The sequence below is a fragment of the Spermophilus citellus genome (genome assembly GCF_964194105.1).
Source record: "Spermophilus citellus genome assembly, chromosome: 10".
NCBI classification, from domain to species: Eukaryota; Metazoa; Chordata; class Mammalia; order Rodentia; family Sciuridae; genus Spermophilus; species Spermophilus citellus.
This window is the reverse complement of record NC_138197.1, coordinates 77,380,743-77,440,713: the sequence shown is the minus strand read 5'-3', so window position 1 is coordinate 77,440,713 and position 59,971 is coordinate 77,380,743. Positions and strand designations below refer to the sequence as shown.

Below are 59,971 nucleotides of genomic sequence, written 5' to 3'. Positions count from 1 at the left end.
TGTTCTCACACATTTATTGGGGAGAGAATGTGTATTAGGATGGGCATGACTGGTTTGGTATATAAGATGCAGATTTATCACTAACCCCTAAGCAACAGGAATCCTGTTTCATACCTTCTGCTTCAGTAGATCTGCCTCAAAATCTTAACTGAGGCACTGGGGTAAATGAGTTTCCACATGCCCTGTTCCCACTTCAAGATGCATGCCTTACCTTCCTAAGCTGCCACTTATTTCCTGTAGCAACATACCCTCCCACCCATGGATAAGACACCAAAACAGATTTTTGTGTTTTATTAAAAATGTTGACAAAATGAATCTCTACCAAACTGTAAGGAAGCAACATGGGAAGACCAGGGGTCAGAAAAGAATAAGCTAAAAGGGTGGCATTGGCATAACATGGGAAGAATATAAAACTAGAAGTCTCTGGATAAAGGAAAAATTGTAGTACAAAATGTGTTTTAAGTATAAATTAAACTTATTTCAAGGTGATAAGTGCATGTAGTAAGTATTCATCCATCCAAAAAGGGTATGTGTTGGGGAAATTGGGACACCAGTGATGGGGTAGGAACTTTTATTTACTCGGGCTGTAAAAGTCTTAACTAGGTAACCCTTTAGTTTGGGCATTTTTTTCTCCTGAACCCTCTAAGAAAGATAACTGTTAAGGTGAAAAAGGAACATCTATTTCCAGTCCTATAAAACTCTTTGGTGTTTGGTTACCTTCTCTGCTATGAGGCAGCCAATAATTAATTTTATAGTTCTAAGCTCTGTTCTAATGGTGGTCCTGGGGTAACTCCCAACAATCTGTTGTTACCTTAGGTGGTGCCACATTGAGACCTACCTAAAAAGTTTGATTAGTGAGCTAAAACCCCGAGAGAAGACATTCCAGAAGTAGAAAAACCAAAGACTGAATTTGTTCATGAGTCCTTTCTAGTCCCCAGTTTCCTAACCCTCATGAAGAGAACAATAGGAAAAGATGTAAGTCAGGTGCTTGTGCCCTTGTTTAATTGAGAGATTGTGAGGTAGATGAGTAACAAGGACAAGGAAGTTTGGGGATCTACTTGGATAATGAATGCTTATTCAAAACAAGTGGACAGGCCAGGGAGAAAGCAGTGGTAACTGGAGTGTTGAGAGCACCTAGTTTTCTCATTTCAAACATGAGGAACACCTATAGGGAGGTTCAGCAAAGATCAGGGGAGAGAGCACTATAGGCTGGTTTTAGCCACAGAGGAAGACTGTCCGATGGAAGGAAAGGGTAAAAGCTGAGCAAACTTCAGGGATCTGCTAATGCTTGGGAAGCCCTAAAAAATGGGTCACATGGAAATGGAGTGGTTGGTTTAAAAGGAAATCAGGAAGAACTGGTATAACAAGGCACAGGATCTAGGATCTATAGGCTGGCTTTAGTAACCCCCACCCTCTTTGAAGTCCACAGATCCAAGTCTAGCAGAGGATAGGGGCAGGTTGGGACCTGATCATACCCCCAACTTCTTGGCTAACAAGGCAAAGTAGCCCCTCAATGTGTGCAATGCTGCTACTTCCCAGAAGGTGGGGCATGTGCCTAAGCAGCAATAGTTCCTTTTCCAGAAGACCAATAATTGTCAATGTCAGGGATCCCTGCAACATTCCACTGAGATCACTTACAGCATCTTTATGGCAAAGTAAAATCCCATAGGTAGGTCTCAGCCCCAGTGGGTTGACATATTGGAATAGCAAGGAGAGCCTGGTGACACTGGAGGCATTAGGGGGAATGAATGAGCTTACTGTTAAGCAAATTAGAAAAGGAAGAGGAATGAAATGGGGCTGAAGTGGCACAACTAGGAATGGCCTGTGCAGCAGGTCTTGTCCTCATCCTTAGTGCAAATAATACCTCTGTTACTAACAAGGGTTATAACCTCTTTAGAGCCACCAGGCTTTAACCTCTTCTTTGGTTGAAAACACTAAAAATAACATCCCTATCCATCATCATTCCCACACCTTCCTAACCTCTACCTGCACCCTCCTCCAAAGAGTCCAAACAGTCTAGGGTCAGGATATCAACTCAGAGCCTGAAAAGAGCAATAATAACACTGACATGAAACGGAATAGGCAGGCCTAGAGCCTAGTAAAGGATTACACCATCTGAGGAAAGAACTCATAAGTTCTATTTGACTGAAAACAGAAAAGCACAAAGTACTAAAATATTTTAAGAATGTTATGAGCATCTGTAATGAGTGGGGGTGAGATGAAAGTACAGAGAGTGTAAAATGTGGCTTCCAGGAAGACAGGATTCAGAAAAAACTAGGCATAGTGTTTAAAGAGCGCAGTCCAAGACTGGCTCCTCTACCCGCTGCCCACCCTAACCAATCTTCACCAATTCATGGGAGAAATAGTTCCTATTCCATCCTTTCTCCAATTACTACCCACTATTAGAAATGAACTAACAACTAGTGGGGAAAGTAGGAGTATAAATCAAAAGCACCAAAAAGAAATTCCTCAGTGCCATTAACCACTACAAAAATAACTGCAGGCTCCCAATTACTTCCTGTCCTCAAACCTGCCCAAACCAGAAGCACTCTCTCAATGGTAGGTTCATATGAAGAGAACCAAAAAAGGTAACTTCAATATTTTAAAACAAAGTAAAAATCACAGCCATTTAAAAAATTTAGAAAATACAGAGAAAGGAGACAGAATCAGGGATTTTGGGAGACAGGAAGGTCAGCAGAGACAGCAACACCAGTTCCTATGCAGGAAACATTAAACCTACCAGCAAGACTTCCCCAATCTACCATCAGTTAAATAAACAGAATTCTGGATTTTTTCACCCAGTACCAGGTATTGAACCCAGTACTTAATCACTGAGCCATATCCCCACCCCTTTTTATGTTTTGAGACAGGGTCTCACTAAGCTGCTTGGGGCCTGGAAAAATTTCTGAGGCTGGCTTTGAACTTGGGATCATCCTGCCTCAGCTTCCCAAAATGCTGGGATTACAGGTGTGCACCACCACACCTGGCTGTTTTCTCTTTTTTCTGAAAGGTCACTGATAAGATAGCAGCTCTGGAATATTTCACTTTACTGAAGGTTAGAGACAAAGCAAGCACCGTCTGCTAAGCCAAACCCTCCTGGAGGGTTAATGGACTTGGAGCTTTTGTGCTGGATAAGACTTTCCTGGGGTTGAAAGCACCAATGAGAAAACAGAGGCAATTTTGTTCTTTACACTTTGTATTCCTACCCACTGCCCCCAACTCCTTTATCCCCAGGATGTACAAAGACTGATGGCAGGGAAGACCTCAATTATGGGGCAAAAGGGAAAGAAGGGAAAGCTGGGCCTAGCTCTATGTGCAGCCACTGACACCTCAGTTTCTCTTCCAGCTTTCATCCTCTCTTTTTCTCCACACCAGCCCATGAACACTTATTTATCCATCTCCATTATTTGCTTTGTCTGGTGCAGATGCCTCCTGGTCTCTGAGTAAAGGGGAATAGAGTTCTCCTTTTGATACATGAGAGAGTGACTGGAAGAAGACAGAAGTAGGATCTTATTTTCCAGAAGATGGGCAAAGGCTTTTTCCTGCTTATCTTGATGTGAGAAAAATAAGTTGTTTTTGTTTGTTTGTTTGTTTTTTTGTGGTACCAGGGATTAAACCTGGATGTGCTTTACCACTGAATTACATACATCTTTGGTCCTTTTTATTTTTCACTTTGAGACAAGATCTTGCTAAGCTACCACCTCTCTAGTCACTAGGATAACAGGCCTGTGCCACTGCATCTGACAGGGCTAGAGTCTTTATTTATAAAGATCTGACCTTATAAATCATGAGATGGGATGTACTTCATTTTTCTACCCTAGCTCTTTGTTGTCCTTCAACAAGAAGGAAAATTATTCCCAATGTTCTGGCTCCCTAGGGAAGGGGTCTAAACAAAGTATGGAAGGGCAGAGCACTCTACGGTCACAGAAAACTCCTTTCCCATCTCTGCATAGCATCCACAGAACAATCCGTACCTTCCTCCCTCCAAGTGTGTGTGTCTGTGTATTTAGCATGTGCACAAGAGCCATGAGCCTTACAAGGACAGCTCTTGTTACATGCAGAAGTGTCAAAGGTTGGAGTCCAGGGAGAATTCAAGAATACCAATTCCATCCATCCAAACCAGTTGCATGAGTGTTAAAGGGCACTGTGTGTCCAGGACTGGGTGGGAATTTACCTCAGCCGAGAAGTCAGGAAAACACTGCCAACATCCAGGTTTCTCAGTCTTGGCCCTATTGATATTTTGAAATAGATAATTCTTTGTTGGGCATAGTGGGGCTCTCCTTTGCACTGTAGGATGTTTAGTGGCATCCTTGGTCTCTAGCAACTAGATGCAAATAACACACACACTCCCACTCCCAGGCATAGCAATAAAAAATGTCATCAGATAACTGCAATGGTCTCTGGGGGGTAAAAGCACCTCCCTTGAGACACATTGCTCTGCAGCAAGGTCACAGCTATAAAGGCCTGGAGCACAGCAATGTGCAGCAGAAAGAGAGGCCACGCAACCTGGGCAGAAAAGATCCACCAGGAGGCAGGATGGCAGGCATTCTGAAAAATCTGGAGCCGCCAGAAAAGACACCTTCCTCAGAGGGTGACAGACTCTGCAGTGAGAAGAGCTAGTCAGAAGTAAGTCAGTCCATCCTTCCGGAGACTGCGAGACCTAGTCTTCAACTAAATTTGCTTCACAAGTAAATCCCAAAGCTGTAGGTCATCTCTCAAATGAATTTAGGTCACATTTCTGCTTCCTGAAGGCAAAGTCTAGTCTCTTCTCCCAGGATGTGGCAGGGCCAGGAAAAAAGCCACGTCTGTTCCTTGCTCAGCCTCCAAAATTCCATATAAAATTTCATTTAAAAAGGATATTTGTAAAATTTAAAAATATAAAAAGACAAAGTAGGCAGGGTTAGCTGTATGGAAAAGAGAAAAAAACAATCTGAATGAGTAAAAGAAAGCAAAAAACATGTGAAGAGGGGTATGTGAACTGATAGCTCTACAAGAACCAAATTTTTAAAGTCTATATATTTTCTTAAACACATAGACATATATCAAAAAAAGTTCATAACGGAACCAGCAACTAGGATTTCCTCTATCAATGTTCTAGCACTGCATTTTTTTTTTTTTTAGTTGTAGATGGATACAATGTTTTTATTTCTTTATTTGTATGTGGTGCTAAGGATGGAACCCAGTGCCTCAGGCATGCTAGGTGAGCACTCTACAGCTGAGCCCTAGCCCCTGCCCCTAGCACTGCATCTTCATGGGTAATTTTATTTGTTTTGTTTTTGTGTGCTGGGGATTGAACCCAGGGATCAAAATGTCATCAGATAACTGCAATGGTCTCTGGGGGTAAAAGCACCTCCCTTGAGACTCTTTTCTACCACTGGGCTGCAATCCCCAGCCCTTTTATTTTTAATTTTGAGATAGGGTCTTGCTAAGTTCTTCAGGCTAGCTTCAAACTTATAATTCTCCTCCCTCAGTCTTCCAAGTAGCTGGGATTACAGGCATGTGTCCTGTGCCCAGATTATTATTTGTTCTTTTGTTGTTGTTGTTGTTGTTGTTGTTTTTTAAGAATAACAAAACATGCTATACATGCTAAAGCATGCTGGTAATCCCAGCAACTCCAGAGGATAAGGCAGAAAGATCCAAGTTCAAAGCCAGCCTTAGCAATAAGCCTAAAGCCCTAAGACTCAGAATTTTGAGACAGCGATACCCTGTCTCAAAAAAGAAAAAAAGAAAGAAGAAGGTTGGGGAGTTAGCTCAGTGGCGGAGCACTTGCCTAGCACATGCAAGGCCCTGAGTTTAGTCCCTGGCTCTGGGGAAAAAAAAAAAATTAGAGGCCAGCCTGGGTGACATAGTGAGACCCCAACTCAAAAAAACAAAGCAAAAAAAAAAATAAATAAAGGAAAATACAAAAGGGCTGGGAATGTGGTTTAATGGTTAAACACCCCTCAGTTCAATTCCCAATATCAAAAAACCAAAGCAAAATGACAACAAACTGTTTTTCATATATATGAGCAAAAGCTCCAGCCACATGTCTCTTTGAGGTAGGAGAAAAGTACATTACAATTAAAAACAAAGAAAAAATTTTCTTTGCAAAAGAAAAAAATGTGCGTGTCTCTGTGTGTGCATGTGTGTGTTTCTCCTCGAATGTAGCACACACAAAATGTGCTGATTTCCCCATGTTCCATCAGCAATGGAGAAAGAGGACAGGGCAGGAGCATAGAGATTTCTTTTCTCAGGCCCAGGTCTATGAAAACAATGGCCAAGTGTTAGTCCTTAACAGAGCTACAGATGGTACATAACCTAGCTAACCCTCTGGAGTCTGGGAGCATGTCCAAGAACTCTTTTCTATTTAAGATGGGGAGGGAAATCCCAAGGGAGAGGGTAGGGAGGGAGCAAGACAAGCACAAGAACCTGTCGCACTTTAGGCAGGGCTGAGCTGCTCTCTCTTAGTTTGGGACACCCACTTCCCCAACATGTGGTTCTTACCCAGTGTTACTTGCTGAACTGGAAAGAATAGACCCCATGGTCTGAGGGCGTATCCACTGCCACTTGATTCTGTTGGCTGCTGTTCTCCTGTACCGTAGCCAGGAAGGAGAGTCATCTTATGTGTTCTTTTCTTCAGCTCCCTCCAAACCAGTCTAGATAAAACCCACCCAAAGCTGAGAGGCCTCTCCAGCCCACCCACTCACAACACACACCACCTCAGCACTGGAAGGAATGTAAAACACAACAGGCACTTTGGAAAAAACTTCAGAAGTTCTTCTATGTTCAAAACAGCCTGCCTTCCTCCCAATGCACTCTAGTCAATTCAAGGGAGCATCCTGGTATTAACTACCAGCTGGCCCAAGGGCCTCACTCATGAACACACACTAAGTCTTTTCTTCTTGCACTCTTCATATAGCTATCAGTTACTTGTGAACACAGAAACAGCATCATTGTGAAAGGAACAATTGACAGGGGAAGATCTGTCTCTGTCATTGTCCTATCTTCACTCCAAAAAAGTAACTCTTACCTCAACTGAAACATTGGAAGAAGGCACAGGGGTGTACTGTGAGATGTAAGCTCCTTGCATAGCTGCAGCCGTTGGCATATACTAGAAGAAAAACATCAACCAGCTAGAGCAATGACTCTTGGTTACATTTAAAGCACCTGGGGACAGGGCTGGAGTTGTGGCTCAGTGGTAGAGCGGCTTGCCTGGCACATGTGAGGCCCTGGGTTCGGTCCTCAGCACTGCATATAAATAAAATTAAAAGATAAAGCACCCGGGGGACTTTTTAAGATATTGAGGCCTGTGTTCTATCTCCAAAGAGTCAATTCAGTTGGTCTGGGCACTGGCTTCTTGAAGGCACTCTGGTAGTGGCTTAGACACACTTCCACCAATTTGACCTTCTTTCTTCCACTCCTCTGTCCCGACTGCCTGCTTCTGTTTCCCCAGCACACTGCATTCCCTGCCCTTTAGCCCTGCTGTGCATCAAGTCCCAGAAAACCCGAGGTGCTTCATCTGCTCTTTCTGTTACTATTTTGATAAGGATTTCTAGGAAATGTGTCTTAACTCTTAAATTAATACACACATAGAAACATTTTAGTTTTGTAACAAGGAAGCAGTTAAAAGGGGTAGTCTGGGGAGCAAAATGACTGCATTCCTGGCTTATGGATCATTATTTTTGTAGTTTATTTCCAATTCTGAGTGCACCCTCAATGACACTGAAGTGACTCTATCATAAGTATCTATGCTGAAGAATACTGCACAGGTACTCCTTGCAGGAGTTAATAAGCGGAAATACCCGGCTTTACCGTGCCTGTGGTGCTGAGCGAGAGGTGGCCCAGTTGCTGGGTAAGAGGCCCCATCATGGAAGCAGGCTGAAGAGAAATGGGGTGATCCATCCCTGGTGTTAGAACTGAACCCTGGAGGCAACAACAAAGGAAAAGAATTAGTTGGCAGCATCCTGTGAGGTTACCCAAGGCAGTAATAATGAAGGGACTGCTGAAGACAGATATTTTTAAATACTGGGAATTAAAAGCCATAGTGAGCGGCAACCAAGCCATATAACAGGAAAAGGCACTCTGCCCATCAGTCTGGAGGGACACTTATCTAAGAACAACACTCAGAGAATTTAAGGGCTGCACAAGGTACTGAGCCAGAACTCACACCCACATCTCCTGTCATCAAAGCCCTTTGCTTTTCTTTACATCAAATTGCCTCTTTTGCTTCTGCCCACTTCTGAACACTCACTGAAGGCTGCATGAGGTATGACTGGTGGTGCATCCAAGATGGGTTAGGTAATTGTAGAGGAGATGTCTGAGTCACTCTCTGATGTAAGCAAAAACAAACAGAAATGTTAACTGCCTAGAAACTATTGTTCAATGATCTGATAATAATTATCAATGATCTGATAATGTTTAGCAAAGTTCCCCAAAAATGTCCCCCTCAGAGCATAGAAACATTAATAAAAGCTGTTTTAAAAATATTAACAACTCATAACTATTCAATAAATAGCCTGATTAAAAATTGGCAAAAGAGCTGGATGTGGTGGTGCACACCTGTAATCCCAGCGCCTCAGGAAGCTGAGATAGGAGGATCAAGAGTTCAAAGCCAGCCTCAGCAAGGGTGATGCGCTAAAGCAACTCAGTGAGATCCTGTCTCTAAATAAAATACAAAAATAGGGCTTGGGATGTGGCTCAGTGGTCAAGTGCCCCTGAGTTCAATCCCTGGTACCAAAAAACAAAACAAAACAAAAATGGCAAAGGATTTGGAAAGACATATGCAATAGAAGGTGCACAAATGATAGTAAGCACATGAAAGAGGTGCAAAAGCAAATAAAAAACACAATAGTGCACCACCACACAAACCCAGGAGAATGGCTCTAATTAAAAAGATAAGTGTTTTACATGGATGTTGAAATATAAAATGATGCAATCCCTTAGGAAAATACTTCAGCAGTTCCTAAAAAAGTTAAACATAGGGATACTATGTAGCTCAGCAATTCTACTCCCAGGTTCATGCCCAAGTGAAATGAAAACATATGTACCCCCTAAAAAATCTATCTAGGAATGTTCATAGCAATATTATTCATACTAGCTAGAAATACTTCAAATGGCCATCAACTGATAAATGATACATGGATAAACGAGATGTGGTATATCCATGCAATGAAATATTTTTCAGCCAAAAAATGAATGAGATATTGATGCATGTTAAAACATGGATGAAACATGAAAACATGCTAAGTGAAAGAAACACCAAAGACAACAGATGACTTCATTTGTATGAAGTGTTCAGCACAGGCAATTCTACAGACACAGAAAATGTTTTATAGCCAGGTGCCATGGTGCATGCCTATGATCTCAGTGACTAGAGAGGTTGAAGCAGGAGCTCAAGTTCAAGGCCAGCCTTGGCAATTTAGTAAAACCTTGTCTCAAAAAAATAAATAAATAAATAAATAAAATAAAAAGGACTGGGGATGTAGCTCAGTGGTAGAGCACTCCTGGATTCAACTCCAGTACCACATACACATACACAAAAAGAATGAATATTATAGGTTGCCAGGGCATTTTATTTTATTTTTTTTTAAAGAGAGAGTGAGAGAGGAGAGAGAGAGAGAGAATTTTTTTAATATTTATTTATTTTTTTAGTTCTTGGCGGACACAACATCTTTGTTGGTATGTGGTGCTGAGGATCGAACCCGGGCCGCACGCACGCCAGGCAAGCGCGTTACCGCTTGAGCCACATCCCCAGCCCCAGGGCATTTTAATTCAACAGGAAAAGGATGCATTATTTAATAATTTGGTGCTGGGACTAAATTAAAATTCTGGAGGAAAATATAAAAGGACTCATATCTTGTACCATACACAAAAATAAGTTCCTGATTATTAAACTTTTTTAAAAAACTATTTCTTTTTTTTTTTTTTTTAGATTAGATGGACATATAATACCTTTATTTTATTTGTTTTTATTTTTATGTGGTGCCAGGAATCGAACCCAGTGCCTAACTCCTGCCGGGTAAGCGCTCTACCACTGAGCCACAACCCCAGCCCCATGATTACACATTAAGTGTAAAAACAATAAAATAAAATCCTGGAGATCACACATACAATATAGTGTACTATAAAAGCATGCCACCGCACCCAGCTAATACTTTTTAAATTAAGACACGAAATTTAAAAGCTATAAAAGAGAGAGAGCAGGCATAATGGCACATGCCTGTAATCCCAGCAATTTAGAAGGCTGAGGCAAGCTTAAGTCCAGCCTCAGCAATTTAGTGAGGCCCTAAGCATCTTAGGAAGACTCTGCCTCAAAATAAAAAAGGCTGGGGATGTAGCTCAGTGGTAAAGTGTCCTGGGTTCAATCTACAGTGCTAAAATAATGATAATAATAATAACACAGAGGGTTTTTTGTTTGTTTGGTTGGTTGGTTTTTGGTTCAGGGAATTGAACCCAGGGGTGCTTAATCACTGAGCCCAATCCCTAACCTTTTTTTATTTTGAGATAGGGTCTTGCTAAGTTTGTTAGGGCCTACGTTGCTGAGGTGGTCTTGAATTTGTGCTCCTCCTGTCTCAGCCTTCTGAGTCGCTGGGATTACCATGTGTGTACCACCATGCCCGGCCAGAGATGTTTAATAATAGGCAAACTTAAAAACTTTCATATGGCAAAAACTAATGATTCCCACAGTATGGTCCATGAACCATCCAACAGTAGGAGCAGCAGGAGAATCACTTGGGGACTTGTTAGAAATGCATGTTCTTTCCTTCCCTGCTAGATTGACAGAACAGAAAACTGAGTATGGTGCCTAGGTTTTAGAGAGTTCTCTAAATGACCCAGAGAACACAGTTAAAGTCCCAGGGCCACAAAATCAACAGAGAAAGAATAAGCTCGGAAAAAAATATTTTTAACTAAGGTAACATTCTGAGAATATTTAAATCAAGAGTTTGTATAAATTGATGGGGAAAAGACAAATAACCAAATAGAAAAATGGGCAAATCAGAAGAACAGCAATCAGGGAAAGGCAAATCAAAATATGACAAGCAAAAAATTCACTTGCAGTCAAAGAAATGAAAATTAAAGTAACAATGTATTCTGCACTCATCAAGACAAGAAACACTTTTCCAAAGCAGACAGCTATGGTTAGAGAAAAATGGTGATGGAAACATTGCTGATGGAAACCTGAATTGACACAGCTTTTGTAGAAAGCAATCTGGCAACCTGGATAAATCTGAAAATCCATACACTGTTCAACCTAGCAAGTGCATTCCTGGGACTCTAGCTCCCAGAAATGAATGCACCCAGAAGAATACAGGTACAAGACTGCTTCCAAAGCATTATTTGTAGCAGCAAAACTGAATGTAAATTAATATCCTTCACTGGGATAGAGTGGAAGAATTCTGGGATGAAATATAAGGCAATCATTTAAAAAGAAATAATTAGAGCAAAGGATCTCAACGTCAACTACAGTAGAATCATCTGGAAGGCTTGTTAAAATCCAGATTTTTGTTGGGCCTTATTCTCAGAGTTTCTAATTCTGTAGATCTGGAGTAGAGTTCAAAAATTCATATTTCTATAAGTTCCCAGGTAATGCCAAAAGTGCAGGGACAGGGATCACACTTTGAGAATCATTTGTCTAACATATTAGGTGAGAAAAAAATATAATAAAAATATATTTAATTTGGTCTGATTTTTAATAAAATACACAACTCCCCAAACCCTACACATATGTGTATGTTCGCATGAAGAAAAATATGGGAAATGCTATACAAAAGGAAATCAATAAGGGTTTACTTGTGGCGGTGGTGAAAAGAGTAAGAGGATGCCTCTAAACGGTGTGTTCACACAGACAGACATAAATGCTGTTTACACACACACACACACACACACACACACACACACACATACACAGGTCAGTTTATATTTTTATGTAACATTATTTTTATGTAGTTTATAGAAAGAAAAAACAAAAACCAAGTTATTTCTCATTTCTCACCTTACATTCCTTCACCTAAAACACATGGTAGGGAAAATCACCACTCCCTTTTTTTGGGAGTGAACGTACCTGATAAGACGACACAGGAGATGAAAGATATGGGGAGAGTGCAGACTGAGCCAGCATCCTGTTGGGGGTGATGTTATAAGGGGCTGGGTAAAACCTGTAGGAAGGAACCTTACTCAGTAAAAAGTCACAGGAAACCCCAAGGTCCACTGATGAAAGCACAGCCACTTTCCACTAATTGCTATTTGAAAATCAAGATGAAATATCCACAGGCCAGGGTCATTTTCAGGTGGCTCCATTATGTAAAAGACACTTACCCATTCTGAAGAGCTGTGGTGGGGTCATAAGTCAAGGCCATACCACCCTATAAGGAAAGAACACAGAATTCATACTGTGAACCTTTGGGTAAGAACAGGAACAAAACCAGAATGCCAAGGCTGCGGATGTTTTTAAAAAGTTCAACTAATTAAATTCTGGACAAGTCCCACTACAACTGCTGAGTTGTTCCAACTATAAAGGCTGCAGAACCCCACTCACTCAAGACCCACACTTGAGATTTTGTTAAGCCATCAGCATTTCTCATTTACACCCTAGAGCTCTCAAGCTGGCCACCTAAGCTCACAGAAATTAAACTATAGTAATTTCCATTCCACTTTAATGTCCTTAGTAAACCTGTTTTCAGGGACCTCTTACCATGTCTCCACTCCTTGGCCAGGCCCGTCCATTTTGCACAAATTTTCCTTGGTTCTGTCGTTTCTTTGGCCCACCGTCAGCAAATTTACAAAGCAAGGGATCAGACGGGGCTGGCAAAACAGAAAGCAGACAGGCAGCTGAGTCTCACCTCAATGAGCAGACATACTCATGCAAAACTCCTCCAGAATCTTAACTGGAAGGAACAACATGTGGCTCTCAGCCTGATTCCCAGATGCCTCACCTGGTACTCCAGGGGGAGTCTTAATATATTTTCCATTAAAGTGGGTGATGATAGCTTCACACTTCTCTGTGGACTCCATCCTAAGAAGCACAAGAGGGGTTAGGCTCTAGCTTCTCCAAGATCTGTGCTCTCTATACATTCAAAGAGAATGCCCTAAGTTTCCCAAAAGTTCAAAAGTTATGACTATAAAAACATAAGAGTTTCTGCAGCTTATGCAACATCTAAGGAAGATCCCCTCAACCATCTCCTGCAAGGAATCCTAAAATAGTGGAGGTCTTCAAGCTATTAATATTCCAAAAAAGACTCTGATTGGGATTGGAATGGGGCTCAGTCAGTGATAGAGTGCTTGCCTAGCACGAACAAGGCCCTGGATTTGATCCCAAGCACTGCTAATAAAAAAAAAAAAAAAAAAAAAAGGATACTGACAAATGAGCCTATTATTGTGTCTGGCACCAAAATAAGAATATAAGAAATAGTAGCTGTTAAATTACTATTTTTAATTTTTAGCAGTACTGGGGATTGAACTCAGGGCTCTACCATCACTAAGTTATATCTCCAACCCCCCCCCTTTTTTGGTATTGGAGATTAAAACAGGGGTGCTTTACCACTGAGCTACAGCCCGAGTCCTTTTTGAGACAGGGTCTTGCTAAATTGCCCAGGCTGGTCGCAAACTTGTGATCCTCCTACCTGAGGCATGCACCACTGTTCATAACTTTTTTTTTTTTTCTTGAGATTCAGGAGCACTCTACTTCTGAGACATATCCACAGTGCTTTTTTATTTTGTCACAGGGTTTGGGATTACCACCAAGGCAGGTGCCACCACATCTGGCTAGACTTTATTATTTTTTATCATAAAATCCTAATGGAAGCTGGGCACAATGGCATGTGCCTGTAATCCCTGTGGCTCAGGAGGTCGGGGCAGGAGGATTGCAAGTTCAAAGCCAGCCTTAGCAAAGGCAAGGCGCTAAGCAATTCAGGGAGACCCTGTCTCTAATAAAACACAAAATTGGGCTGGGGATGTGGCTCAGTGGTTGAGTGCCCCTGAGTTCAATCCCTGGTACCCCCCCCCCAATAAAAAATCCTAATGAACATTGTTCTTTATACTAAGGAAACTGTACAAGCTAAGATTTTGCAATACTTATTTTTTGCTTCTGGTTATAACTATTGAGGCCCACTTAGCTACTGTTGACATTATTAAGATTTTAGGAATCTGTTAATAAAGGGCTCATGGTCCATAGTAGTAGGAAAAGGAATACTGGGAACTACTAGGCTGAAGTTTCTTTCTGGGCAACGAGGACTGAGTAAGGGATCAGAACATCTAGATATTAGCACCAGTTTACCACCCTGATCTCTGTCAGAACATTCCAAAAAACCCTCTGGACCCATTCCTTATTGTGCTTTAGAGACAATCAAAGTCAATTAGTGCTGTATAGATTGATTGAGATAATATATTGCATATAGATGTGTTCTAAAAATTATAAGGGCCTATATATTGTTTCTTCACCTACTACCACATTTAAATTAAGTCAGTACTTTCTATGACAATAACCACTAAAAACATTAATCATTAATTTAAAAAGGGCTGGGGATATAGTTCAGTGGTAAAATACCCCTGGATTAAATCTTCAGCACCAAAAATATAAATAAAAGGCCTCAGATGGAACCTTTCAGGGAAAACCATTTTTAGAGAAAACCAGTTAGATATTCTAGAGCAGTGATCTTCAGTTCAGTAACTTCTACTTATAGTCCTTCCAAAGCGTGAGTAGGCAGAGGGTTTAGAACCTCAACTTCCTCAAAACTCTTTCCTCCAGGGATCTGCCTGAAGGAGGACTCATGACTGCTAATAGTCAAGGCTAAAGTCCCTTCTCATAACCACTGTCTTAATTTACTTCTTATCCAGCCTAAAACTCAACAGCAGATATTAATGACTAAATTTCAAATCCTTTTTATAAGTCAGATGGTTTCCAATTATTTGCTTCCAAAAAGTTAGAAGACTTTAGAAACTTGTCAATGCACAAGAAAATCAATTTTGATGACAGATCACTTTGGTTCTTGGCATATAATTCAGAAGTAATCCAAAGAATTCTCACTGTAACAAAGCCCCTTCCATTCTCATCTACTCATTTATATGAACAAGGTTTCTCAGCATAAAAACAAAAAAGAGGAACAAAACTGGTGTTAAGCCCTCACTTGTTATAGCAACAAACAATATTCATTGCTGGCTACATGACCTAATAAGAAAAAAATCTAAAGAAAATAAAACTTGGGCTAGGGATGTGGCTCAAGCGGTAGCGCGCTCGCCTGGCATGCGTGCGGCCCAGGTTCGATCCTCAGCACCACATACCAACAAAGATGTTGTGTCCGCCGAGAACTAAAAAATAAATATTAAAAAAAAATTCTCTCTTTCTCTCTCTCTCTCTCTCTCTCTCTCTCTCTCTCTCTCTCTCTCCTCTCTCACTCTCTCTAAAAAAAAGAAAAGAAAACTTATCCATGTCATAGGAGATTAATTTTCAACAAAGTTTACTTTATATAAAATAATTTTGTATGAACATTTTAATATATTTATGTTGTATGGTGTGCCTGTTGACTAATAATTATAAAGATAATTCTCTCATGGGTTAATACACACAGCCTAATGGCCACAAGGAAAAAAAGTTTTCATTTATACACACACACACACACACACACACACACACACACACAAACACACACATTTTGTTGAAAGGAAACAAGGATGATCCACAGAAAGACTCAAATATAAGTCTCTAGGAAAATGACATGCAAACACAAGATCAAGAAGATAAAAGGAATGTTATAAGAACAATATGAGGTGTATGACTATTAAGAAAGAAAAGGCCCATATATTTTTTGTTGCTATTTGCAGTGCTGGGGATCAAAACCAGGGCCTCATGCATGCTAGGCAAGCACTCTACCACTGAGCCACATCCTTAGCCCTGGTCCACACAGTATTGTTTGTTTGTTTGTTTGATTTTTGATACTGGGGATTGAACCCAGGACACTTTACTATGGAGACATATCTCCAGCCCTTTTATTTATTTTTATTTTGAGACAGAGTCTCACTAAGTTGCTTAAGGTCTTGCTAAATTTCTGAAGCTGGCTTTGAATTTGAAACCCTCCTGCCTCAGCCTCCAGAGCCACTGGGATTATATGTGTGCCCCACTGTATACAGCTGGCACATACATTTTTCTTTTTTAATATTTTTTAGTTGGCAATAGATGTTTATTTTATTTATTTATATGTAGTGCTGAGAATTGAACCCAGTGCTTCACACATCTAACCTTAGGCAAGTGCTCTACCACTGAGCCACCACCCCAACCCCTGGCACATACATTTTTAAAGGGACAATTTTATGTAACAAATTATTATATTTAGATCTCATTTGGATACATTTAAAAATCGTCTAAGAGTTTTACTTAAAATGTCGATATACAGAAATTACACTTAGCAAGAATCTAAATGTATGAAGAAAAATTGTAGATGTTAACATAAAAACATAGAAGAAAATCAATAATTGTTTCTTTTTTTTTCATTGTTTTGTTTTGTTTTTGTGATACCAGGGATTGAACCCAGGGGAACTTAACCATTGAGCCATATCCTCAGTCCTTTTTTATATTTCATTTAGAGACAGGGTCTCACTAAGTTGCTTAGGGCCTCTCTAAGTTACTAAGGCTGGCTTTGAACTTGTAATCCTCTTGCCTCAGCCTCATTAGCCACTGGGATTATAGGCATGAGCCACTGAACCCAGCTTCATAGTTTTTTTAGTCTTCAAAGCCACAATTCCCAGATTGTGCTTTCATGCATCCTGGGCCACTGTGAGAAACTAAAAAAGGCACACTTGAAGAAAAATAGAGCAACATCTGTTGGATGTTGTGTAAAATACTAACTTAAAGTAGGCCATTGTTTTGACATTACTTTCCCCTACAATCATATTTTGCAAAACTGTTTTCAATAGTCCCTATGACAAAAGCAAGTACCATAAGAAAGCCAGTGTGCGACAGGAAATGAGGGTGAGGTTATCCATTCTGGTTCCACGGTTTGAGAATTTGTACAGTGTCTAACAGGCACATATCACTAGAGTAAGTAGAGTAAATATGAGTGAAATAAAAGTATTTTCCTGTCTGGTGCAGTGGCTCATGCCTATAACACCAAGCAACTCAACAGCAAGTTCAAAGCCAGCCTGGGAAATTTAGCATTACCCTGTCTTCAAAATTTTTAAAAATGTTTAAAAGGCTGGGTATGTAGCTTTGTGGTAGAGTGCCCCTGAACTCAATCCGCCCTCCCACCCCACAAAGAAGAAAATATGGGAGCTGGAAAAAAAAAAAAAAGTGATGACAAGCCTAGAAACCACTGTGGTTTTACCTGGGATTGCCAGCAGGTGGAGCTGCCCAGATTGAGCCTGGTAGGGAAGAGGACCTATTAGTCCCCAGATCTGCAATAATCCGGGAGTGTTCAACCAAGACGGAGGAGTGTTCATAGGTCAGGCAAGACATTGTTATATAAAAAAGTGTGTTCGGATTACTTAGTCTAGTAACTTTCAAATAAAAAAGGCAAGAGAATCTCTAATCAAACACAATCTTAGAATAAATAAAAGCAGAACAGTTTCTTAAGTAGGCTGGGAGAGACTGAAATCTCACAATAATGACACCTGAGTCCAGAAGTGGGCCCCTGGAGAGTTCTGCAGCTCTAAGGAACAATTTAAGAAAATCACTAATGTAAATCAATCTCCAGTGCTGGGTGGGGTGGTACATGCCCATAATCCGAACAACTCAGGAGCCTGAGACAGAAGGATCACAGGTTCAAGACCAGTCTCAGCAATTAGTTAGGTCATGAGCAACTTAGTAAGACCCTGCCTTGAATTAAAAAAAAAAGAGAGAGAGAGCTAGGAATGTAGCTCAGTGGTAAAGCACTTCTGGGTTCAATCCCCTGAACCAAATAAATAAATAAACTTCTGATTTACAGTCAAGTATTTTTTTTAAGAGAGAGAGAGAGAATTTTAATATTTATTGTTTAGTTTTCGGCGGACACAACATCTTTGTTTGTATGTGGTGCTGAGGATCGAACCCGGGCCGCATGCATGCCAGGCGAGCACGCTACCACTTGAGCCACATCCCCAGCCCAGTCAAGTATTTTTTTTTTTAAAGAGAGAGGAGAGAGAGAGAGAGAGAGAGAGAGAGAGAGAGAGAGAGAGAATTTTTTAAAATATTTCTTTCTTTTAGTTATTGGCGGACACAACATCTTTGTTGGTATGTGGTGCTGAGGATCGAACCCGGGCCACACGCATGCCAGGCGAGCGCGCTACTGCTTGAGCCACATCCCCAGCCCTCAAGTATTTTTTAATACTTATTTTTTAGTTGTAGTTGGACACAATACCTTTATTTTATTTATTTATTTTTATGTGGTGCTGAGCATTGAACCCAGGGCCTCGCACGTGCTAGGGGATAGCTCTGCCATTGGGCCACAACCTCAGCTCCTATAGTCAAGTATTTTTGACCAATAGTTTGGTCCCTTGGCGTGTGTGTGTGTGGGGGGATGTTGGTGCCTTCCCAAATGACACTTTATTAACCTCACCATTTTCCACTTTCGCATCTCTCACCTTGCAAAGCCAACCCCTCTGCTGATTCCACTGGTGTCTCGAAGAATTCGGGTGGAGATAACCTGTCCAAAGGGCTTCAGCATCCCCTCCAGTTCTTGCTCATCCATTGACAGTGGGAGGTTTGAGATATATAAGTTTGTGGGGTCTTGCTCCTGTTGCTATGGAAACAAAAAAGAGAGAAAATGAAGCTCACATCCTTTATTCCCCTCCTACTTTCAGCTATCATCTATAAAATGACATTTAAGAAAAGAGATAGTAGAAAGGGTTCCATATAAACAAAGAGAATCTTAACTATCTGTGACACCCAGTCCCACTGTCACAGGTTTTACACAGTCCCATAAGAAAAAAAAAAAAAAAAAACATAAAAACAGATTTACCATCTCTAGTACTCTACAAGTCATGGATAGTACCTGGCTGTCTCTTTAAGAAGTAGGCAGAGCAGCACCCCCTCTCCCCAGCAGCCTGCCCCTGAGGCTGGATTTTCCTGGACTGCTCTCACCAAGGATGGATTGTTTTGAGTAGCCCCCCTCCCCCTCTTCCGGTCACAGCACAATCTTGGAGTAGGAATGCTTGTTCACCCCCTGACCGAAAGAAAAGCAGGAAGAGGGGAGAAGGGGACAGAGAAAGGACCAGATGTGTAGCTCAGTGGTCACCACAAGTCCTGAAAACTTCTGAAGGCTCCTACAGGCTGGAGCTGCAGTCAGAGCACTTTATATCAGAAGGAAGACCCAGAGGGTACCCCAGAAGGCAAGCAATGGCAGTATCTTCTGATGGCTGTATTTTTAAGAATTTAAGCAGTCACTCTGCCCTGGGCAGTGATCACCAGCAACCTTAACCCCTCTTTGGCCTTTGCCTTCAGGGTTTCCTTTTTCTTTATTACAGAGAGAAGCATCTGGCAGTCCTGCCTCATTAATTCTAGACATAGTGTTCATGATGGCTTCAGAAAGGCAACCCCACCAAAGAGAAGATACAAGACAAGCTTCTAGTTTTCTAGTAATCTAGACCAAAAACAGTTCCAGACAGATCTGAGCAGAAGAAACAGTTTCCTTCCTTGCTGTGGCTTCCCTCTGGCTCTCCACTCCACTCTCTGCCCCTACTAGGAATAGTGTTGGGAGGGGGAGAGGATTGTTCAGAACCTCCGAATTGCACAACAGGCTTCTTCAGAGAATGTTGCAAAATGCCACAATCTCTCTGGTAGGGAAGTGGGGCCAGGGTGGAGATAGGCAGCAGGATTGCAAGAGGCCTCCTGACCCTCCTGCAGGCTTATAATGACGAGAGGAACAGAGTGGACAGAGCTATCTGCCACAGACTGAATGCAATCTTGCTCCAATACCCAGGAATGCTCAATGGACCCATATCCAGACTGACTAGACCCAGGGACAGACAGTGCTTGCCTATCAATTTCATGGGGCATTTCAAGGCTTTAACTCTGGAAGCCTTAGAACTGGAACTTTAGTGGTAACTACACCCCTTGGAGGAATAGCCTGGAGTGGCAGCCTTACCTTTGCCATTTGTGCCTGTATACCACTGGCTTTCAGAGCTGTTACAGCCTTCTGTGCTGCTGAAGGACTGTCAAAATCCACAAAGCCATAGCCTGGAACAGGGAAACAGCATCACGGGGAGGTGGGAGGTGTAAGGGAGGTAGGATGCCCAGGCTTTTCAGGAGACAGAGAAGAGTTATGATCCATGTAAGGGAAGTGGCAGGGAGAAAGACAAATTAACAGGTTTCAGGTGGCTATCCATGTGCTTCTCATGCTCTGAGGTTGGGTCTACTTTGTGGTTAAGGATGCCAAAGGAAATGAGGTCTTTGTGGTACCCTTGCCCTCCCCTTTAAAAAAATCTGAGATTTTAGGATCTAGGCCTTCTAATAACCCACAGCCCCCCTCCACACTTTTAAAAGAAAACCCTGCCCTCTTTCCTAGATATACCCCGGAAATGCTAGGCATGTGGGGAATATAGCCTCTCCTGGACAAATGGCCACCCAGCCACCTGCTGGAAGAAGCCCCCCCCCCCCCCCACAGCCCTTTTTCCTCCTTCCATTCTTTAGCTCCACTCAGAACTTCTAAAAACCCTAAATAAAACTACTCATTCTTGGAAAATAACATCTACTGAGTCATCCTTCCACCACAATCAAAAGGCATATACATTGCTTTACAAAGTAAAAAAAAAAAATCTTTCCTGCCAACCTTCAGCACCTCATCCAGGGAAACATGAGATCAAAGTGGACCCAAGGGACTCAAGGAACTCTGTGCAGCATTCTGACCTTGGCTTCTCAAACAGCTCTAGTCATCTGGTACCAATTAATCTAAATATCTACTTGTCTTTTGAGCCTGAAAACCTCAGAGACTTTTCCTGGGCACTGGGTACTCAGGCTCTCTCAGCAACAAAGACCATCCCTTGCCTCTCTCTCTCTCAAAGGCAAAGATGGCCTCACTCACTGCTACTCTCCATCCCCAAGGACAAGTATTCTCTTACCTTTGCATTTGTTTGTGGTCTTGTCCAGTATGGCCTTCGTGGAGACAATCTTGCCGTATCTAAGGGAAAGAAAAATGCAAAGTGACAGCTGGGCACAGTGGCATATCCAGTAATCCTAACAACTAGAGAGGCAGGAGGATAACAAGTTCAAAGCCTCAGAAATTTAGTGAGGCCCTGAGCAACTTACTGAGACCCTGTCTCAAAATAAAAAATAAAAAGGGCTGGGGATGTGGCCCAATGGCTAAGCACCTCTGGGTTCAATTCCTAGTCCCCCCTAAAAAAAATAAAAAGAAAAGTGATAATCTGGGGACAGGGACTAACAATAGGACAGAGATTAAGACAACTGGATTAATCCATGCCCTTCCTGTGCTCCCAGTAGGACTACTTTTCCTATTTATCTTAATAAAAATGATAAAGAGCCAGCCCTGTGGTGGTGCACACCTGTAATCCCAGCAACTCAGGGAGGCTGAGGCAGGAGGATTGCAAGTTCACAGCCAACCTCAGCAAAAAGCGAGGCAATTAGCAACTCAGTGAGACCCTGTCTCTAAATAAAATACAAAATAGGGCTGGGGATGTGGCTCAGTGGTCAAAAGCCCCTGACCAATCCCCGGTACCAAAAAAAAAAAAAAAATAGAAATGTCACCATTAATAGAAACCTATCACTTCAAAGAAGCCTACAAAGAAATGAACTGACTATAGTCCTTATAATACCAATACATTTCTCTCTTTTTCTTCAACGAAAACTCAAACACTAGTTGAATAGAGATGACTGTCTTTTGGGAAAGATGCTTGGCAATACCCACAAGGCAGAGTAAGTGCAGAGTTCTGGCTGTTATTCCTTGAGTACTAAAAATAATCCTTCACATTATTTGTCTCCTTTTGGACAAACTATAGACATTTCTTTTCTCTGACATCCATTCCCATCCCTTTACTGACCCCTAATGAAGGACAATCTGAGTCAAACTGCTTTGGTTCAAATCCTGGTTCTGCCACTTTCTAGCTAGGTTTGGTCTTGGACAAGTCATTAAACTTTTCTGAAATGGCTCGGCTTCATCATCTATAAAGGGAAATAGGATTGTTGGGAATATAAAATGAACTAATGAATATAAAGTACTAATGTTTACCACATGGAAAGCACTTGAAAAATCTTAAGTGCTATTATTATTGTTGTAATATTCAAGAGACATCAAGTTTAACCTATAACAAATGGCTCTCTCTCTCCCCTGCTTTACCACATTCTAAGACTTTCTCTTTTCACTGTCAAGATTTGAGTGTACCCATCAATATGTACAATTATGATGCACCAATAAAAAAACAGGGAAAGAGAAAAAAATTATGCATACTAGTGAAGGCAATAGGAATAAGACCAGTGTAACAGCAGTATTAAGAAAGTCGTGTGGGGGATGGGGATGTGGCTCAAGCAGTAGCACGCTCGCCTGCCTGGCATGCGTGCGGCCCAGGTTCGATCCTTAACACCACATACAAAAACAAAAGACATTGTGTCTGCTGAAAACTAAAATAAATAAATAAATATTAAAATTCTCTCTCTCTCTCTCTCTCTCTTTAAAAAAAAAAAGAGTCGTGTGGACTGGTGATGTGGTTGAAATGGTAGTGCACTCGCCTACATGCGTGAGGCTCTGGGTTCGATTCTCAGCACCTCATAAGTGTAAAATAAAGATACTGTGTCCACCTAAAACTAAAAAAATAAATATTAAAGAAAGTCGTGTGAAGATGGCCATAATGGGAAACGGCTGTAATCTCAGTGACTTGGGAGGCTGAGGCAGGAGGATCACATGTTTGAGGCTAGCCTGGGTACCTTTGCAAGACCTTATTCAAAATTAAAATAAGAAGAGCTGAGAATGTAGTTCATGGTAAAGAGTCCCTAGGTTCAATCCCCAGTATCACAACCACAAACATATACATACAAAAAAAGTCATCTGGGAGTTGGGATTGTGGCTCAGAGATAGAGCACTTGCCTAGCATATGTGAGGCACTGGGTTCATTCCTCAGCACCACATTAAAAAAAAAAATGATAAAGATATTATGTCCACCTATAACTAAAAAATATATATATTTTAAAAAGTTATCTAAAACCTGGAGATAAGGCAAAAGGAGGACTGCAAATCCTTTGGGGGAGGTTACTAGGGATTGAACTCAGGAGCACTCACCCACTGAACCACATCCCCTGCCTTATTTTATATTTTATCGAGAGACAGGGTCTTACTGAGTTGAGTTGCTGAGGGTTGGCTTTGAATTTGTGATCCTCCTGCCTCAGCCTCCGGAGTCACTGAGATTACAGGCATTCGCCACCACTGCATATTCTTTTAATGTCATTTGAGAACATTGTCCAAATGGTCCATTCAAAGAATATTCATTATCTCGGGGAATATTTCTTTGTTTAAATTAATATTTACTCTGATCAGGCCCAGACCTAGTAAAGACACATTCACTCACACATTCACTTGTAGATTTTTGTCTACTACAAATGCAAATTATTTATCTTCAGTAGAAAAGATAATTTGGGCAGGAGGTGTAGCTTAGTAGTAAAGTATTTGTCTAGCATGTGCAAGGCCTCAGATTCAATTCCCCATCATGAAAAGACAGAAAGAGAGAGAGAAAAGATAATTCCAAAGGTTCCTGGATTTACCATCTGGCAAGACAGGAAACATTTTTTTTTAAAACAATATCTTTATTTATTTATTTTTATGTGGTGCTGAGGATCGAACCCAGGGCCTCGCACATGCTAGGTGAGCGCTCTACTGCTGAGCCACAATCCTGGCCCCAACATTTTTTAATCTAACCTACCAATTTTATTCCAACATTCTTTCTTTTTTAAAAATATTTATTTCTTTAAGTTGTACACAATACCTTTATTTTATTTATTTATGTGGTGCTAAGGATGGAACCCAGGGCCTCGCACATGCTAGGCAAGCGCTCTACCGCTGAGCCACAATCCCAGCCCCCATTCTTTCTTTAATAAATAGTTCTTCAAATGCTCTTTTTTTTAATATTTATTTATTTTTTTTTAGTTCTCGGCGGACACAACATCTTTGTTGGTATGTGGTGCTGAGGATCGAACCCGGGCCGCACGCATGCCAGGCGAGCGCGCTACCGCTTGAGCCACATCCCCCAGCCCCGCTCTTTTTCTTTCTTGATTGTATGCTTTGCCATACTGGGGATTGAACCAAGGGGTGCTCTATCAGTGAGCTGTATCCCCAACCTATTTTAATTTTTATTTTGACAAAGGGTCTCACTAAGTTGCCCAAGGCTAGCTTCAAACTTGGGATCCCCCTGTCTTGGCCTCCTGAATAGTTGATATTACAGGCAAGCACCACTGTACCTAGCTCAAATGTTCTTTGAACCCATTTTTCCATCTTGCTGGCTCCCTCACTAATGGGTTAAATAAATCTTTGACATATCTTCATTCTATATGTGTAATAAGAGTCATGTTTTTCAACTTTTTTGAAAATTCTTCCTTTGCAGCAGAGTCACATGAAGTTTTAGAAAAAAAAAAAAGTAGTAAGAGGAACACAGATCAGAAATTGTTCAAGAGGTGTTCCACTAGAAAAAAAGCCTCCACACTGTACTCCAAGAAGGTGAAAATATTAGGGGCTGGGGATGTGCCTCGGTGGTAGAGCGCTTGCCTTGCAGGCGTGAGGCACTGGGTTCAAGCCTCAGCACCACATAAAAAATATAAACAAAGATACTGTGTGTCCATCTACAACTAAAAAAATATTTAAAAAAAAGAAGGTGAAAATATTAAAGATTCAGAATAAAAGCCACTAACAAAGTTAGAAATACAAGAGTTGGCAGGGACTGAATTTGAGACCAATACCCAAACAACCATTATTGTCCATCTCTCCTCTTATCCCTAAAGAACATATCTGATTGATCCATTTGTTTTCACTCCTTGGAGACCTTTCACTGACTTTTTTAGTGGAGTTTCTGTGACCCAAAGTATCAGACAGAATAAGCCAAGCAGGGCCCTGGAGACTGGGAAAAGAGCACATAAAACAAGGGGTGGGGACGGATGTGGCCATCCTAGCCCTTCAGGGCTACATTCTTGGATTCTTTCCCAAATTCAAGCAAGAGGAAAGACCCATGAGAAGTCTGACTGCAGGCCAGAGGACACACACGCTGCTATCCCTATCAAGGCCCCAGGGTGGAGTTTGCTGCGGTCTAACAGCCTGAGACACTGAGCTCAGAATTTCCACTGCAGCTGGCAACAGCTGGGTCACTGCTGCTTCCTCCTCAGAAGGAGCCCCTCCAAGAGAACCAGAAGCTCCAGTCCTAGACCACGCCTCTCCTTCCGGCCCACCAGAGTTTAGGATCCAGCAACATTTACTTCCTCGACAACCCAGGAAGAGACCACTGGGACAAAGGCAGGAAGTCCTTCTGTGCATGAGAAACACCCTTCCTAAAAAGGTTGGACTTTTTAGCTCACCCACCCACCAGAATACCACCACCTGCCCTTCTCAGCCTTCTCCTTCTTCTGGGCTCCTTCCTTCTATCCTACATGCTGACCCTGACTTTTTATCCCTTCAGACTTTGTTCAGATCAAATTCTAAAAGTATAAAGAAATCAAATTGAGTTTCTTCTCTGTCTTGTACTGTGATAGGATTTTTGTTAGCATTATATTTAGTACAAGAAATAAAGAATGGAGAAATCAAGGACCTAGATTGATATAATACTCATAACCAACAGTTCTGCCCATTCCCACCTCCCCACAGAATGTACTAACCCTAGACTATGTTCTCTACATCCCACTTACATACTTTTCTAGCAAGGTAAACTAATATAAGGGAAGGAACACACACACACACACACACACACACACACACATACCTAGCCTTTAGAGATAGAATTTGTGTGGCCTGGTGCTAGTAAAAATCCACATGATCTGCCTGGACTAACTCACAACTTCAGGAGAAAAAGGGATTTATAAAGCATCTCGAATGCCTCAAACTGCTACATCTTGGACAGCAAGATATTCTACCTCTCCTCTCCAGGATTTGGAGCAGATGGAATTTACACACACTGCAAGAATTAGTTAAATTACTTCAGAAAATTATTTAATAGTTATCTATAAAATCTGCATAGATGCATGTCCTGTAACCCAGCAATTTTTTTGGGGGGTGGGTACCAGGGGTTGATTGAACTCAAGGGCACTTAACCACTGAGCCACATCCCCATCCCTATTTTGTATTTTGAGACAGTCTTGCTGCTGGCTTTGTGAACACCGTGATCCTCCTGCCTCAGCCTCCTGAGCCACTGGGATTATAGGTGTGCACCACTGCACCCAGCAACCCAGCAATTTTACTCCTAGTGTATACACCCAGCATGAATGCATTATTCACATGCACCAAAAGATGTGTATAAATTCATAGCATACTATATTGACAATAGTTACAAACTGGAAACAACTCAAATGTCCAGAATAAGTAACTAACTGTTATAGTCCTATGATGGAAATATATAAGCAATAAAAATTAAGTTTTGGCCTTGCATAGTGTTGCATGACTGTAATCCCAGCTACTTGGGAGGCTGAGGCAAGAGGATCACAGGTTTGAGGACTAGCCCAAGCAGTTAAGCAAGGACCTTTTTCAAAATTTAAGGAAAAAAAAATGGCTGGGGGTGTAACTGATGGTAGACAGCTTGCCCAGCATGTGAAAGGTCCTGGGTTTAATTCCCAGCACCAAAACCAAACAAACAACAACAACAAACAAACCAGCAAAGCAGAAGCCAACAGTGACACTTTGCAGGGATATTATGGAAGGTAAAGTTCTGAAGAGTTGGTACGGTTCTGTTTCTTGATCTGTTTCTAGACTGCACCAAGTTTATGTTCCCTTTGCGAAAAGTCACCTCACTACCTATACGTTTGATTTGTTTACTTTTCTTTTCTTTATGCTTATTGTATTGCAATAAGGAGTTATAGAAGATAGTAAATGTACATAGTTCATGTTTCTACCTCTTCCCAACGTTCATTGACCCAAATTCCTTTCTTTTACTCTCCCCATCCCATTCCCAGACTTCTTCCTCTAATCACTCCTTCAGACATAGTATCTGAAATGCATGCTTTCCTGACAAATGAAACTGAGCTGGGTACCTCCGCACTCTTCTGTTTTTTTCAGCATTCCTTATTGGGCAATTCCAAGGTAGTTGACCTATGATTCGAAAGTTCTTTATAGGTTAGATGAGAGTGACAGCCTCTTTCTCCACCTTCTTCTTTATTCATTAATATGAAAGTGGCTCTGATTCAGTAGGAACATCCCAGAAGCTGAAACTCTCCAACGTGTATATGAAATTAGCTAGTCCCACTTTCTTCTATCCTTGCTGCCAGCTCTTGTCACCTGTTAATCAGTATCTATAGAGAGGTTGAGCATTTCTATGGCCAAGGTGTAAGGACAGCAATATTTTCATTAAGCCTATTGGTTCAGAGAAGATACCAGAAACAAAGTTGGCTTCAAAGGCTAGCCCTATCCTGGCTTCCCTTAGAGAAATACATAAATGTTTTATAAACCAGCAACAGGGAGAACTTTTATTAAAATATTTTTTTTAGTTATCAATGTACTTTTATTTTATTTATTTGTGGTGCTGAGAATCGAACCCAGTGCCTCATATGCTAGGCAAGTGCTCTACCACTGAACCACAACCCCAGCCCAACAGAGAGAACTTTTTAAGAGGGGATGCTGAGCCAAGCACTGTGGTGCAGCTTGTACTCCCAGAGACTTCGGAGGCTAAGGTAGAGGTTTGCAATTTTGAGGCCAGCCTCAACAACTTAGTGAGATTCTGTCTCAAAATTAAAAAAATAGGAGATGCTGAGACACCGTGGGACTATTGGGTAGAAACACAATACCGTATTTTAGGATAAGAAAATCTGGCAAAAAGCCAGTATCACCAAATCTGTACTGTCCCTTGGAGCCTACCCACTTATACCACAACTTACGGTTGACACAGCTTGACAAGGTCCTGGTCAGTAGTGCCTGGCTGCAATCCTCGGATGTACAAGTTGGTTTTGCTCAGCTGGTCATTCCCACTGCTCCCATTGCTGCTGTTAGGGGTGCTGTTGCTTGGACTAGGTGGTGCCATCTGATGAGCCAGTGACACATAGGGCTGCAGGGAGGTATGAGGAATAGAAGGTCAGAAAGATAGTAAATTGAGATGTTGGAGATCGAGTAAGACCCTGGCTCCGTGGGGGGAAAAATGATTCTAAACATTAATTGCAATGAACTTAACAGGAGAATTAAAAAATTAAAAACTACCGGATGGGCTGGGATTGTGGCTCAGCAATGGAGTGCTCACCTAGCAGGTGAAAAGCCCTGAGTTCAATCCTCAGCACCATGTGAAAATAAATAAAATAAAGGTATTGTGTCCAACTACAACTAAAAATTAAAAATTAAAAAAAAATTAAAGGAATTCTTTTGCCATAAAATAAGAAACTATATACTTGTTCTACCTATCTTCCAGGAATAACAATGGGCTAAAAGAAACCTGTTAAAGGTTTATGTTATAGTGGAATGTTTTTATTATACAGACGTTGCAGAACATGATTAATGTTGACACCTTAGGTACACTGTGCAATGCGACAAGACTAATAAAGTCTAGGTTTCATTAAAAAAAAAAAAAGATGAAGAAATGAGGTCCTAGGCAACTTAGCAAGAACTTGTCTCAAAAAAAATAAAATAAAAATAAAAAACTGTTTAAGCACCCCTAGATTCAATCCCTGGTACCCGCTCCCAAATAAAGATGAAGAAATACACATCTATTGAATCACAAAGGGTATAAGTAAACATATATTATTCACAGAATAAAAAATGAGAATTGCAAAATACGCTCAGGAGCTTGAAAATTATTTTAAACTTGGACAGTAAGAGGAAATTAATTATCATATAAGGCAGTAAAATAAAATTTGTAACACTAATAGGGATTTAATCAAAAGTTATAATTTTTAAAAAGTTTAGATGAATGACAATTACATTATGTTCAAGGAAATTTGGGATTTGATATGAAACATCTCTAATTTTTCACAAGTGATATCAGGACAGGCAACCAGAACCTGCTCATTCTCTAAGCACTTTTGTTGGAGTCAAAATGCCATACTAGCTGAAACATGGGTCCCTTCTGTCATGGCACATTTTATACCCTTATGCTCTAATAAAACTTTTAGCATTCACATTTTTGGTTGCTAATACTCTGCCTAAATTTGTATAATTATATATAACATAGTGCATTTTACTACATTACATTCATGCTCTACTTCTCCCTTGGTTTAAAGCACTTTATAGCACAAACCTATCTGGTATTACTTCCTTAGAGTAATTAGCATCCTGGAGATGAATAGTAATTTTATCTCCAGATTCCCTCCCTTTTCTGGTGGTAGTGGTAAGAATTGGGGTAGTAAAGGAAAAATAAAGAGAGAAACACAAATATCAAATTTGTGTTTGAGGGGCTGGGGATGTGGCTCAAGCGGTAGCGCGATCGCCTGGCATGCGTGCGGCCCTGGTTCGATCCTCAGCACCACATACAAACAAAGATGTTGTGTCCGCCGAGAACTAAAAAATAAATATTAAAAAATTCTCTCTCACTCTCTCTCCTCTCTCACTCTCTCTTTAAAAAAAAAAAAATTGTGTTTGAGAATCTTCCTGCAATAGAATCTTAATTACTGTGAAGTGTGCCTCTTACATTTCATACCTCTGATCCTTAAAAACCTTCAAAGTAAAAATCTTTGCTCAGGCTAAAATGTATAGAAACAGGTAGTTCCAATCTTTACCACTATGCACAATCACAAATGTGCATCTATTTAAACAGTTTACACTCTATGCCAGGAGTATGTATTATTCTTCTGTAATGATGATGATAGGCACATAATGTCGTCAATAAGGACAGAGCAGTGTGTAAACACATGCATGTTTTTAAGTAACTTTATTTATTTATTGAGATGCTGATGACCAAACCTCAGGTCTCATTCATATTAGGCAAGTGCTCTACCACTGCACTATACCCTCAATCCTAAGTAACTTTAATATAACAGGACAAAACAAAGCAAATAAGTCTTAACATCATACTCCCAGTACTAAAAATAGCAGTACTTTAGGAATCACTTTTACTAGGCTAGTGGCGCATGCCTGTAATCATAGGGACTCTGGAAGCTGAGGCAGGAGGATTGCATTCAAAGCCAATCTCAGCAATTTAGCAAGGCCCTAAGCAACTTAGTAAGACCCTGTCTCAAAATAAAACATAAAAAGGGCTGCGGATGTGGCTCAGTGGTTAAGTGACAGGCAATCCCTGATACCCCCCCCCAAAAAAAAATCAGTTTAAAATGGACCCAGTGGCACACACCTGTAATCCCAGACACTCTGCAGGCTGAGGCAGGAGGATCCCAAGTTCAAGGCCAGCCTCAGCAATTTAGCAAGTCCCAAGCAACTTAGTGAGACCCTGTCTCAAAATAAAAAGGGCTGGGGACGTGGCTCAGTAGTAAAGTACCTCTGGGTTCAACTCCCAATTAAAAAAAATCACTCTGAATTTTCCATTAAATTATTAGATTTGCAATAATAATCAACATCTAGTGGGTCTGTACCCCTTCTACTCACTACTATCTTATGACTGTGTCTCACATTTAAAATACAATCAAAAAGACTGTGACCTAAATTTTTCTTTTAAATATTTATTTTTTAGTTGTAGTAGGACCCAATATCTTTATTTTATTTATTTTTACATGGTGCTGAGGATCGAACCCAGGGCCTCACACATGCTAGGCAAGTGCTCTACTGCTGAGCCACAATCCCAGCCCTGTGACCTAAATTTTAATCATGGTTCCTGAGTTCAGAATAAGGAAATCACAGCTGGAGACCATTCAATCAGATATATTCTTCCTCATCTTTTAGGAGTTGCTGTTATTAATCCTTAACTGAGAAAACCAAGCTATTTCTTCTGAATAAGGACTTAGACCTGAGGGTGATCATGACTACGAAGATGTTAACAGCAATGATAACAAAATCAACACTAGGGCTGGGGTAGTGGCTCAGTGGCAGAGCACTTGCCTAGCATATATGAGGCACTGGGTTCGATTCTCAGCACTGCATATATATAAATTAATAAAATAAAGGTTCATCAACATCTAAAAAATATTTAAAATAACAACTCTAGAAGCATCATACTGTGTACCAAGCATGAGCAGATGTGAAGCCCACCCAATTCGAGGTCTATCTATCCCCTTTCCCACTGTGATAGAATATTCCCACCCCCCTCTCTTTTTTTTTTTTTTTTGTGGTGGTGTTGGTGATCTTACCCAGGGCCTTGCCCATGTTAGCAAACACTCTACTTCTGAGCTATGTCCAGTGACAGAAGTGACAGAATATTTCTAAAAGAAAGTGTCAATGATGTCAGGACTGTTCAAACAAGAATATAAGGGTGATGCCAGGTTATACATGCCTGTAATTCCAGTGATTCAGGAGGCTGAGGCAGGAGGATCATAAACTCAAGGTCAGCCTCAGCAATTTAGTGACACCCTGTTTCATAATATTTTTTTTTTTTTAGAGAGACAGAGAATTTTTTAAATATTTATTTTTTAGTTTTCGGTGGACACAACATCTTTATTTACTTTATTTTTTATGTGGTGCTGAGGATCGAACCAAGCACCCTGTGCATGCCAAGCGAGCGCTCTACTGCTTGAGCCACATCCCTAGCCCCAATAATAAACATTTTTAAAAGGCTGGGAATGTAGCTCAGTGGTAAAGTGTCACTGTATTAAGTCCCCAATACCAAAAGAAAGAAAAAAGAAAAACAAGATTGATTGCTATTGGTTTGCTACCATGGTTACACTCTGTTTTAATATGATGGTATTAACTACAATCTAAAATATGACTTGGTCAATAATAAACTTGTTACAAGGCAATAAAAATTCATAGCAATTAGGATATAGTTCAGAAGGGGAAAAAATTATCTCTTACTATTCCCAAGCACCTTCCAGAATTGCTTGCATAGGTTTGACATCAAAGAAATATGGTAGGAAAAAATTCACTTTGAAGGAATGATTAAGAGAATCTAAATGGGGGTGGGGAAAGGTCAAGAAAGTTCCTAAGTAAAGCTTGTCTGACTTCCCAAAAGAAAATATTTGAAGATAAAGACCATGTAAACTAATCATGTTTACCTACACATGTAAAAGAGAAAGAGGTAGTATGTGTGACCATCCAGGGTTTTGAGGTATTCTTACTGAAGGAGGGGAAAATATGGATCAATTATCATCTCTTAATGACCTATGTTGGATTAACATTCATAAACCCTGTATCCATTTATTTGTCATCAAAATCATCCCCACCCTGGGCCTTTAACTTTACTATTAACCACCAGAGCAGGAGAAAACCCATCCCACATATGGTAGTTAGCTTCTGTAAATGCCTAGCATATAGTAGGCATAGGTGTTTGTTAAAATGAGTGAAATAAACTTAGAGAAAATTTGCTAATTGTGTATTAATAAGTCCCTAAAAATGTCTCACAGATACACAATCCAGTGACTTGACATCAGGATTCCTGCTGCAACCTGGATATGGGTGAGCCACAGATATTTTTCTGAAGCAGTGGCCTCTAGGGCATATAACATGAATCTCTTTGCTTGGGTTCCAGGTTATAATATCTCCTAATATGAGAAGGTCCACTTTCTCAGAAGTTACAGACCCCCCTAATAATTAATTGCTCATGAGACCCTTTGCATTATTTTAGTCATTCCATAAATATTTGAATTGCAATGACATGTAAGGACTGTTGTGAGGACTCACAGATGAATAAGAATATGGGTGAAATATTTCATAATAAATTTAAAGCACTCCAACAAATCATTAAGGAGGGTTTACAATATAGAAAATAAGTAGAATCAGCCAGGTATGGTGGTGCACACCTGTAATCCTAGCAGCTCTGGAAGCTAAGAAATGAGAATTGCAAGTTTGAGACAAGCCTCAGCAATTTAGCAAGGCCCTAAGCAACTTAATGAGATGCTATCTCAAAATTAAAAATAAAAAGGGCCAGGAATGTATCTCAGTGGTAAAGCAACACTGGGTTAAATCCTCAGTACCAAACAAGAGTGCGGGGGAGGCAGCCGGGCAGGCTGGAGGGAGGGAGGGAGGGAAGACGGGGAAGAGAGGAAAGGCAAGGAAGAAAGAAAGAAACTAACAGAATGAAATGTATGTGTTAATGGGACCCAAGCAAAATGGTATAAGAGCATGAAAGAGAGGCCAGGTGTGGGTGGCACACACCTGTAAACCCAGCAACTTGGGAGGCTAAAGCAGGAGGATCTCAAGTTTGAGGCTAGCTTGAGCAATTTAGCAAGATCCTATCTCAAATTAAAAAATTTAAAAAGGGCTGGAGATGTAGCCCAGTGGTAGAGCAGTTCTGGGTTCAAGCCCTAGTACCACATCAATCAATCAATATTTTAAAAAGAGCATGGAAGAAGAAACAACTAATTTCTGACAGAAAAGTTTCTCAAAGACAATGTTTGGGTTGTACCTTGAAAGGAATTATAAGCATTGACCACTGTGCCCAACCCTCTCTGTTTAACTTCTTGAGGAACTCCTAAACTGCTTTCAAAAGTGACTGCATTATTTTACAATCCCACCAGCAGTTTATGAGTACTTCAGTTTCTTCAGATCCTCACCAATACTTGTTATTTTCTGTCTTTTTTTTTTATTATTATTATAGCCATCCTCAGAATCTGAAGTGATAATCTCTTTGGAATTTTGCTTTGCATTTCCCTGATGGCTCTCTATTAAGTTTACTGTGATATTGGAAAGGGTGGCACAGGCCTCTAATCCCTGTGTTTTGGAAGTCTGAGGCAAGAGGATTACAAATTTAATACTATGAATTGAACTCAGGGCTGCTCCACCACTGAGCTACATTCCCAGCCTATTATTATTATTATTTTGAGATGGGCTCTCACTAAATTTTGCTAAATTGCACAGGCTGGTCTTAAATTTGTAATCCTCTTGCTTCAGACTTCCAAGACACAGGAATTACAGGCCCGTGCCACCCTTTCCAATAGCACAATAATTTTTTAAAAATTTTTTAGATGTTGATGGACCTTTATTTTATTCATTTATTTATATGCGGTTCTGAGAATCGAACCCAGTGTTTCACACATGCTAGGCAAGTGCTCTACCACTGAGCCACAACCCCAGTCCACACAGTAAACTTTTAATAAAGAGCCATCAGGGGAATGCAAAGCAAAATTCCAAAGAGATTATCACTTCATATTCCTAGGATGGTTATAATAAAAAAGACAGATAATAACAAGTGTTGGTGAGAATCTGAAGAAATTGAAGTACTCATAAACTGCTGTGGGATTGTAAAATAATGCTGCAGCCACTTTTGAAAGCAGTTTAGGAGTTCCTCAAGAAGTTAAACAGAGAGGGCTGGGCACAGTGGTGCATATCTTCAATCCTAGTGATTCGGGAGGCTAAGGCAAAAGGATCACAAATTCAAGGTCAGCCTTGGCAATTTAGCAAGACCCTGACTCAAAAAATAAAATAAGATAAAATGGGCTGGGGATATAGCTCAATGGTAGAGGGCCCTTGAATTCAATCCTCAGTACCAAAAAAAAGTTAAACACAGAGTTACCATAGAACATAGGAATTCCACTCCTAAGTATATAATCTTGGATAATTGAAAACATATGCCTCTTATTGATCCTGTACATAAATTTCAAAGCAGCATTATTCATGGTAGCTAAAGTGGTACTAGAAATATCCATCAACTGATAAATGGATAAATTAAATGTGGCAAATCTATACAATGGAATAATACTCAACCATAAAAATGAAGAGAGTACTGATACATGCTACTACAGGGATGAAGCTTAAAAACATCATATATAGGGCTGGGGATGTGGCTCAAGCGGTAGCACGTTCGCCTGGCATGCATGCGGCCCGGGTTCGATCCTCAGCACCACATACAAACAAAGATGTTGTGTCCGCCGAAAAACTAAAAAATAAATATTAAAAAATTCTCTCTCTCTCTCTTAAAAAAAATCATATATAAGAGGAAGAAACCAATAACCAAAAAAAATTGTAAGATTCTATTTATACAAAATGTCCAGAACAGGCAGATCTATAGAGACAAAGAGTAGATTAGTAATTCCCTAACTAGAGATTACTTAGGACTGAGGGAAAGGATTGAGAGCTATGCTGTTTCCTTTCCAGACCCTGAATAATGAAACAACCATTCTACCCTACAGATTTGGATGGAAGAGAATTTGTGCCAGAACCTCTCAATGAAATTCTGCTTTCTTCAAGCCTGTATAAAGAACCTCCTCAAAGCACATCTTAATGCAGAATTCTGTTCCAGATCTTTCTCTCTAACACTTTAATAGGGCCTTAAGTCCTATCACAAACGTGATTTCATTTATCTTTCTAACAATTCCATGAGATGGAATGGGAGATGTGCTATTTCTCTTTTAAAATTTGGAAAGTGAGGTTCAATGCTCCTGCCATTGTATAACTCTGCTTTTTGTTAAGCAGAACTAAGTGATAGAAATTCTTGGGGCTGGGGATGTGGCTCAAGTGGTAGCGCGCTCGCCTGGCATGCATGCGGCCTGGGTTCGATCCTCAGCACCACATACAAAGATGTTGTGTCCGCTGTGAACTGAAAAATAAATATTAAAAAAATTCTCTCTCTCTCTCTCTCTCTCTCTCTCTCTCTCTCTCCCTCCCTCCCTCCCTCCCTCCCTCCCTCTCTCTTTAAAAAAAAAGAAATTCTAAACACTGGCAATACCAAAATCAGGGCAAACAGCTAAGTAAACACATACAGCAGCCCTTTAAATGACCCTACATCCTTTGTTTCTCTCCTTTCTGGAAAGAGAACAGTTATAAGTTCCTGTAGGTAATGTCTGCTTAGAGTAGAACATTTAGAACAAAGGCATCTGAACTATGAATCAGATGGGAAATTAGAGGAAAAATCTTTTACGTAAAATGATGGTGGGCTGAGGGTAAAGGTCAATGGTAAGAATGTGGGTTTGGTATGCACAAGACCTGGGTTTGATCCCTAGCACCACAAAACAAACAAACAAACTAATGTTTACATAGACCCTAGAGTAGTAGTCCCCAAATAACATATTATGGCAACTGTGTCATGGGCATAGCCTTTACAGGAACCATGTTTTTAGACAGTATAATCCCATGCTTGCAACCACGCCCCAGAAATAATGAACAGTGCAACCAGTTTATGGGTATATGTCAGTATAGCAATACCTCATACATATTAGGAAATGTATACACTCACCAAAAAGATTAAATAGATGAAATATGAACACAACAGCCAGTTGCTTTGGGAGAATATGGCTGGGACACTTCCCACTGAGTATTATAATATATCACCTAACCCTCCATTGTTCAGCCTGGCTGGTGGACCACATGTTCAGGAGGACATATGATCTGGGAAGAAAAGTCAAAGGCATGGTGGCACAGGACTGTTAGTCCCAGCTACCAGGGACGCTGAGGCAAAAGGAATACAAGTTCAAGACCAGCCTCAGCAACTTGATGAAAGCCTGTCTTAAAAAAATTAAACAGGACTGGGGTGGTGGCACATGCCTGTTATTCCAGTGATACAGGAGGCTGAGGCATGAGGATTACAAATTCGAGGCCAGCCTCAGCATCTTAGTGAGGCCCTAAGAAACTTAGCAAGACGCCGTCTCAAAATAAAAAATAAAAAGTGTTAGGGATGTAGCTTGGGTAAAGTACTCCTGGGGTACAATACCCAGAATCACCATCACCCCCCACACAAATTATTTTCTAAGTCTGATAAAACATTTCTTTAAACTAGGATAGAATAGTAAGACACTTGAGTCTAGACAGCCTAACTCTTAGACCTATATTCTTCTAATAATTCTTAACATACCTTTTTTAAAAATACTTTTTTAGTTATAGATGGACACAATACAATATTTTATTTATTTATTTTAATGTGGTGGAGGATCAAACCCAGGGCCTCACATGTGCTAGGCAAGCACACTAGCACTGAGCTACAACTCCAGCCTCCTAACATATCTTTTAAAAATATTTTTTTAAATTGTAGATGAACACAATATTTTTATTTTATTTACTTATTTTTATGTGGTGCTAAGGATCAAACCCAGTGCCTCACATGTGCTAGGCGAGCACTGTACCACTGAGCCAGAACCCTAGCCCCCACTAACATATATATCTTAAATCTCAAAAAAAAAATAGCAATCTGAAGCCAAGCATGATGGCACACTCCTGTAATTACAATGACTCAGGAGGCTGAGGTCAAAAGATTGCAAGTTTGAAGCCAGCCTCAGCAATTTAGTAAGACCCTGTCTCAAAATAAAAAATTAAAAAGGACGAGGAAGGCTGGGGCTATAGCTCAGTGGTAGAGCACTTGCCTTGCATGTGTGAGGCACTGGGTTTGATCCTCAGCACCACATAAAAATAAATGAACAAATAAAGATATTGTGTCCATATACAACTTTAAAAAAAAAAAAGTAGGGGGAACTAGGAGTGTATTCAGTGGTAAAGCACTCCTGGGTTCAATACCCAGTACCAAAAAACAAACAAAAAAAGATAGCAAAATGAACAGAATTAGTCCTTGGGAGAATAATAACCTAGTTTATCAAACTCATTACTTTTTCTTTTCTTTTTAAAATATTTAAAAACTGTGTTCTGATTCTAAACAAAAAGGAATGCAAATGACAGTAGAAAACAAGATTTCCCAATTGAATATACAGCTTTTTTTTTTTTTTTTTTTCAGGTTCTCTTGTTTCCCAGGCTAGCCTCAAACTCTTGGGCTCAAGTGATCTTCCTGCCTCAGCTTCCCATGTAACTGGCACTAAAGGCACACATCAATTCACCTGCCTTATATAGCAGTCTTACATTTGAAACTCAAGAAGGAAATAATTGTGCTGCTAAACAGCTAACATGCAAGTCTAAAAAATGCAGGTAATTAATTTTTGAATTGGCATACTCACTCCAAAGCCCATTCATCTCCTTCAGCATTCCAAAGAGGAAGCACATGTTGGGTTCAGTTACATAATGAAGTGGCATACACACCGCTCCACTGACATCACAGCACAGTTGCCTGTAAAATTAGACTTCCGACACCAGGCTCCAGCTTCATCTTCCCACAAATCATCATCTGCATCTGGGAGAGCAGTTTTCTGAGTAACCTCTAAATTATGTTCATATTTTACTGCCAAAGCTGGAAGCCTGACAATCTCTGGCCTGGTGACACAAAAGCAAGCAGGATACAAACTCCAAATCAGTCTCCAGTGAGCTTTCTAGGGAGTCAGAGGGAGGTATTTTCAAAGCACTAGTAACTTTTGGCAGAAAGTACTGAAGATTCTTTGTGTGGAAGACAATAGATTTTGCCTTTACTTTCCTGTCCTTATGTCTACTTTGTTGCCACACAACATAATGGGGAAGTTTTCATGTACTCAGTTTCTATGTAAGACCAGTACATTCTTGTGAGCAACTCTATCACATTACATCAAACATTTTTTTTTAAATATTTATTTTTTAGTTTTAGGTGGACACAGTATCTCTATTTTCCATTTATGTGGTGCTGAGGATCGAACCCAGTGCCTCACGCATGCCAGGCGAGCACTCTACCACTGAGCCACAAACCCAGCCCACATCAAACATTATAATGGGGACTAAGGCTGTGGTTCAGTAGTAGAGCACTTGCTTCTCACATGTGAGGCACTGGGTTCGATCCTCAGCACCACATAAAAATAAAATAAAGGTATTGTGTTTATATATATATATATATTTTTTAAATTTTTATATTTATATATATATTTTTAAATGGCACATTGGGCTTCAATATAATAGCCATCTCTCAGTCCACCAATTTCTCCTGGACAGATGTATCCCATACATTGAACTAAACAGTTCCTCTCCTGGTGTGGAATGCATGGGATGGACCTAACACCCAAGGTGGCTCCATACTTCTCAGATTCACTAGTCAAATGATATTCCATGAAGTAGCATGTAGTTTTCTCAGTACCATCATCACAAACCAATACAAATTTGAAATGAACTTGAGATTCTCCTTGAGTATCCATCCAGATGTATCTTCCGGAAGCATCTCTATCAAAACTTATTTTTTAGTTCTGGGGAATGAATGTAGGGGCACTTTACCACTGAGCTACATCCCCAGTCCTTTTTTTTTTTTTTTTTTTTGAGACAGGGTCTCACTAAGTTGCTTAGGGCCTCACTAAATTGCTGACATTAGTGTTGAACTTGCAATCCTCCTGCTTCAGGGTCCTAAACTGCTGGGATTAAAGGCAGGCACCCCCACACCCAGCAAAACTCATTAATTTAACTAAGTTTAAGAATGAGGCAGAGGTTAGAGGTTAAGACTGGTTGCCAAAGTGAGACCTGAATACCAAGTCAATTATATAAACAAAGTAATCCCAGCGACTCAGAAGGTGGAGGTAGGAGTATCACAAATTCAAGGCCTGCAAAGCCTGCCTCAGCAACTTAGGAAGACCCTGTCTCAAAATAAAAAACACAAAGAGCTGAGGATGTAGCTCAGTGGTAAAGCACCTCTGGGTTCAATTCCCTGTACAAAAAAAAAAAAAGGAGGAGGAGGAGGAAGAGGCCTAAAGAACTGAAAATACGGGCTGGGTTGTGGCTCAGTGGTAGAGTGCTTGCCTAGCATGCATGAGGTACTGGGTTCGATCCTCAGAACCACATAAAAATAAAAGAAAGGTGTTGTGTCTACCTACAGCTAAAAATACATATTAAAAAAAAAAAAAAAAACTCTAAATACTCGGAGCTTAAGCAGAGTACCTGATAAGGAAACCAGAAGAGAAGGGCCAAAGGGCAATATCCAAGGGAGTAGTGTTACCAGGGCCACGAAAAGGGGCTATTTCAAAAACAGGCCACAGGCAACTCTAGCCAATGTCAGCAAGAGGTTTTATAAGATGAAAACTGAAAAATGGATTGAACAACTTAGAAGTACCTATTTTAGTGGAATAGTGGGGACAAATACCAGATTGGAGGGGGAGAATGTGTAGGAGGGGCTGGGATTTTAGCTCAGCGGTAGAGCACTCACCTAGCACATGTGAGGCCCTGGGTTCAATCCTCAGCACCACATAAAAATAAAATAAATAAAGCTATTGTGTCCAACTACAACTAAAAAAAAAAAAATTTTTTTTTTAAAAAGAATGTGTAGGAAATTTGGAATCTTTAAAGCTTCCCAGATCCTATTCAAATTATTATAAAGTTGTTTTTTTTTTTTTTTAAAGAGAGAGTGGGAGCGAGAGCGAGAGCGAGAGAGAGAGAGAGAGAGAGAGAGAATGAGAATTTTTTAATATTTATTTTTTAGTTCTCGGCAGACACAACATCTTTGTTGGTATGTGGTGCTGAGGATCGAACCCGGGCCGCACGCATGCCAGGCGAGCGCGCTACCGCTTGAGCCACATCCCCAGCCCGAAATTATTATAAAGTTTTTTAAAATACATAAACCTTCAAAAACAGGGAGGACAGATAACATATGCTAACATTTTCAAAGCTAGACATCAGATGAATAAATGACATATGATTTAGAAGAGCAAAGAAACCTAAAAGCTAATACAAAACAAAGAGAAGGTGAGCTTTTTCCAAAATAATAAAAAAGCTCAGAAATTGAAGGCATTAAGCTTAAAGTCAGAGGTACTATCTATACAGTCAGGCTACCACTACCCCTTTCTATATCCTCTCCAGAAGAAACTAGTTTATTTTTCCAGGAAGCTGCACCAGAGTGGCTCTGGATTTATAGTTACCAAGCACAGCTGGTGACTTAGGGATTAAGTAACATTCCCAGACATTTCTCTAGGTCAGTCCCTCCTAGGAGACTGTAGAGTGGGGTGGGGTGTACTGGGGATTGCACCCAGGGGAGCTTAACCACTGAGCAACAGTCCTTTTAGTTTTTTATTTTGAGACAGGGTCTCACTAAATTGCTTAGGGCCTTGCTAAACAGCTGAGGCTGGCCTCAAACTTGTAATTCTCCAGCCTCAGTTTCCAGAGTTGCTGACATTATAGGTGCAGGTCATCATTCTTGGCAAGACTGCAGTATTTCTCTCTGGGAAACTAACCAACCCAACAGAAATGCCCTATAAATGACCATATTCAGGGTTCCCCATGTGCACATAAGCTTGATTCCTTTACAAGCCCACTACTTGGTAAGATCTTCCTATTGCCCACAGGGGCTTCCCTCTGAACGCTTTCTACTTAAACAAGCATCCCCAAATCATGAAACATAACAAGAAAACCTCTGAAGTCAGAGACCAAAACAAACAGAAAAACAAAAAAGGTACGAAAAAGAAAAAGAAATAACACAGGGAAAGAAACATCATAATAACAACAATAATAAATAGTCTCAGGAAATCTAAACAAAAATAATTTCATCTGTGAAGCAAAAACAAAATCCAATGAAAAATGAAAGTACAGAGGGGAAAAAAAGAGGACTCTTGGAGAAAAAGAAAACTATAATAACAGATATCAAAAATATCAACAAATGGGGCTGGGGATGTGGCTCAAGCGGTAGCGCGCTTGCCTGGCATGCATGCGGCCCGGGTTCGATCCTCAGCACCACGTACAAACAAAGATGTTGTGTCCACCAAAAAACTAAGAAATAAATATTTAAAAAAAAAAAAATATCAACAAGTGGGCTGGGGTTGTGGCTCAGTGGTAGAGCGCTTGCCTAGCACCTGTGAGGGACTGGGTTCAATCCTCAGTACCACATAAAAGTAAATCAATAAAATCAAGGTATTGTGTCCGTCTACAACTAAAAAAATTTTTTTTTTTAAATATCAACAGCTGCCAGATGCAGTGACGCACACCTGTAACCCCAGCAGCCTGGAACACTGAGGCAGGAGAATAACAAGTTCAAAGCCAGCTTCAGCAAAAGTGAGGTGCTAAGCAATTCAGTGAGATCCTATCTCTAAATAAAATATAAGATGGGGCTAGAAATTTGGTTCAATGGTCAAATGCTCCTGAGTTCAATCCCCAGTACCCGCCACCCCCCAAAAAAGAAATCAATAGCTGAGCACAGTGGTGCATGCCCATAATCCCAGCAACTCAAGAGGCTGAAGCAGGAGGATCACAGGTTTTAGGCCAGCCCCAGCAACTTAGGGAGTCCATCAGCAATTTAGTGAGACCCATCTCAAAATAATAACAATAAAAAGGACTTAGGGTAGAGCTCAGTGGTAAAGTACCCCCAAGTTCAATCCCCAGTACAAGAAAAACAAACAACAACAAAAACTTTCTAACATTATGAGACAGAGAGGGAAGAGCAAGTTTCTAACAAAGGATCAGGAATCAAAATAGCATTAGTCAGCTTAACAGCAATACTAGAGGACACTGGAACAATGTTTTCAAAATTCTGTGAAAAAATTATTTCCAACCAATAATTAAATATCCAGTCAACTCTCAATTAAGTGTTGGGTAGAATGAAGATTTTCAGACTTTCCAGTTATCAGAAAAAAATTATTTATCTTGCATTTTGCGATGCTCCACAATAACAAGAGAGTCAAGTAAAAAAGAGTATGGTTTGACTAACAAGATCCAACCCAGAGAAATAGCAAAATTTCAGGATGAGTGAAGGAGATCCTCAATGACAACTATGCAGAAGAGCAACCAGTCCAAATTGGAGCACATGACCAGGAAACTCCAGGACAAACTTCTCCAATTTATAAAAAAATTAAAGCACAGATTTCCTAATGTGTTTAGATGCCCTGAGAAATTTACACTTGTCAGAAATTTTGAGTAGAGTAGAAACTACACAGAAAGGCAGCCTAGTGTGGTGAGCGCAACTCTGGAGTCAAGCTCTAGTATTGTTTACAAACTAGCTGCTCGACTTACTAGCTTCATGACCTTCAGAAAGTCACTTACCTGCCTGGGCCTTAATATCCCCATGGGCAAAATGGAGATAAATCATACTTATCACATATAGTCTTTAGGATACTTTAATGAGTTAAATTTTGTAAAGGGCTTACAACATTAACTGGCATGTAAAAATGCTAGTTGCTTATTAAATAAAATAAAGCCAAGACTCTGTTTTAGCATCAAAATGAATTAAAGAATAAGGCTGGGGCTGCAGTTATGGCTCAGTGTTAGAGTGCTCACCTGGTGCATTTAAGGCACTGGGTTCAATCCTCAGTATCACATTAAAATAAATAAATAAAATAAAGGTATTATGTCCATCCACAACAACAATAATAATAATAATAATAATAATTATTATTATTATTATTATTATTATTATGTTAACCAAGAAGGTGAAAGACTTGTATTCTGAGAACTGAAAAACAGTGCTAAAAGAAATTAAAGACAATGTAAGATGTAAATATAAGGGAGTGTATTTCATGCTCTTGAATCAGGCAAATTAATGTTAGATATTGATACTATCCAAAATGATCTACACACTCAATGCAATCCCTTTCAAAATCCAATGACTTTTTTATAGAAGTAAGAAAAACCTATCTTAAAATCCATTTGGGGGCTGTAGTTGTGGCTCAGTGGTAGAGTAGGTAGATGAGGTCTTGAGAGTAAAGTCTCTATGATAGCATTAATAACTTTAGGCAAAGAGGAAGAGAGATCCAAGCTAGCAAGCTTGCCTGGCACTTGTGAGGCACTGGGTTTGATCCTTAGTACCACATAAAAATAAATAAATAAAGGTATTGTGTTCATCTACATTAAAAAAAAAAAAAAGAAATTTAAATTCATTTGGAATCTCAAGGGACTCCAAATAGCCAAAATAATCTTGAAAAGGAAGAACAAAGTCAGAAGTCTCACACTTCCTGATTTCAAAACTTATTTCAAAGCTACAGTAATCAACAGTGTGGTACCGGCATAAAGCAGACACACAGATCAACTGTTATGATTTGAATGTGTCCCCCAAAGTTCCAAGAATTGGGATCTTAATCCTCATCATATCTTAATGATATTTGGAAGTTGGACCTTCAGGAGATAAAGAAGATTAGATGAGGTCTTGAGAGTAAAGTCTCTATGATAGCATTAATAACTTAAGGCAAAGATGAAGAGAGATCCAAGCTAGCAAGTTTGCTCTCTCTTATCATGCAATGTCTTCCACTGTGATATAGTGCAGCTACAAGCCCCAAGAAGAAGCTAAGCAGATGGCGGCACCAGGCTCTTGGAGTTCCCAGCCTCCAGAATTATGAGCCAACTTACTTCTACTCTTTACAAATTACCCAGACTCAGGTATTTTATTATTACAACAGAAAATGTTTTAAGAGATCAATGGAATAGAGCACAGAGACTAGAAGTATTGGTCAAATGACTTGATTTTTTTGGTGGGGGGCTGGGGATTAAACCCTGGGGTGTTTTACCACTAAGCCACATCACCAGCCCTTTTTTATTTTTTGAGACAGGATCTAGCTAAGTTGCTCAGGGCCTTGATAAATTGCTGAGGCTGGTTTTGAATTTGCAATCCTCCTGCCTTAGCCTTCCGAGCTGCTGGGATTACAGGCATGAGCCATATGCCCATCTTAAATGATTTTTAATAAGGGAGCTAAAACCACTGAATGAGGAAAAGACAATCCTTTCAACATGTGATATTGGGAGAACTGGATACCCATGTGCAAAGGAATGTAGTTGCACCCTTACCACATGATTATAAAAATTAACTCAAAATGGATCAAAGACATAAAAGTAGGAATCAAAATTATAAAACTCTTAGAAGAAAACATAGGGAAAAAAGCTTCATGACACTGGATTTGGCAATAATTTCTTGAATATAACACCAAAAGCATAGAGAAGAAAAAATAAGAAAAATTGGACTGCATAAAATTTAAAAATGTGCATTGAAAGACACAATCAACAGAGTGAAAAGACCACCTATAGGAGATAATATTTGCAAATCATGTATCTGAAAAAGGGGTTGGTATCCAGAATATATAGAAAACTCCTAGAACTCAACAAAATAACACAATTCAAAACTGGACAAAATAAGCTGGGCATGGTGGCTCACACCTATAATACCAGCGGCTCATGAGGGTGAAGCAGGAGGATCACAAGGTCAAAGCCAGCCTCAGCAGCTTAGGGAGGCCCTAAGCAACTCAGCAAGATCTGTCTAAAAAAAATACAAAATAGGGCTGGGGAGTGGCTCAGTGATCGAGAACCCCTGAGATCAATCCCTGGTACAAAAAAAAAAAAAAAAAAAAAAAAAAAAGGACAAAATATTTGAATAGACATATCTTTCCAAATAATATATATGTAAATAGACAATGAGCACATGAAATGATGTTCAACATCACTAATCATTAGCAAAACACAAAACAAAATTACAATGTGATAGCACCTCACACCCATTAGGACATTTTAATCTCTGGTGTAACAGTGTTGGGAGGTAGGGGTCTAACCAGAGGTGCTCAGGTCAAAAAGGGCTAGGCTCTTACTAATACATTAATGTCATTATTAAGGAAGTGGGTTAGTTATTCTAAGCATGGGCCTGGGAGGCTGAAGCAGGAGAATCGCAAGTTGGAGCCAACCTCAGCAACTTAGTAAGACCTTGTCTCAAAATAAAATAAAAAGGGCTGAAGATGTGGCTCAGTGGAAGAAGGCCCCTGGGTTCAATGCCCAGTACCCCCCAACACAGACACACACACACACAAAAAAAAAAAAAAAAAAAAAAAAAAAGAGGAAAAGAGAATTTTAAGACCAACTTGGAAAATTTTAGCAATATTTTGTCTCAAAATAAAATTAAAGAAAAAAAAAAGAATGGGGATGTAGCTCAAGGGCTAAGCACTTAGCTAGCATTTTTGAAGCTCTGGGTTCAGTGTCTAGTACCCACACATGATATGATAAATACAAAATTTAGGATGGAGGTTACTGCTTGGGGGAGATGGGATGGGAGGATGAGAAACTCCTAAGTTTGTACAGTTTATAGGGAACGATTCCAGTACTTCAGTTGGAATGTGAGTTCACAGGTATTTCTCTCATGCTTTATAAGTATAAACTCTTTTTTACTGCTAAGTAACATATTAAGGATAATAAAAGAATAGAATGAAATAAATTGGAGACAGCAAATATACTTATTATGTATAATTTTTTAATAAAGAACTATTTCAAGATATTTTACTATAAAGGGAAGAACACAAATGGGACAGCAGCTGGAAGAAGTGACATTAAGAAAGTTTTGGGCCAGGCATGATGGTGCACACCTGTAATCCCAGCAACTCAGGAGGCTAAAGCAGAAGGATCACAAGTTCAAAACCAGCTTCAGAAATTCAGCAAGGCCCTAAGCAATTTAGTGAGACCCTGTCTCAAAATAAAAAATAAAAAAAATGGGGATGTGAGTTAGTGGTAAAGCACCCCTGGGTTAAATCCCAGGTACCAAAAAGAAAAAGAAAGAAAAGTTTTGATAAAGTTCTTGCCTAGCCCTGGATTTGAATCTCAGCGCCCCCATCTCCCCCCAAAATTTTTATTTTGTTTGTTTGGAGATATAACAGTTGTGGGGAGCCATTCTGACACGTGATTGGGTGACTCCCGTTAAGGGCCTGAGGCACTCTGGCTGTGTCGGAGTTATCCCGACCCTTTCCTGATGAGAGAGCCCATCCGTGTGGGGGTGTGCGTAACCACTGACCCTGGAGACCCAATCACTGACCCTGACCTTGGAGTACAGCCCCCCCTCAACCTTCATTGGATGGAATTCTCCCCTGAATCTCTTGTCCCCCCCAAATAAAAGGCTACTCCCCAGTGTTCGCTCTCTCTCTCTCCTGCTAGCCCAGAGTAATCCTCGCTGCCCTGCTGGGCGGCTGGAGGCGGGAATCAGGGAGGCGAGCCGTCTTGGACCTAGCAATGTAAAATAAGGTACTGTCTGTGTGTTTTATTTTGATCTCTTCTAACTAACTTAATGCCAGAACCTCATTAATGAAACCACTGTGCAGGCCGCCTGGTAGAAACAGTCAATTTACATGCAGATATGTGATTATAAACAATACTAGGACTGGGATTTTGCTCAGTGGTACAGTGATTACCAATCATGCATGAGACCCTGGATTAGATCCCTAGCACTACATAAAATGAATAAACAAATAAATACTATCAATTGTTAAAAGAATCCAAAAAAGTATGTTAATACTTTAAGATGAAAAATTCAAGGTCAGAGAGCCTAAGAAACTTGGCACTAGATCACCCAGCTAATAAAGTGCAAAAGCCACATTTAAATTGAGATCTATCTAACCCCTATTTTAGGATTTGTATAGAAGACAATGCTAACTTCCTTTGCTTATTGTCTTATGTGAACTTAATCACATCTATTAGGATGTATTGTTTTTAGTCTCTACTAGACAGACTTAAGATATAAAATATTTTAGGTATTTTGGAGGGTAATAAATTGAGTAACACTATCTTTACCTTTATAGAATTACATTTCAGTAATAAAGATACCTAAATGATTCCAACATGACGCAAAATTACAAAATACCACAAAGAAGTACAAAATATTAGGGTTGAGAAAGCAAGTCCCCTTTGGGACTGGGAAGTAGAGGGATTAGAACATTTCAGCTGAAGTTGAAGGGATGAATAAGGTCTTAAAAGATAGTCTGGCTGAATTTTTAAATCTTTTGATCATACTGAGGGTTAAACGAGTGCTTTGCCATTGAGCTAAATCCCCAGTCCTTTTTTATTTTTTGGACTTTTTTTTTTAACTTTATTTTTGTGGCAGGGATTGAACCCAGGGATGCTTAACCATTGAGCCACATTCCCAGCCATTTTCATTTTTTTAAATTTTGAGACAAGGTCTCACTGAATTGCTGAGACTGGCTTTGAACTTGTAATCCTCTTGCCTTAGCATCCGAGCTGAGCCACTGGGATTACAGGCTTGCACCACTGCACCTGGCTTATTTTTTAAATAAGGAGGATCGTGAGTTCAAAGCCAGCCTCAGCAAAAGTGAGGTGTTAAGCAACTCAAAGAGACCTTGTCTCTAAATAAAATACAAAATAGGTCTGGGGATGTGGTTCAGTGCCCCTGAGTCCAATCCCCAGTATCCACCCCCGAAAAAAAGGAGGGGTGTAGGCTAGAGATATTGTTCATAGGCCAAGTACTTACCCAGCATCTGGGAGGCCCTGGATTTATCCCCAGTAACCAAAAAAAAAAAAAAAAAAAAAAATCTCAGAATACTACCTCCATCCTCTTTCAGGTTTTATATCATTTTTCTCTTCCCTTACTTTTTTTAATATTTATTTTTTTAGTTGTAGTTGGACACAACACCTTTATTTCACTTATTTATTTTTTGTATATGGTGCTGAGGATCAAATCCAGGGTCTCGCACGTGCGAGGCAAGTGCTCTACCGCTGAGCCATAACCCCAGCCCCTTCCCTTACTTTTTTTAAATTACAACTTTACTAGGCCAGGCACAGTGGCACACACCTGAAACTCCAGCAACTCCAGAGGCCGAGGCAGGAGAATCGCGAGTTCAAAGCCAGCCTCAGCAACTTAGGGAGACTCTAAGCAACTCAGTGAGACCCTGTCTTTAACTAAAATATAAATAAGGGCTAGGGATGTGGCTAAGTGGTTTAGTGACCCTGGGTTCAATACCCAGTACCAAAAAAAAAAAAAAAGAAAGAAAAAAGAAATTATACTTTATTGAGACATAAGTCATACAATGCAATTCACTCATTTAAAGCATAAATTCAGTAAAGCGTAAATCAAAGAGTCATGCAACCATAACCACAATCAATTTTAGAAGATTTTTATTACCCCAAAAAGAAATCCAATACTTATTACACTTATTTCCTATTTCTCCCACCCCTTGTCCCCCCAAGCCCTGGGCAATCACTAATCTACTTCTGTCTATATGGATTTCTGTCTATTCTGGACAGAAATAGTTTAAAAAGAATCACCATCATTTTTCAGTAGCATAATTTTTGTTTTGTTGGTACTGGGAATTAAACCTAGGGGCGCTTGCCCACTCACATTCCCAGCCCTTTGTTTTTGGTGTGTGTGGGGGTACTGGAAATTGAATTCTAGGATATTCAACCACTGCTCCACATCCCCAGCCCTATTTTATATTTTATTTAGAGACAGGATCTCACTGAGTTGCTTAGTACCTCACTAAGTTGCTGAAGCGGGCTTTGAACTCACAATCCTCCTGCCTCAACCTCCCATGTCAATGGGATTACAGGAATGTACTAAGTCACCCAGCTCTGTTTTCCATCTTAATTGAAGTTCATAAAAGATTAATCTATATATGAGACTGGGGTTGTGGCTCAGTGGTGGAGTGCATGCCTCTCACATGTGATGCACTGGGTTAGATCATCTGCACCACATAAAGTAAATAAAATAAAGATATTGTGTCCACCTACAACTAAAATATAAAGATTAGTCTATACAAACCATCCATATTTCCTTACCTTCTTTCACTCATCAACCTACTCCAGTCTCACTTTTGCTCCCTACTACTCTGAAATTGCTTGTCAAAATCATCAATTACCTTCATACTAACAAAATCAATGGCTATTTTTCAGTCCTTATTTTCCATTATATAATTTTATGGACTGCCTGTTCAACTTTTAATTCCAATTAATCTCTTATTCTAACCTATATTTTTACCTTGTCCTGTTAGTCATATTCTTTTCTGTTTTATTGAACATTTTCCTATGGATTCAGAAATGCAAACCAGCAATCAAAGGACACAACCAGAGAACTGCAGTTAACACAACTGGTAAGCAGAGTGAATGTAATGAAATCAGTGGGATGGGGGGTGGGGGGTCCAGTAAGGTGGAGAAAATAAGGAAAGGCAAGATAGGTGGATATTAGGCTAGGGATTTAGGCTTTTTCCAGCAGGTAATATATAACTATGAAAATGTTTTATACAAGAAATAATCTGTGCTAGAATGCTGGGTTGTTGGAAGATTGTTCTGGAAGCAGGTATAAAATTACTTGGAGGCAGCTGGGCAGAGTGAAACATGCCTATAAATCCAGGAATTTAGCCAGACCCTATCTCAAAATAAAAAGAACCAGGGATGTGGCTCTGTGGTAGATTCAATCTCCAGGACAACCAAAAATATAAATTTCTTTTTATTTGGGGGCAAAGCATAAAAGGTAGGAAAACAGTAGACAAGGACATCACGTGGAATGCTTACTGTAGTAGTAAAAATAGTCAAAATTGAGTACAAATTAGAGTGGTACGTAAAAGTGGAATGGAGGGATTGATGTTAAGATATCACCACTAAGCTTCAATCAACTGAGTTAACTTAATACTAATAACATAATTCATAGCTGTCCTAAGCCAAGCATGGCAGCATGTACCTGTAGTCTCAGCTACTCAGGAGGCTCAGGCAAGAGGACTACTTGAGCCCAGGAGTTTGAGGCCAGCCTAGGCAACATAGTAAGACCTTGTCACACACACACACACACACACACACACACACACACACACACACAAAGCTGTCCTAGTCAAGAGATGTTAGACCTACAAGTTCTTAGTTCTCAGTTCTCTTCAAATTGATTAGACAAAAATGTAGTAAATATAAATGCAGAAAATTCTCTCTCCCTTTATAAGTACAAATGATTCCAGCAGTGTTTCTCACTCTCTTCTGAGTAAACACCTTGACCATCTCAGTTAACTGAAGCTTAACAAAGACTAAAGATCTGGCAACATCCACTAGTCAGTCCTATTTTCATCATAGCCTCCAGCCCCACATTGGTCTTCAATGTGTTAACATCAAGAAGACATTGAAACTGTGTAAAATACATGGGGAAAACTAATTATCCCACATTAAATGCAGTCCCTTTTCTTTTTTTCCAAAGGAAATGGTTATTGATGCTATGAGAAGTTAAATTATAATAACACATGCCAGGGAGACGATGTCAGGGAAGGTGTGGTTAGGCCCTGTGCAAGTATGAAATTCCTTTAGTCCCAAATATTTCCTCCTTCAACCTCACCTATACTCCAGTCTCCCTACTGAGACAACTCACTCAAACACTGAAGACACAGTGGCAAGACCCTAGAAATAACTTTTTTTTTGCTTCAGCCCTATAAAAAAGACTAATTGAAGGCCATTAAAGCTGATGTTTTTAAAAAGTACATTAAATTATCTTCCAGAATCCCTTTTTGAAGTCCACATTTCCCCTTTCTGTAACTATTTTAATTCCAAAGAAATAAATGGGAATTTAACATTATATCCTAATAAAGATTGCCTTTATTAGGCATTATGTTTTTGTTGACTGCATTCTTATATTTAACACCAGCCAAAAAGTAAGAAAAGTATGATTGTCATGAGCTTCTTAAAAACTTCTCCAGTAAGTATATATTTCAAAATAAAATAATCCTGCTGGGTGTGGTGGCACACACCTGTAATCCCAACAATTCATGAGGCCGAGGCAGAAGAATCATAAATTCAAGACCAGCCTAGGCAGGACCCTATCCCCAAATAAAAAAGTGAAAATAAAAAGGGCTGGGGAGGACTGGGGAAGATAAAATTATATAAGGCTTGTACAAGGCCCTGGGTTCAATCCCCAGCACCACAAAAAAAAAAAAAAAAAAAAAATGGGGTGGGGGTAATGGGGATGTAAAGCACCTGGGATTCAATCCCCAGAAAAGAAGGGGAAAAAAATTAAGTAATCCTACTTTTTAAAATCTAGTAAATAATACACTTTAATATAAGCAAGTCACAAGTGGTACACAAAAAGCAACTTTTCAAAATGGTAATAACTGGCTGGGGATGTGGCTCAAGCGGTAGTGCGCGAGCTCGCCTGGCATGCGTGCGGCCCAGGTTCGATCCTCAGCACCACATACAAAGATGTTGTATGTTGTGTCCGCCGAAAACTAAAAAAAAAAAAAATTCTCTCTTTCTCTCTCTCTCTCTCTCTCTTAAAAAAAAAAATTAAAAAATCAAAATGGTAATATCTCTGGTAATCTGTTATTCTAAAAACCACAGGTGATGACTATAGACAACAGCAAATTATGGTGTAAAAATTCTGGTCTTTAAAAAAAAAAGTATCAGATATGTATAATTTGATTGCTTTTTTATTAAGGGATGGGTGCTGGGAACTAAACTCAGAGCTTCCTGAGTATGCCAAGAACATGCTCTACCACTGAACTATATACCCCTATTTCCATTTTTTAAACATTTGGAGCAGGTCCAACAACTTTATTACAACTTTATTACATAGATTGGGTCCACCTGATATCTTCCTATATCTTACAGGTTATCTTAATAGAAACAGCAAATTAGCTACTGTCAAGATTGTTTTGGCATTTTAAAAAAGTCTGGATGCGAGTACAGTGACACATGCCTGTAATCCCGGTGGCTCACGAGGCTGAGTCAGGAGGATTGCAAGTTCAAGGCCACCTCAGCAACTTAGTGAGACACTGTCTCAAAATAAAAAAGGCTGGGGATGTAGCCCTGTGGCAATGAGCCTCAGGGTTCAATCCCTGGTACAAAAAAAAAAAAAAAGTCTCAAATGACACATACACCAAACTATTACCAGTTACTTTCCTTGAGGAACTGGATTGAATAAAGAACTATAGGACACAAAGGGAGGACTATTTTATAAATCCCTTTATGTTTAATTCAATAAAGGGTATACCTTACATTTATCACTAAAAAGCTGTTATTTTTTTAAAAATTAATGTTAGATTATTTTTAAAAAGCACAAATTACATGAATAAATGAAAATGCATCCATAACACTTGTTCCAAAACAGAGAAACAAACATATTAAGCCTATATGTCAATAGCAGACTAGAAACATGGTAAAGCATTAGTTTAAATACACTCAACATTCACAATCTAACAAAAACACACAAGAGTCTTATATACAGACACAAAAGGATGTAAATATACAGCATCCTTAGATGTCTCATACATAACAGTGACCCATAGAACCCAAAGATTGACAAACATATTAGTAACAATGTTACTAATGTTATACAATGTTATTCCTATCCTGCCCACCTGTCCCAATGTTTCCTGAATTTCTTCCTATATTTTACAGGTTATCAGGAAGAGATATGAAATTCGAACTCAAATTTACAACCTTACCTTTTGTTCCCTATACTGCACTAGATTTAGAAGCTAAACACTTCTTATTCTCCCAGGGGGTAGAGGGAGTGGAGAGCTGATGATGAGAGAGGTTTTAGATATCTTCAAATACATAAAACCCTGAAATAGGAAAACAGTCAATTTTGGAGATTCATTTTACTTTATTTTAGTGGGTTCTGAGTAACCACAAATGTGGAGAGAAAAAAAATCTGGAAAGAAGCTTTAATACAGTACTATACCAATTTGAAGAGAATAAAGATAGATGAAATATTCCCCTCTCAAATATATATGTATAATACATAAAACTGTATAACATTTAATAGGAGGTTATCAGGATATGCATATTCAACAAATATGTATGAACCTTTCATTCTTAAAGACATAAACAGAATAAAACTATACAAACTAACGACCATAACTTAACATTAAGTTTGGGTCTATAAACATTCACCCACTAGGGGCTGGGGAAGCAGTTAAGTGGTTAGAGCATTTACTCAGCATGCATGAAGCCCTGGGTTAAATCCCAATATCAACAACAAAAAATAAATACATAAATTCACCCACAGCCCTGATTAGACACTTAGGTTTAAATCTACCTGCAATGATCTCTATAGGTACAAGAGAAAGCAGCAGGGATCTTTGCAACCTCCAACATTCTATTAGATGAGCAAAAATCCCTGTCTTATAAAGAACAGTTACAATACCCAGACAGTGAGTAGAAGCTTCCTGCTACAGCATAAAGTTTCTTTCTTTCTTTCTTTCTTCTTTTTTTTTTTTTTTTTGGCAGTGCTAAAGATCAAAGTCAGAGCCTCATGCAAGCTATACAAGTACTCTACCACTGAGCTAAATTCCCAGCCCCATAAAATTTCTCTTAATCAATACTGTGCCCTGAAATGCCAAGAAACTCCCAAGGATATTCCCTGGCAAATATGGGCAAGATTGTCCATGTCTTTCCAGACTGCCCATGTGCCCAACCACAGTACATATCTCTGGAAGCCATGGTTAATCATAAAGACTCTAAAGATCCCTGCTAAGCCTGGTTATCTGCAGAGCTCCAAGTATCAGATCATAATAAGCAAGATCCAAAGAATCACAGACCTTTATGCCTTAATCCCAAGGCATGTCATCTCTCAAGATTCCTTCTTTACAAAATGAGTGGGATAGGGTCTCAGGGTCTAGGAGAACATACCCAGTTCTTGATGAGGTGTAAAACTGCACTACCTGTGATTTCAGCAATCTGGTGATAGTAAGGAAGGTAGGGGGCTTGGGATGTAGCTTAGTGGTAGAGTGCTTGTCTGGCATGCAGGAAACTCTGGGTTTGATCCCTAGCACAATATAAATACATACATAAAATAATAAATAAATAAAAGAAAGAAAGGCAGAGTGGAGGAGAATAGACATTGTTGACCAAAAGTCAAAATGAGTTTGTTGGGAGTGGGCTAGGGGACGTGGTCTGAGATGACATATTATCCCCATGGAGATAGGTATGTATCATCTGGGAGTCTAACTTCATTTCTCAAGGATACAAACTTGCAAGCTTGATTTGTTTTTAATTTCCATGCCTTCTCAGGCCTCATAAACGGGGACTGTAAACTCTTTTAACACCAGAACCAGGTGAGAAATGGCACCAAAAGAAGTAGTGGAAAAGAGAGCACTGAGCCGAGGGAGGAACTCATTCCCCTCTTAAAGGAGAATGCTAAAGCCAAGGGCACTCCCGGATCCCCAGAAAAGGAAGTAGCTGAATTCCAAAAAAGCTCTTTTCCCTACCTTTTTGTTGTTCTTGTTATAGCCAAAAGTTGAAATCCCAGGCCTGGAAGTCACTGATAGCAGCATTTTCTCTTTAATGTTAGAGAACTGAGAAAGAGAAGAGTGAGAAGGAAAGGGAGGGGGTAAAGAGGGCGAAAGAGAGAGAGAGGGAGAAAAAAAGGGGAGGGAGAGGGAGAAGGGAGGGGGAGGAGAAAGGGGAGAAAGGGAGCAGGAGAGAGAGATGGGGGGGCTGCGGGTAAGAATGAGTTAGGGCTGCTTCTACGTCACTGAGAGAAGTTAGCCCAGAGTCTGAACGAGCCACTTCCACTGGGTCCTAATGCCCAAGATATTAGTTTTTTGTTTTCCATAAGCTCAGTAGTTAAAGCTAGAAAGAAGAATTTGTAGGTCTAACCCTTTTCAAATTCATCCCCTTTACTCTGTGAACAAATTCTGATTCTTATGAAAAGACAACAAAAATTTCCCTTTCCTCAGATCTCAGCTATAAGAAGATTTTAAGCTTGATGCCAAAGGGACCACTGAGATATTGACTTGGTGAATACATAAAGAAAACAAATTCCCAGCAACTCAAGAGGCTGAGGCAGGAGGATAGTTCAGAGCCAGCCTTAGTAATTTAGCAAGTCCCTACGCAGCTTAGCAAAGAAATGAAATATAAAAAGGGCTGGGGATGTGGTTCAGTGATTAAGTACCCCTGGGTTCAATCCCCTACCAACAAAAAAAGAAAATACACTGAGATAAAGTATATTTAGAGTGATCTTAATGCTCTAATAAATAACAGAGGAACACACCAAAAAGCAGAGAAAATTAAAAATGGGGAAAAATGAATTTTAGATCCTTAGATAGTTCTGTTTCTCCCAGATTATGCTGATACCCTGGGACTCCTATTTCAGATTCTCTCAGGAAGGAGTTCATATTTAAGAAGGCATTATCAGGCCGGGTGGTGCATGCCTGTAATCCCAGCAGCTTGGGAGGATGAAGCAAGAGGATAGATCACAAGTTCAAAATCAGCCTCAGCAAGTAAGCAAGACCCTAAGGAACTTAGTGAGGCCCTGTTTCAAAATAAAAAGATAAAAAGGTCTGGGGATGTGGCTCAGTAGTTAAGTATCCCTGGTACCCTCCCCACCAAAAAAGCCATTATCAGACTGAAATATATCTTATTTGACTCTTTATCCCACTATTTCCAAGTCTTTTAAGATCCATAAAGCTGAAATAAGTACAGCAACTCACCAAAACTGGAATTTATGTCCACGCTGAAGTTTGTAGAGTTGGGAGGGCTGCTTAAGTCCTCTTGGAGCTGTAAAAATAAATATATACATAACTATTTAAAGAACATATGTTTTAAAGAAGAAAAATAGAAAATTTCCTAGGGAGAAAAACATAACTTAAGAGTAAGAACCTAACACAGTTGTAACAAGATTTAAATCTAATAGTTTCAAATAAATCCCTTGTAGAAGAAGCCTTAACAAGAAAATTCTAGTAAGCCAAAAACTTAACATTGATACCCAGGAACCCTCCCCATCTAAGTGGAACAGGACTTAGAATGAAAGTGTTCAAATCCCTTCTTAAGGCCACCCTGCTACATCACAAGTACCCTCCAAACATCAATTGATCCAGTCTGTTTTGTCACAACAAACATAAAGCTCCTAAAATGAAGTTCTGGTCTCCAGCCTAGTTTTCCTGTCACTTTTTTTGCTATGATAATGGAACAGACAGTACTAGCATTCTGCAGAGTAAATACACACATACACATCCACCCCCAGTCTGTAACTTTCATTTCCAATAGGACAGGAAGTGCCTGCTCAGCTCAAGGGACACAGGAAGGGTGGGAACAGCCTCAATGTGGGAATTGCAACTGAGATTGGAAACAGGAGCCAATTACAGCAAATAAATAAATAACAGCATCTCTCAGTAATGACATATTTTTCAAAAAAGCACCTTCCCAGCCCTCAGATACTCATTAATTATATACCAATTTATCCTTGCTATTGAAGTCCTTGGTAGATACCTTCTCCTTTGGCTTAATGTGGTTCAGAAAACTTACTCTTGAGGACCAAATCCATAAAGGCAATCAATTTAATTTTTTAAAACTCTAATATTCACTTTTTGAAGGCTGAGTTTTTTTGTTTATTTTGTTTGTGTGTGTGCTGGGGATTGAACCCAGGGTTCCTGCAGGCTGCAGTAAAGGCAAGCACTCTACCAGTGAGCTATGTTTCTTTTATTTATTTATTTATTTATTTATTTTTTAGATGTTGATGGACCTTTATTTTGTTCATTTATTTGTATGTGGTGCTGAGAATCGAACCCAGTGCCTCACACATGCTAGGCAAGCGCTCTGCCACTGAACCACAACCCCCAGCTCCCCCGTGTTTCTCTTTTGTAGTTGTCATCCTACTGTTGTGTCTCACTGTAGTTGGCTATTCATGGTGTTTTTTTTTTAATTGTAAATTAACAATTTATAGCTATTATATGGAGTACAAAGAGATATGACTTATGAATATAATATGGGATAACTGAATCAAGCTAATATATCCATCACCTCAGATAATCCATCATTTCTTTGTGGTGAGGACATTTGAAATTACTTAGTAATTTTGGAATGTACAATACACTATTTTTTTTCCTTAAAATATTTTTTAGTTGTTGATGGAACTTTATTATTTATTTATATGTGGTGCTGAAAATCAAACCCAGTACCTCACACATGCTAGGCAAGCGCTCTACCACTGAGCCACAACCCCAGCTCCTGTAATACACTATTAATAAAATTCACCAAGGTGTGCAATTAGATCTTTAAAAACAAAGAATCTCATTTCTCCTGAGATTTTGTACCCTTTTATACTCCCCCCACCTCTCAGCCTTTCTAACAGCCATTCTACCCTCTGCTTCTGTGAGTTTGATTATTTTAGATTCCACATGTGATGAGAACATGTAGTATTTGTTTTTGTGTGTCTGGATTCTTTTACTTAGCATAATGTTCTCCAGTTCCATCCTGCAGTTACAAAATGACAGAATTTCCTTCTTTTTAAAGGCTGAATAGTCTTCCATTGTGAAAATATGCCATATTTTCTTTATCTATTAATCTGTTGAGAGACATTTAGGTTGATTCTATAACTTGGCTATTATGAATAGTGTTGCTATGAATATGAAAATGACAACATCTCTTTGACAAACACTTCAAATCTTATAAATTAAGTTTGTTTTTAACTGATACATAAAATTATATCTATTAATGTGTAGCAGGCAATGTTTTGATATATGCACATATTGCGTAATATTTAAATCAAGTCAAACATACCTAACCCCTCAAACATTTTCATTTGTTTATGATGAAAACATTAAAAATCATTACTTTCAACCTTTTTTTTAAAGAGATGGAGTCTGAGCCAGGTGCAATGGTGCACACCTATAATCTTAGCTACAGGAGATTTGAGGCAGGTGGTTTGAAAATTTAGGCCATGGGGCTGGGACATAGCTCAGTTGATAGAGTGCTTGTCTTGCATACACAAGGCCCTGAGTTCTAATCCCCAGCACCCTCCCCCCCAAAATAAAAAAATAATGTAAAATATGAAAAAGGGCTGGGGATATGGCCCAGTGGTTAAGCACCTCTGGGTTCAACCCCCAGTACCAAAAATAAATAAAATAAAATTTGAGGCCAACCCGAGTAACTCAGCAAGATTCCATCTCAAAGTAAGATTTTTTTTTTTTAAAGGGGAGGATGTAGATGTAGCTCAGAGACAGAGTACTTGCCTAGCATATACAAAGCCCTGGGTTCAACTCCAGCACTGGGGGAAGAAAGATTATATTAGGACAAAGCAGGTTAAACTACATACCTGGAATATACTAGATCAGAAGTTCCACAGGGACACTCAATCCAATTTTTCCTTTCTCTCTCCCCCCATTAGCAAATGAACTGATTATTGAAAAATTCTTTTCGTGGGTCTGGGTTGTGGCTCAGTGGTAGTGTAGTCGTCTGGCATGTGTGAGGCTCTGGGTACTATCCTCACATAAAAATAAATAAATAAAATAAAGGTATTGTGGCCAACTATAACTAAAAAAAAATATTAAAAAAGAATTATTTTCGTAACTCCCTATCTCCTGTAAATTGGCATAACGTCTTTAAGCTCTTAGAAACAAACAAACACATACCACAGAATCAAAGAGCACTAGGTACAAGATACCCCAGCTCTCATTTTCCTTTGAGTCCTACTAAACGAAGAAATCGAAGCAGATCTCTGGGGGTGGAGATATGGATTTTATGCATCTTAAAACTGAACCCCAAGGGCTGTGCTGTAGCTCAGTGGTAGAGTGCCTGACTAGCATGTGTGAGGCACTGAGTTCAATCCTCAGCACCACATAAAAATAAATAAAGGTATTGTGTCCACCTACAACTAAAAAAAAAAAAAAAAAAAACAAAAAAACAACTTAACCCCAGGGGCTGGGGATGTAACTCAGTGGTTGAGCACTTGCGTGGCCATACTTCAGAGACTAGGTTTGAAACTATTTAAAAAACTACAAAAAATATTAAAAAAAAAAAAAACTTAACTCCATTTTCCCCTAGAGTGGTGTACCAGATAGAAAGAAGACAAAGAAGGATCCAACTAAATAAACTATTTAGATGAACTAATATAAAAATCTACATCTTTATAGTTTTTTAAATAAGTTCACATAGAAGCCACAGAAGTAAAATTACCCATATACACAAACTGATATCAAAGGTAAATTATGTCAAAGAGCACTAACAAAACTAAGTGGGAACAGCATCCTTTATTCTGGTATGTTTAGTTTTTTCAAATTTGGGGTGGAACCTAAAATATTTTTAGATTATTTATTCAGGGTTTAATCTTGCCTTCCAGGATTCATAAGAATTGGTTCATTAACATGCTTTTCATTCAATATCATATCTCACACATTTTGCCATGATTCTTGTGTTTTTTTTTCTTTTATTAAAGCAGGCATCATTTAATTTTTACTTGACACAGTTCATGAATACTGTTGGAATATGTTAAATAAATATAGACAGAGGCTGGGGTTGTGGCTCAGCGGTAGAGTGCTTGCCTCACACGTGTGAGACCCTGGGTTCGATCCTCAGCACCATATGAAAATAAATAAACAAGGGCTGGGGATGTGGCTCAAGCGGTAGCGCGCTCGCCTGGCATGCGTGCGGCCCGGGTTCGATCCTCAGCACCACATACCAACAAAGATGTTGTGTCCGCC

At 39.7% G+C, this 59,971-nt stretch overlaps 1 protein-coding gene across 5 annotated transcripts; it reads right to left on the bottom strand.

Annotated features, from left to right (window-relative positions):
* Positions 1–276: 276 nt before the first annotated feature.
* On the bottom strand, positions 277–56,499 carry RBMS2 (RNA binding motif single stranded interacting protein 2). 5 transcript variants are annotated; one of them, XM_081309464.1, is made up of 15 exons: positions 56,349–56,499; positions 55,985–56,051; positions 27,947–28,113; positions 21,001–21,059; positions 20,028–20,119; positions 18,526–18,683; positions 12,912–12,991; positions 12,671–12,780; positions 12,295–12,341; positions 12,041–12,134; positions 8,231–8,308; positions 7,792–7,902; positions 7,010–7,090; positions 6,484–6,570; positions 277–4,904 (listed from the first exon to the last, which is right to left on the bottom strand). In XM_081309464.1, the coding sequence occupies exons 3-14, from the start codon at positions 28,087–28,089 to the stop codon at positions 6,490–6,492; spliced, it is 1,134 nt and encodes a 377-aa protein (XP_081165590.1). In that variant the 5' UTR covers positions 28,090–28,113; positions 55,985–56,051; positions 56,349–56,499; the 3' UTR covers positions 277–4,904; positions 6,484–6,489. The 5 variants fall into 5 exon arrangements, with proteins under 5 accessions (XP_081165590.1, XP_081165587.1, XP_081165588.1 ...); XM_081309461.1 differs by lacking the exons at positions 55,985–56,051; positions 56,349–56,499 and adding an exon at positions 54,761–55,002; XM_081309462.1 differs by lacking the exons at positions 55,985–56,051; positions 56,349–56,499 and adding an exon at positions 37,967–38,195.
* Between the last annotated feature and the right edge of the window lie 3,472 nt (positions 56,500–59,971).

Coding starts and splice junctions, on each gene's coding strand:
- RBMS2 (XM_081309461.1), bottom strand. CDS start 54,826: ATGCTGCTATCAGTGACTTCCAGGCCTGGGATTTCAACTTTTGGCTAT. Junction 21,060..27,946: donor CTTGTCAAGCTGTGTCAACC/GTAAGTTGTGGT, acceptor TCTTTCCCTTAG/ATACGGCAAGATTGTCTCCA. Junction 12,342..12,670: donor GGCCAAGGAGTGGAGACATG/GTAAGAGGTCCC, acceptor CTTTCCTTATAG/GGTGGTATGGCCTTGACTTA.